Source organism: Amaranthus tricolor, chromosome 2 (assembly GCF_026212465.1).
Source record: "Amaranthus tricolor cultivar Red isolate AtriRed21 chromosome 2, ASM2621246v1, whole genome shotgun sequence".
Taxonomy (NCBI): Eukaryota; Viridiplantae; Streptophyta; class Magnoliopsida; order Caryophyllales; family Amaranthaceae; genus Amaranthus; species Amaranthus tricolor.
This window is the reverse complement of record NC_080048.1, coordinates 23,405,844-23,477,932: the sequence shown is the minus strand read 5'-3', so window position 1 is coordinate 23,477,932 and position 72,089 is coordinate 23,405,844. Positions and strand designations below refer to the sequence as shown.

At 28.9% G+C, this 72,089-nt stretch overlaps 1 protein-coding gene across 1 annotated transcript; it reads right to left on the bottom strand.

Moving 5' to 3' along the window:
* Nucleotides 1-44,117: 44,117 nt before the first annotated feature.
* Nucleotides 44,118-46,634, bottom strand: LOC130805200 (uncharacterized). Its single transcript, XM_057669865.1, has 2 exons — nucleotides 46,174-46,634; nucleotides 44,118-44,761 (listed from the first exon to the last, which is right to left on the bottom strand). Exons 1-2 carry the CDS (start codon nucleotides 46,351-46,353, stop codon nucleotides 44,588-44,590), a joined length of 354 nt encoding a protein of 117 aa, XP_057525848.1. The 5' UTR covers nucleotides 46,354-46,634; the 3' UTR covers nucleotides 44,118-44,587.
* Nucleotides 46,635-72,089: the final 25,455 nt, after the last annotated feature.

Sequence of the window (72,089 nt, the reverse complement as noted above, 5' to 3'; positions counted from 1 at the left end):
GTAAATCTACTGTAATCATCAACAACAACAAATACATACTTTTTGCCACTACGGCTTTGTGTTCTCATTGGTCCACATAAGTCCATATGAATTAATTCTAATGGTCTAGTGGTAGTCACAACGTTTTTTGATTTAAAGGATGACCGCACTTGTTTTCCTTTAGCACAAGGATCACAAACTTCTTCTTTAAGGAATTTTATAGATGGTAAACCTCTAACTAGGTCTTTTGATCTTAATGCGTTTATCAATGAAAAACTAGCATGACCTAATCGCTTGTGCCAAAGAAGTGGGTCTTCTTCAATAACACTCAAACACGTTAGACTGTTTCTGGGAACAGTGTCCAGGTCCACCACATAGGTGTTCCCTTTTCTGATTCCCTCTAGCACAGGGTCTCCTGTACTGTTCCTAGAAATTATGCATTTTTCAGAAGTAAACTTAACAGAGTTACCTTTGTCGCAAAATTGAGAAATACTTAACAAATTGTGTTTTAAATTCTCGACTAAAAATACATTATCAATGGCATGGGAACTAGACCTTCCAACCTTTCCTTTGGCGATTATCTCACCCTTCATGTTGTCACCGAAGGTTACTGTTCCCCCATCATAGGCTTCAAGTGAGAGAAATTTAGATTTATCACCCGTCATATGCTTGGAACACCCACTGTCGAGATACCATGAGTTGTTCCCCCTCACTTGAACCTGCAAAGCAAACTAATGGTTAGGTGCAGGAACCCATTCATCCTTGGGTTCCTTGTCGATAATATTTGAATCACATTTCTTAATCCATGTACGTTCGACATAATTTTTATTTGCTTTGACATGCTGTTCCCTCTTTATACATTGATGTTTTAGGTGTCCACTTTTGCCACAGAAGGAACAGACTTTACTACTAGGAAGATCTACGTATACCTTTTTCTTTTTATCATTCTTAATAAAGCCTAGACCTTCTTTACTCTTGGTTTTAGCATCTAGAATCCATTTGGGAATTTCTTTGATTTTCCCTTTTCCTCTTAAGTTTATTTGATCTTTTAGGAACTTATTTTCCTTCTCACTTGATTCTAGTTTTAATTTTATTTCTTGAACTTCCGTGCTAAACTCATGAGTGGTTTTATCATTTTCAACCGATTTTAATCCTAACAATTTGCTTTGATTTAATTCAATATTAAGAGTGACAAATTCCTGTTTTAATTTCTCCAACTGCTCTTTCAAAATTATATTTTCATCTAATAAATCAAAAAATCTACTTTGTACATCGATTCTAAAGGAGTTTAGATATGAGATATGATCTTTACTTAAGTTAAGATCTTTCTCAATCTGGAGACACTTAGCTGTTTTTTCATCTAGCTTTTCTTGTTTCTCTAAGAGTAATTTGATTAAATTGTTTTTACTCATGTTGGACAGTTGTTTAGGAGATGGAACAGAAAGCATTACCTCTTTTTCTTCGGATTCTTCATGAGATGCTATGAGGCATAGGTTTGCTGTTTCCTCCTCAATTGGAGCTTCTGTCTCAGCCTCGCTCTCCGTATCTCCCCAAGCTGCTATCATTGCTTTCCTAAAATCAGTTTTGAAATTACCCTTCTTATATTGTCTTCCAACTTCTCTTGCTTTTCCCTTGCCCTTCTCATTTTTCCATTGAGGGCAATCCTTGATGAAGTGTTCAGTGCTCCCGCACTTGTGGCATTCAAAACTTGTCTTCACGTTCGTTCATCTTCAACATCTTGACAGGGAACAGGATACTGCTCTCAGGGTTTCCTGATTAAATGAGGAACAGGGCTCTGATACCAATTGTAGGAATACTAATGGATGATCGAATGCAACAAGAGGGGGGGGTGAATTGTTGTGTAGTAGGTTTAAGATTTTTGCCTCTAATTTTTGCGGAATTATATTAAGTAAAGGACAAAAACTTAAACTTAAAAACGAAAAGAAAAATAATAAAGGAGACAAAGATTTTACGTGGAAACCTTCTTGGCCTAATAAGAAGGAAAAACCACGACCCCCCGGGATTTCAAAATTCTCACTATGTTAAGGCAATCAATTACAATTACACATAACAATAATTTGCTTCACTTGAAGCTTCTCAATTCTCTAAATGCTTTACTCAAAGCTTCTCTACTTAGGCCTAATTCTCTCTTCTATTCTCTCCTTCTCTTTCTCTTCTTCACGATTCTCTCTTCTACTACCCTTAGACTTCCCACAAGTCTAATTACAACAATAACACTCAATTACCCTTTACAAGGCCAATTCATAAAAATCAAAATGAAATAGTTGCTTTAAGAGAAATATTATGAATTAATTGGCATTAAAAACATAGAATATTTTTCTCAAAATAAATCTCCCTTTTGATGGACACTCTTAATTCATGCATACCCATCTGAACCGTAAGTTCCCTCTTTTAAAAGAGGAACAGCAAGCAGTGCACTCAGCCCATGTTCTCCAGGAGCTGCACATATCCCACGTTCTCCATAACTAACTTACTCCCAAAGAAGACGGGAAATTAGTTAATAGGTAAGAGTGGAATGTAACTGCTGTATGCACGGTTAAAACATCATGGGTCAAGGAGATCCTAAATTGTAGGAGACCAATTCAAAGTAGAGAACAAATCTCTTGAATTCCGAGTTTATAGGAGATAAACAAGGAATTGATTTTCTCCATGTTTTTAGGCGAATTAAAATTATTTTGCCAATTAATAAATAAATTTAATTAAGCAACTAATTAAATTTTAACCTTTTACATTAACCAAAAACAGAAAACTTAATTTTCGTAATCTTCCAGTCAATGTCTTCTTCAGACCTGCATCGTAAGGAACAGCACACTGTCTCCATCTACAACCTTCGTCAGAACTTCAACTCCTAGGAACAGTAAACTGTTTCCCAGAGCCATTGCCCAACTTCTTGGATATTTGAGACATGTACAGCTTCCACGAGTCAAGTCATAGGCTTCATCAACGATTCAAATTAAATCGGATATATACCTACAAAACAATCTCTAAAAATATGTTTGTTTATTAAAGGTAAAGTCATCATCAAAACCTTAAGAGGCCAACAGCACGTATTGTTCGCAATACCATTGTGTTACAATTGTCGGACATGTCGCGGACGTGTGTTATACTCAGCCTTTTGCTGATATTATGTTTTGTATGTTTTTCAATTGTTTTTGTTTTTAGAGTGAACCCCCATGGCACCTCGACGGAGAATTAATATTCGAGCGAAGGATGAACTTAAGTTGGAGTTTGCCTCACTTTTGTTTAGATCTCTTTATTATATCTGAGACACTATTAGTACAATTGTTTAGATTTGGACTATTTTAAAGATGTAATTCGAACTTCAGAATTATTTTTTTTGGTTGTAATTTTCCTTTATTTTGGACAGCTAAGACTTCCATTATATTGCTTTGGTTTTGGTTCAAGTATTTTACTTGGACATTGGTTTAAGCTTTAAGTAACCCCCTTAATTGTGCTAGCAAAAGTGAGCTTCCGCTTGATTAATACTAAATTCTAATTAGTCTTCGCCTTCATAATTCGGAGCGGTTACAAAAATATTATTACTCGTATTCGTTGTGTTTGTGTATTATAATTATTATTATTATTATTATTATTATTATTATTATTATTATTATTATTATTATTATTATTATTATTATTATTATTATTATTATTATTATTATTATATTATTGTTATTATTGTTATTAGTTGTATAAGTATAATACCACTCGTATTAGTTTATTATTAGTTTAATTAGTCGTATTTATTATTATTATTAATATTATTATAAGTATTACTATTATTATCATTTTAGTGTATCATTAATATAATATTAGTTGTATAGTATATATTATTACTCATAGTAGTCGTTTAATTTATTATTATTGTTATTATTACTATTAGTTGTATTAGTGCATTATTAGTCGTATTAGTGTATCATTAGTATTATATTAGTTGTATCTATGTATTATTAGTCGTATCAGTGTATTATTACTCGTATTAGTTTATTAAGAGTTGTATTAGCATAATATTAGTCGTATTAATGTAGTATTAGCATTATTATTAGTTGTATTTTATTAATTGTATTAATATATTATTGCTCGTACTACTTGTATTAGTGTATTATTATTATGTTATTAGTTGTATAAGTATATATTACTACTCGTATTAGTGGATTATTTGTACTTTATTAGTTATTTAGCCGTATTTGTCGTATTAGTTATTATTAGTCCTATTAGTGCATTATTAGTACTTTATTAGTTATTAAGTCGTATTAGTTATTATTAGTCGCATGAGTATATTATTATTATTATTATTATTATTATTATTATTATTATTATTATTATTATTATCGTATTATTGGTGCATTATTAGTCGTATTGGTGTATTGTTAATAGTATTAGTATGATTGGTCGTCTTAGTATTAGTATTTCGTATTAGTGTAGTATTAGTATTATTATTAGTTGTATTAGTATATTAGTTGTCTTAATATATTATAACTCATATTAGTTGTATTAGTGTATTATTATTATATTATTAGTTATATAAGTATATTACTACTCGTATCAGTGCATTGTTAGTGCATTATTAGTTATTTAGTCCTATTATTATTTATTATTATTATTATTATTATTATTATTATTATTATTATTATTATTATTATTATTATTATTATTATTATTAGCATATTATTTAATGTAGTATTAGATGTAATTAGTCGTCTTAGTTTAGTATTAAAATGTAATTATTCGTATTAGTGTAGTATTAGCTAGTCGTATCAGTGTATTGTTAATAGTATTAGTATGTTATTATTCTATTAGTCAAATTATTATTATTATTATTATTATTATTATTATTATTATTATTATTATTATTATTATTATTATTATTATTATTATTATTATTATCGTATTATTGGTGCATTATTAGTCGTATTGGTGTATTGTTAATAGTATTAGTATGATTGGTCGTCTTAGTATTAGTATTTCGTATTAGTGTAGTATTAGTATTATTATTAGTTGTATTAGTATATTAGTTGTCTTAATATATTGTAACTCATATTAGTTGTATTAGTGTATTATTATTATATTATTAGTTATATAAGTATATTACTACTCGTATCAGTGCATTGTTAGTGCATTATTAGTTATTTAGTGCTATTTTTTATTATTATTATTATTATTATTATTATTATTATTATTATTATTATTATTATTATTATTATTATTATTAGCATATTATTTAATGTAGTATTAGATGTAATTAGTCGTCTTAGTTTAGTATTAAAATGTAATTATTCGTATTAGTGTAGTATTAGCTAGTCGTATCAGTGTATTGTTAATAGTATTAGTATGTTATTATTCTATTAGTCAAATTATTATTATTATTATTATTATTATTATTATTATTATTATTATTATTATTATTATTATTATTATTATTATTATTATTATTATTATTATGTTTATTAGTCGTTTTAGTCTATCAAACACATATATTAATTGTAACACCCTCAGAATAGGCCGAACTTTTGAAAACAGCTTTAATGAAAAACATGAACCAAAACCTACTCATGGGAGTGTTGCCGTCACATCTATTTCTAATAAAATAAATGTAAGGCTTAACGACTAAGAAATAACTTAATAACTTTAATCCAACAAAGGGTCTTACAACATAAGAGAAGACTGAAACGCAATCTATGTCCATATAAAATTTAAACAACTTAAGGTAAAATTTAAACTGAAATACGACTCTAACAAAAACTATGTTTCAAGGTGATCCTCACTCAACGATTCCCACGCAATCAATAACCTGCAACATAAGAATGCAACAAAAACAAGGGAAAAACTCCCAAAATTAGAAAATTGAGTAATTCCAACTCCATCTCGTAAAACGATTATGTTTGAAAATAGTTTAAGAAATTAAAATATAATTAAATTGAAAATAATTTTAGAAAATAATATATAGCTGAGTTTAAAAGAAAAATAAGTTGAGAAAACAATATATATAATATCACATAAACCAATTTATTAATTTGATATTTAATAATGACAAACACATAATCAATTTTTAATTTGAGGGAACGAGAACGCCAGTAGGCCGAGACTTTACCCCTATACCTACTTCATGAAGAGGTCGTCACCCCAAATAATTCAAGGCCAATAGAGTATTCTCAGGGAACCCTAATGTGCACACCCTTTCTACTTGGATCACAACAAATAGAAGGAAGACCAAACATTGTATCAAGTATTAGAAATAATAATACATGTCGGCAGCTATACTAACCAAACAGGACAACATGTTCATCACCCTTACTTTGGATCACAACAAATATAAGAGCTTCATTTTCCTCGTGTTACAGTTTACATGATTTAATATATTTTAATAATTAGTCGCGTGCACACAAACATATAATCAAACATACATTATATATTTTATTTTATGATCATAGGTTTTCCCAAGAAAATATATCTCAAGAATATTCAATTGCAATATTAATATCATAATATTTTCATCCCAAATTCAATCGCATTTACAATCATTATTAAAATAATAATATAACTTTCATCAAAATAATAATATTATAAGTATTTCTCTTTCAAATAAATCGTATCAAATTTCGTTAGCAAAATAATAATATAAGTTTTATCAAAATATTAATTATAAATTCAAGTTTGACAAAAATAATAGTAGATATAATTTGAGAATATATAAAACATAATATCATACAAAATAATGTCATATAAAATCATGCATTCTATTTAAACACATTAATTATCACTTAGCACATAATATTAACGAGATAGTCCTAATTAGATGGACATTGAGAATTACCATGTCACGTGATCCTAAATAACGTACGCTCCTAATAATCTCTGTCTACAAATCCGTTGTCTTTAATATCAAAATCTTGTCTTTTCTTGATTAAATTTTAAGCAATTGGAATATGAAGGAAGTAGTTTGTAGGAGAAAACGGAAGTGTGAGTAATAATGTGAATGAAATTAAGGGTAATTAGTTTAATTTATAATAGGTAAGTGAGGTTAGTTATAAGATTTAGAGAGAGAAGTGAGAAGTTATTTGTTAATGGGGAGTTATATATATTTTTTTTTAATTTCTGAAATTTATTTATTTATTATTATTAATTTTTTTAAAAAATGACGGATGTTACATTAATTCGAGAAAATTTAGAAATGAAATTTAGTCGTATTATTATTATATAATTAATTGTTGTTTTAGTTTATTATTAGTTGTAAACGTATTAATTATTTAGTTATAAGTTGATAGTTTCCAAATTAATTAAGCAAACTTCCAATACTAAATTTCAGTTTGTACATTAGTTAAGCAAACTTCAATATTTAGTATATTTATTTATAAGTAGATTATTATTATTATTATTATTATTATTATTATTATTATTATTATTATTATTATTATTATTATTATTGTCACTTGTCACTTGTAAAATACAAACAAAATGTCAAAACGCATTAAGTTATGCAAACCCGATCCTTAAATATCGCCACCATTTTCATTTTATCGCCACCCCCCTCCAAATGAAATTATGAATTTGCCCCTAATTTTTAAAAAATTACAATTTTACCACTCATTTCAAATTTCTTATTTATAATAATAATAATAATAATAATAATAATAATAATAATAATAATAATAATAATAATTATTATTATTATTATTATTATTATTATTATTATTATTATTATTATTATTATTATTATTATTATTATTATTATCGTATTATTGGTGCATTATTAGTCGTATTGGTGTATTGTTAATAGTATTAGTATGATTGGTCGTCTTAGTATTAGTATTTCGTATTAGTGTAGTATTAGTATTATTATTAGTTGTATTAGTATATTAGTTGTCTTAATATATTGTAACTCATATTAGTTGTATTAGTGTATTATTATTATATTATTAGTTATATAAGTATATTACTACTCGTATCAGTGCATTGTTAGTGCATTATTAATTATTTAGTGCTATTTTTTATTATTATTATTATTATTATTATTATTATTATTATTATTATTATTATTATTATTATTATTATTATTATTATTATTATTATTATTAGCATATTATTTAATGTAGTATTAGATGTAATTAGTCGTCTTAGTTTAGTATTAAAATGTAATTATTCGTATTAGTGTAGTATTAGCTAGTCGTATCAGTGTATTGTTAATAGTATTAGTATGTTATTATTCTATTAGTCAAATTATTATTATTATTATTATTATTATTATTATTATTATTATTATTATTATTATTATTATTATTATTATGTTTATTAGTCGTTTTAGTCTATCAAACACATATATTAATTGTAACACCCTCAGAACAGGCCGAACTTTTGAAAACAGCTTTAATGAAAAACATGAACCAAAACCTACTCATGGGAGTGTTGCCGTCACATCTATTTCTAATAAAATAAATGTAAGGCTTAACGACTAAGAAATAACTTAATAACTTTAATCCAACAAAGGGTCTTACAACATAAGAAAAGACTGAAACGCAATCTATGTCCATATAAAATTTAAACAACTTAAGGTAAAATTTAAACTGAAATACGACTCTAACAAAAACTATGTTTCAAGGTGATCCTCACTCCACGATTCCCACGCAATCAATAACCTGCAACATAAGAATGCAACAAAAACAAGGGAAAAACTCCCAAAATTAGAAAATTGAGTAATTCCAACTCCATCTCGTAAAACGATTATGTTTGAAAATAGTTTAAGAAATTAAAATATAATTAAATTGAAAATAATTTTAGAAAATAATATATAGCTGAGTTTAAAAGAAAAATAAGTTGAGAAAACAATATATATAATATCACATAAACCAATTTATTAATTTGATATTTAATAATGACAAACACATAATCAATTTTTAATTTGAGGGAACGAGAACGCCAGTAGGCCGAGACTTTACCCCTATACCTACTTCATGAAGAGGTCGTCACCCCAAATAATTCAAGGCCAATAGAGTATTCTCAGGGAACCCTAATGTGCACACCCTTTCTACTTGGATCACAACAAATAGAAGGAAGACCAAACATTGTATCAAGTATTAGAAATAATAATACATGTCGGCAGCTATACTAACCAAACAGGACAACATGTTCATCACCCTTACTTTGGATCACAACAAATATAAGAGCTTCATTTTCCTCGTGTTACAGTTTACATGATTTAATATATTTTAATAATTAGTCGCGTGCACACAAACATATAATCAAACATACATTATATATTTTATTTTATGATCATAGGTTTTCCCAAGAAAATATATCTCAAGAATATTCAATTGCAATATTAATATCATAATATTTTCATCCCAAATTCAATCGCATTTACAATCATTATTAAAATAATAATATAACTTTCATCAAAATAATAATATTATAAGTATTTCTCTTTTAAATAAATCGTATCAAATTTCGTTAGCAAAATAATAATATAAGTTTTATCAAAATATTAATTATAAATTCAAGTTTGACAAAAATAATAGTAGATATAATTTGAGAATATATAAAACATAATATCATACAAAATAATGTCATATAAAATCATGCATTCTATTTAAACACATTAATTATCACTTAGCACATAATATTAACGAGATAGTCCTAATTAGATGGACATTGAGAATTACCATGTCACGTGATCCTAAATAACGTACGCTCCTAATAATCTCTGTCTACAAATCCGTTGTCTTTAATATCAAAATCTTGTCTTTTCTTGATTAAATTTTAAGCAATTGGAATATGAAGGAAGTAGTTTGTAGGAGAAAACGGAAGTGTGAGTAATAATGTGAATGAAATTAAGGGTAATTAGTTTAATTTATAATAGGTAAGTGAGGTTAGTTATAAGATTTAGAGAGAGAAGTGAGAAGTTATTTGTTAATGGGGAGTTATATATATTTTTTTTTAATTTCTGAAATTTATTTATTTATTATTATTAATTTTTTTAAAAAATGACGGATGTTACATTAATTCGAGAAAATTTAGAAATGAAATTTAGTCGTATTATTATTATATAATTAATCGTTGTTTTAGTTTATTATTAGTTGTAAACGTATTAATTATTTAGTTATAAGTTGATAGTTTCCAAATTAATTAAGCAAACTTCCAATACTAAATTTCAGTTTGTACATTAGTTAAGCAAACTTCAATATTTAGTATATTTATTTATAAGTAGATTATTATTATTATTATTATTATTATTATTATTATTATTATTATTATTATTATTATTATTATTATTATTATTATTATTATTATTGTCACTTGTCACTTGTAAAATACAAACAAAATGTCAAAACGCATTAAGTTATGCAAACCCGATCCTTAAATATCGCCACCATTTTCATTTTATCGCCACCCCCCTCCAAATGAAATTATGAATTTGCCCCTAATTTTTAAAAAATTACAATTTTACCACTCATTTCAAATTTCTTATTTATAATAATAATAATAATAATAATAATAATAATAATAATAATAATAATAATAATTATTATTATTATTATTATTATTATTATTATTATTATTATTATTATTATTATTATTATTATTATTATTATTATTATCGTATTATTGGTGCATTATTAGTCGTATTGGTGTATTGTTAATAGTATTAGTATGATTGGTCGTCTTAGTATTAGTATTTCGTATTAGTGTAGTATTAGTATTATTATTAGTTGTATTAGTATATTAGTTGTCTTAATATATTGTAACTCATATTAGTTGTATTAGTGTATTATTATTATATTATTAGTTATATAAGTATATTACTACTCGTATCAGTGCATTGTTAGTGCATTATTAGTTATTTAGTGCTATTTTTTATTATTATTATTATTATTATTATTATTATTATTATTATTATTATTATTATTATTATTATTATTATTATTATTATTATTATTATTATTATTAGCATATTATTTAATGTAGTATTAGATGTAATTAGTCGTCTTAGTTTAGTATTAAAATGTAATTATTCATATTAGTGTAGTATTAGCTAGTCGTATCAGTGTATTGTTAATAGTATTAGTATGTTATTATTCTATTAGTCAAATTATTATTATTATTATTATTATTATTATTATTATTATTATTATTATTATTATTATTATTATTATTATTATTATTATTATTATTATTATTATTATGTTTATTAGTCGTTTTAGTCTATCAAACACATATATTAATTGTAACACCCTCAGAATAGGCCGAACTTTTGAAAACAGCTTTAATGAAAAACATGAACCAAAACCTACTCATGGGAGTGTTGCCGTCACATCTATTTCTAATAAAATAAATGTAAGGCTTAACGACTAAGAAATAACTTAATAACTTTAATCCAACAAAGGGTCTTACAACATAAGAAAAGACTGAAACGCAATCTATGTCCATATAAAATTTAAACAACTTAAGGTAAAATTTAAACTGAAATACGACTCTAACAAAAACTATGTTTCTAGGTGATCCTCACTCCACGATTCCCACGCAATCAATAACCTGCAACATAAGAATGCAACAAAAACAAGGGAAAAACTCCCAAAATTAGAAAATTGAGTAATTCCAACTCCATCTCGTAAAACGATTATGTTTGAAAATAGTTTAAGAAATTAAAATATAATTAAATTGAAAATAATTTTAGAAAATAATATATAGCTGAGTTTAAAAGAAAAATAAGTTGAGAAAACAATATATATAATATCACATAAACCAATTTATTAATTTGATATTTAATAATGACAAACACATAATCAATTTTTAATTTGAGGGAACGAGAACGCCAGTAGGCCGAGACTTTACCCCTATACCTACTTCATGAAGAGGTCGTCACCCCAAATAATTCAAGGCCAATAGAGTATTCTCAGGGAACCCTAATGTGCACACCCTTTCTACTTGGATCACAACAAATAGAAGGAAGACCAAACATTGTATCAAGTATTAGAAATAATAATACATGTCGGCAGCTATACTAACCAAACAGGACAACATGTTCATCACCCTTACTTTGGATCACAACAAATATAAGAGCTTCATTTTCCTCGTGTTACAGTTTACATGATTTAATATATTTTAATAATTAGTCGCGTGCACACAAACATATAATCAAACATACATTATATATTTTATTTTATGATCATAGGTTTTCCCAAGAAAATATATCTCAAGAATATTCAATTGCAATATTAATATCATAATATTTTCATCCCAAATTCAATCGCATTTACAATCATTATTAAAATAATAATATAACTTTCATCAAAATAATAATATTATAAGTATTTCTCTTTCAAATAAATCGTATCAAATTTCGTTAGCAAAATAATAATATAAGTTTTATCAAAATATTAATTATAAATTCAAGTTTGACAAAAATAATAGTAGATATAATTTGAGAATATATAAAACATAATATCATACAAAATAATGTCATATAAAATCATGCATTCTATTTAAACACATTAATTATCACTTAGCACATAATATTAACGAGATAGTCCTAATTAGATGGACATTGAGAATTACCATGTCACGTGATCCTAAATAACGTACGCTCCTAATAATCTCTGTCTACAAATCCGTTGTCTTTAATATCAAAATCTTGTCTTTTCTTGATTAAATTTTAAGCAATTGGAATATGAAGGAAGTAGTTTGTAGGAGAAAACGGAAGTGTGAGTAATAATGTGAATGAAATTAAGGGTAATTAGTTTAATTTATAATAGGTAAGTGAGGTTAGTTATAAGATTTAGAGAGAGAAGTGAGAAGTTATTTGTTAATGGGGAGTTATATATATTTTTTTTTAATTTCTGAAATTTATTTATTTATTATTATTAATTTTTTTAAAAAATGACGGATGTTACATTAATTCGAGAAAATTTAGAAATGAAATTTAGTCGTATTATTATTATATAATTAATCGTTGTTTTAGTTTATTATTAGTTGTAAACGTATTAATTATTTAGTTATAAGTTGATAGTTTCCAAATTAATTAAGCAAACTTCCAATACTAAATTTCAGTTTGTACATTAGTTAAGCAAACTTCAATATTTAGTATATTTATTTATAAGTAGATTATTATTATTATTATTATTATTATTATTATTATTATTATTATTTTTATTATTATTAGTATTGTCACTTGTCACTTGTAAAATACAAACAAAATGTCAAAACGCATTAAGTTATGCAAACCCGATCCTTAAATATCGCCACCCTTTTCATTTTATCGCCACCCCCTCCAAATGAAATTATGAATTTGCCCCTAATTTTTAAAAAATTAAAATTTTACCACTCATTTCAAATTTCTTATTTATAATAATAATAATAATAATAATAATAATAATAATAATAATAATAATAATAATTATTATTATTATTATTATTATTATTATTATTATTATTATTATTATTATTATTATATCAATAACAATAATGATAATAATTAACTTTTTTATATTCTTTAAAAAAATATAAATAAAATTAATAATAATAACAGTAATAATAATAATAATAATAATAATAACAATAATAAAATTAAAAATAATAATAATTATTCAAAAAGGAAAAAAAAAGAAATTGGAGTTGCCCAGAATCGGGCGATTGGACCTCGGTTCAATCGCCAGAAAACTGGCGATTGAACCGGTGTCCAACCGACTAGTTCTGGTCGACTCCAATTTCTTTTTTTTTCTTTTTACAAAATTTAAATAATAATAATAATAATAATAATATATTAAGAATAGATATGCATTAAATTAAATTAATAGTAGTAATAACTGCCAGTTTGTTGTGAAAGAAATTACCAAATTAAGAGAAAGTATTTTAAAGAAGTGTGAATAATAATAACAATAATAATAATAATAATAATAATATAAAATCAATCAAAAGCTTTAAAATTACCGTTTCATTCTCTTAATCTTTCATTTTTCTTTCTTTTCTTTTTGCTTTGATTTTTCACCACTGAATTTTGAAGATTGGATTATGTTGATATATATATATAATAAGGAAAGATTGAGCTTCAAAGACAATTCCAACAACCAATGAAATTCATATTTAATATTTGACAATAAAATTCATAAATTTTATTTGAGAAAAACATTTCAAAAACAAAAAGAGTAATACTTCTCATGACTATATTTGAAGTTAATAATACTCAAACGGATAGAATGTTGTAGAATCAGTACCACAATTCAATTCCCAAACCCAAACCAATTACTAGTAGCATTGGAATACATAGAATCAGTACCTCATTTTTTTTCATGTAATTAATGTTTTTGACCTCTCAACTTCGTAGAGTTGTAAATACTCAAATTTCCATACGCAAAACCATTAAAAATTATAGAAAGTTGATATAAATAATTCTTAGATTGAGACAAATCAAATAAGATTCTATTTGACTATATTTTAATTTATAGATTAATAATAAAATACAGAGTAGAAGTAAGAGATAAATAGTGTCCAAAAAATAAATGAGACATTAATAGTGAATTTTAGTGTCAAACTTTGACTACGATTTCTCATTGATTTATAAGAAAAAAAAATATTCAGTTAAGATCTTATTAGATTCATCTCAATATAAACTTTCTAATAATAATAATAATAATAATAATAATAATAATATCAATAAAAACAATAATAATAATAATTAAATTTTTAATATTCTTTAAAAAAAATATAAATAAAATAAATAATAATAACAGTAATAATAATAATAATAACAACAATAATAAAATTAAAAATAATAATAATTATTCAAAAACAAAAAGAAAAAGAAATGGGAGTCACCCAGAACCGGGCGATTGGACCACGGTTCAATCGCCAGTTTTTTGGAAAATTTAAATAATAATAATGTAATTTAGTTTATATTTTCTATATTATTCTCGTTATAATGTAATTATTTAGTTTGGATTATATTCTATAATTTCTATTGGATATTTCTTTGTGTTATCCTAATTTGAGTAACATGTATTTTTAATGTTATAGTAATTGTATGATCTTGTTGCTTTATATTGTAGTCTCTCCAAGCAATGCAAATTGAGCAAAACAATTATTAATATTCTGTAGAAAATGTTTCATGAAGTGTTAGTTGTGAATTGTGATAATTTAAGTTATTCTAATATAATTGTGACAACTACACACAATATATGAGGTATCTAAGGATACCTCTCTCTCAAACAAAATATCTTATCATTAATATAAGCAACAATACATTAATTACTCACCTTTTCAAAGCTTTAAGAACACTCTCTCGAAGCAAAGATTGAACCTTTAACTCAATCTGACACAATATGCATAAACAAGGTTAAAGAACTCTTATGGTGTGAACCCTAGCTTTTCAATCTTGTATATGCATCTCACAATCTCTAATGACGTTTTAAAACTCCTTATATAGCCCTACAATATATTAGAATAACATAGGAAAAAAGGCTTAAAAGCCCATACAAAACCTACGTCTGATATGGCTGTACCTTGCTCGACCCGAGCAGGTTTGGCTCGATTGGTCGAGCGCCTTCATAGAGGCTGCTGGTTTGCTACTGATCTTTGGATCGACCGAGCCATAGTGTGCTCAATGCCTCTTGTCAATAAATTCCCAAACTCAATTAATCAACTTATATTTTCTCATTCTCTTCAATGGCCATGGAAAGAAAATTTTAAATTTATGAAAAACAAAATTTATCAAAAGAATTGAAGCCCACAAGATAATAGGAGAAAGGGAGTAACAGTAGAATAAGCACCGGCCACGTGGAATGCGGCTACAACCTCAAAGTAGGTATTGTCTTGGTTATGATTTCAGTTGTTATCAGTAAATTTTGGTTACTGGAAATTGATTTCAAGCTAATGTTTATTTGTACTAATATTATATGTTTCTTCTTGTTGTGATTGTTTTTTTCTTAAATAGGAATTTGATGCTTTTAGTTTATTTTCTAAGGCTTTTGATCTTTCTCAACCCCTTATTCAAGTAGACTTATGCTCCATTGTTTTAATGATTGACAATTTTTTGTGTTTGAATTTTTGATTGTGTGAAAATTCAATTTAATTTTGGTGTATTGTGGGTGATCTAAAGATGCTTATTTTTTAAGTTTTTATTATTTAAAGGTTTTGTGAGATGTGAATAGAAAATCTTAAGATGTAGTTTTTCTATTTTGAAAATTCTAAGTTAAATTTGATGAAAGCCTAATTTTTTTAGGAAAAAATTACCCTGAATAATACGAACTTTCACTGATTTCCCAACAATAATACGAACTTTTAATTAACCATGAATAATATGAACTTTGACATGTGTTTCCCACTGGCATACCTGACCGGTTTATGACCGGGAGAAACGGTCACTTCCTCATTTCTTCATCAGTTTCATGAGTTTATAGACAGCAGGTCAGCAGCCTTCATCTTCTTCATTTCCTCACTTTGCTCTTCCCATCAAAATTAGTTTAATTTGAGCTTAGATACCATCAAAAATCCCAACAATTAAAAAGTTTTGAACTTTTTCTCCTTCTAGATTTTGTGTGACACGAAAAAGGGGGTAGAAGAAGAGAAGATTAGTATGTAAATTGATGAAATTTCTGGGGTTTTTTCACTTTTTCTTATGTGTTTTCATGTACCCAAAAGCTTGGACTTAGTTTCTTTAATTTTTTTCAATGCAAATCTACGATCTTTTGCCAAATCCCGCCTTGATTTATTGCACTCAATACACCATCACGTTTTGAGATTTCAATTGGGTTTCATACAACAATCTACCAATGTCGGCCATTTTTTCTTCTTAGGCGAGTCAAAAAATATGCATCTGTAGAAATAAAAAAAGAATTACATACATAAATCAATCAAAATCCCAAATGATTATAAAGCAGATTCATTGTAATTTGTAAAGATTAAAAAATTAAGTATCATAAAAGATACATAATTAACAGATTTATCAATGTACTATAAAAACCCAGAAAAGAAAAAGATTAAAAAACAATAATTAATGGGTATTTTGATTCAATAATTAACTAATTAATAGGTACACCAACTGCGTGAGAGAGAAGCAGCTCTTTCTTTTCCTTAATTTTATCAGCAAAAAAAAAAATTTAAAAAGAACTCAGCACATTTACCCGTTATAATAAATTAGTATGCCAGCGGAAAACACATGTCAAAGTTCGTATTATTCATGGTTAATTGAAAGTTCGTATTATTGTTGAAAAATCAGTGAAAGTTCGTATTATTCAGGGTAATTTTTTTTTTATTGTTGGATCATATTTAAGGATTGTTCACATAGAATGCTAATGTTATGTTCTTCCAAAGTCTTCAAATTCTAGATCAGAGGTTTATCCTACATAAGGTGTTGAAGTGATTAATGGCTCGTGATTAATGGCTCTTGATTAATTAATCAAATTTTAATCTAGATTAAAGGTTTGCCCATTTGGAGTAATTTCCCTACCCATGGTACCTTTGTCGTTGCCCTAAGTCAGAAAATATATTTGTATGAAAGCATTTACGAAATAAACTAAATTGTCTTTAATTGTTAAAAAAAGGCCCCAATTTTAATATAAAAGCAAAATTAAACAAGGCCTCCGTAGTAAATGATCTGCCCCTGTCTATTACATTAGTTTATAATTTTTAAATATATTGGACGATAAATATATTATATTCACTAAAAAGTGAAGTAATAAGATAAACATGAAATAAAACAAAAATAAAAGGTTCAGTTCTTAAACAAATAACAAAAAGAGACAAACTTTTAAACAAATAACAAAAAGAGACAAATTTATAGGTTATAACAAGCTAGGTTTCTTGCAATACTTTTTACACCAAAGACTTTTGCGATTGATGACATGGTGTGCTTCGTCTTGAAATCTCAACACCTTCCAAGTAGTCGAACGTTGATGAAAAATAATTTTTCCGAATAGAGGTGGTGAAGAAGAATGTTGAGTGTGTATATATATTTTTTCCACACAATTCCCAACTGCCCTAATAGACAAAAATTTATATTAGTATAATAATTTCAAGATAATTAATTTTTTACATTTATTAGAATATATAGTTATCCACCATAGATTACTATCCAACATTTTAAAGTAACTTGAATGATTTAAATGACCGTATAAGATAATGAGAGCTACGTTAAAGTCTAGAAAAATAAGATTTATACACGTGTTCGCAATTACCAAGTAAAATAAGAATAAATTTGTTTTTTAGTGATAGGAGATCCTCTTGAAAAAGTAATATAAATTGTTCTTTCTTTCTCAAACCCTTGTTCTCTCCAAGGTATCAAAGGCCTTGCATTTGGATTCTAAGTGTAGCCTTGATTTTGCTTTATGCAGAATGCAATTGGAGAATTATACATTATTTATGGTGCGTATGAGATTGAAAAAGTTATATTTTTTTTATGAATATAAATAGCAGCCTATTTATATCAAATATTAATAAACCCTCAATGTAATTACTATATTATTTGTATTCACTATCATACAAAATCAACACATAATTTATTACCATCTTTTTTTTATTACATTCATAACTATTCATTGTATCTTTTCATTATTTAATAATTTACTACTAATTAGAGATGATATGTTGCACTATCCAAAATGATATCAAATGGTCAATATGTATTAATCAATAGAAACCTTTCATTATATCATCAAAGATATTTTGTTACAAAATAATTACAACAATATAATTATTGAGTATGCATTTCATCCATTTTAATAATCTATTAAAATTTGTCAATTAGAGTCTTTAAACTCTTCACAAAATTATGTATATTTTTAATATAACAAGTTCAAATTTTAGTTAAAGGTAATTAAATTTAATACAAGTAAATGACGTCGAGTTTTTTAAAATATTAAAAATTAATTATTTTCCTTTCTAAAAATAAACTTCTTAAATATTTTTGTGAATACTAGTTGGTGGGGCGCGTGTAATGATATTATTTGCATAGGTTTTGAAATAAACGTGTGCTTAAGATATTTAAATGTTCGAATGTATTACACGTTGAATAGCTTATTACGCGGTTTATATTTGAATATTTGAAATTAAAAAAGTTATTAAGCTAAACTAATTATAGGCTTTCCTATAAATAAGATGACAATTTAAATTGACACTAAAAATAGGAAAAGACAATTTAAATTGATGTTAAAAATAGGGATTAAATTTGAAAAAGTTTTTACACGTTGTATTATCTGGTTTTTGCTGAAGTTTCAATATCTTGTATAAGTGCTATCATGGCAGCATGGAAATGGTTGTTATTAACAAAATACAACACACAATGACGTAATTATATGAGCTTTCAGTGCAATGTCAGTTTGAGTTTAAGTTAAAGATCTTGAAGACGGGGGCGCAGATTAACTAGGTCAACGAAATTGAGGGATGAAGCTTTCTTGCTCTACAAGGATATGTTGAGGCGTGACATATATAAATATAAGGCTTCATTCAAGGATTAAGATTGCAGCATTTTCTTACAATTTTCTCTCTTCTTGAATTAAGATCTATCATTCACTAAACGTTCAAAATGTATTGTAATTCTTAGTTCATCTAACTCTTATATTTGTAATCGGATTTAGTGTTAAAAAGAGTTAGATTTTCATTATTGAATGGGCCAAACCTTGGAATACTTTTTAAAGCATTCAACTTGTAATCTCTATTGTGAGATTGGGATTTGTGCTTTTATTAAGTGAACTTGTAAGACGTTCTTCAAGGGGAAGAACGTGGTGAGAGAAGATAGAGAGATCTTCTATGTTGTCTTAAAGTTCATTAATTAAAGGCGTTGAATCCTACAGGTTGGAAGAGAACCCATAGAAGGGGAGTTGGCTGTTTAGAGCCGTACCTCGTTAACATATCGCTTGTTATTGTTTAAGTTCATTTTCGCACATACGTTATAGATTTACCAATCGACCTAACAGTGTTCCAAAAAACAGTTTTGAAAGGTCACCCAAGCTCTTGAGCTAACCTTTCAGGAAAAAATTTTAAACGGGCATAGTCTCTATTCACCCCCCCTCTAGAGAGTATTCGATCTCCTATCAACTTTAAATTGGTATCAGAGCTTTGTTTCACATATAAAGATTAATATCTCTCATTGGAACAAATTTCTCTCATTGGAGAACTTTGATGAAGATGTTTGTGATTGATCAAGATATGGAACTTTGGGACATCATAACTAAAGGACCTAATGTACCAATGAAAAAGGACGCTCAAGGAAATGATGTGGTAAAATTCGAATCTGAATACTCACAAAGTGATTTGGAATCCGTATCCAAAAACTATAGAGCAATGAATCAATTGTGTTGTGCTTTAAATGGTACCGAGTTCAATAGAGCTTTATCATGCACAAGTGCTAAGGAAATATGGGATATGTTGGTTGTGACATATAAAGGAAAAAGTCAAGTAAAGGAGACAAAGATAAGCATTCTCATGCATCAATACGAAATGTTCAAGATGAAAAACGATGAGAATATAAATGAAATGTTTACTCGTTTTACATTAATTACTAGCAGTTTGAATTCTCTTGGTAAAACTTTTACTAAAGCAGAAAAAGTCCAGAAGGTCTTGAGGTGTCTTCCAAGATCCAAATGGGGTCCAAATGTCACTGCCATTGAAGAAGCTCAAGACTGTGAGTTCTATCACTTAAGAACCTTAATAACTTTTACTCTGTAATTAACAATCGGTAAGTTAAAAAAACGGTAAAATATAAAATAAATATTACATGACGTCTTTTGGAAATGAAACATTTTTCAGACACTTACCTAAATAATAGATGCATGTTAAAAAAAGTTATATGGATTTTCGTGACTATATTTGGGCTTAAATAAATTCTATTTGTTTTATCATTAAAATAATGACATTAATTATTAAAAATACCCCAAGTAATTTTTAATGGTTATTTAAAATTTTATATCTCTTAATATAGTTTCAGGAACATCGTAGAATTTTTATATTATTTTATTCTAACTTCAATAATTTTAAACCAATTGTATTTTATTTATCAATAAAATGTCTATACAAAATAATAAAATATTATACATGACTTTTATAAGTTTAAATGGGGTAATAAAAGTATTATATTATTTCTATAACTTTTTGTATAATTTTTATAAGCTAATTATTAATTATTTTCTAATTTATCAAAGTAATAGAAATTATTTATTTATTAAAAGGTGTAATATTGGTAATTAAATTTGAGTAAATATAGACCTATATCAAAAAGTTATAATTGAATCAATAATCTACTAACTCATAGTGTAAAATAATTTTAACTTATATGGTTTATAATTATACGGATTTAAGACATCATTTAAATAATGGTAAATTCCTAAATTGTCGAATATAGGGATAACCTTAAATTCATTTTAAATAAGGTATTATAATGACTTGATTAATTTGGGCCTTGTTGCATAATTAATATGTATTTTGTAAATCGATTATCGATTTTATTACGGGCAAAACTATCTTGTATTTAAGAAAATAGTGTGTTATAAAATCTTTTGTCGTAATGATTTTATAGACTTATGAACTATATTCTAGTTTGTTTTGAATGAATTTCAAAACTCTTTTAAGTTATATTTACTTTAAGAAGGATTGAAATAAAACATTTTTAGTGCTTTCCTTGAAAAATCGTATTGAATTTTAATCACTTTTTGTTTCGATGCATTTCCATACGTGCTAGGGATGCCCCAATATAATATAAAAGTTACGTTTGATGATGTGATTATGCTGAGCATGTTTTACCCATGTGAGAAACATTATGATTTGATTTTGCTATGTTGCAAATAAAGTATGTTTTGCCATGTTGCAAATAAAAGATGTATTTTTGACTTTTCAAATGCTATTTAAATTACAAGACATATATTATATAAAAAAATGTTTTAGCCTAAATGGGGGGTACATATGCCACAGTAAATGTTGTTTGCATGATTAAACGGCTCACCAATGTTGAGCACGTATTGTTCGCAATACCATTGTGTTACAATTGTCGAACATGTCGCAGACGGTAGACCGACTACCAACCGAGTCACAGGATGACTCATAGAGTACCCATGCAAACTTATAGTTTGAGTTTGAAGTTGATTTGGATCCATTGAGGTCTTATGATTTATGATGAAAAACGAGAACTTGGAATTATTATGAAACTATTGAATTGAGTTTGAATGATGTTATGATTTATCAAATGAAAAAGCATCTTTCAAAATGAATTTACTCAAATCAAATCGTTTTAACAACTTGTTTAACGAGCACTAGTGTGTTATACTCAGCCTTTTGCTGATACTATGTTTTGTATGTTTTTCAATTGTTTTTGTTTTTAGAGTGAACTTCCATGGCATATCGACGGAGAATTATTATTCGAGCGAAGGATGAACTCGAGTTGGAGTTTGCCTCCCTTTTGTTTAGATCTCTTTATTATATCTGAGAGACTATTAGTACAATTGTTTAGATTTGGACTATTTTAAAGATGTAATTCGAACTTCAGAATTATTTTGATTTGGTTGTAATTTTCCTTTATTTTGGACAGCTAAGACTTCCATTATATTGCTTTGGTTTTGGTTCAAGTATTTTAATTGGACATTGGTTTAAGCTTTAAGTAACCCCCTTAATTGTGCTAGCAAAAGTGAGCTTCCGCTTGATTAATACTAAATTCTAATTAGTCTTCGCCTTCATAATTCGGAGCGGTTACAAAAATATTATTACTCGTATTCGTTGTGTTTGTGTATTATTATTATTATTATTATTATTATTATTATTATTATTATTATTATTATTATTATATATTATTGTTATTATTGTTATTAGTTGTATAAGTATAATACCACTCGTATTAGTTTATTATTAGTTTAATTAGTCGTATTTATTATTATTATTATTAATATTATTATTAGTATTACTATTATTATCATTTTAGTGTATCATTAGTATAATATTAGTTGTATAGTATATATTATTACTCATAGTAGTCGTTTAATTTATTATTATTGTTATTATTACTATTAGTTGTATTAGTGCATTATTAGTCGTATTAGTGAATCATTAGTTTAATATTAGTTGTATCTATGTATTATTAGTCGTATCAGTGTATTATTACTCATATTAGTTTATTAAGAGTTGTATTAGCATAATATTAGTCGTATTAATGTAGTATTAGCATTATTATTAGTTGTATTTTATTAATTGTATTAATATATTATTGCTCGTACTACTTGTATTAGTGTATTATTATTATGTTATTAGTTGTATAAGTATATTACTACTCGTATTAGTAGATTATTTGTACTTTATTAGTTATTTAGCCGTATTTGTCATATTAGTTATTGTTAGTCCTATTAGTGCATTATTAGTACTTTATTAGTTATTTAGTCGTATTAGCTATTATTAGTCGCATGAGTATATTATTATTATTATTATTTATTGTTATTATTATTATTATTATTATTATTATTATTATTATTATTATTATTATTATTATTATTATAATTATTATTATTATTATTATTATCGTATTATTGGGGCATTATTAGTCGTATTAGTGTATTGTTAATGTATTAGTATATTAGTTGTCTTAATATATTATAACTCATATTAGTTGTATTAGTGTATTATTATTATTATATTATTAGTTATATAAGTATATTACTACTCGTATCAGTGCATTGTTAGTGCATTATTAGTTATTTAGTCCTATTATTTATTATTATTATTATTATTATTATTATTATTATTAATATTATTATTATTATTATCATTATTATTATTATTATTATTATTATTATTATTATTATTATTAGCATATTATTTAATGTAGTATTAGATGTAATTAGTCGTCTTAGTTTAGTATTAATATGTAATTATTCGTATTAGTGTAGTATTAGCTAGTCGTATCAGTGTATTGTTAATAGTATTAGTATGTTATTACTCGTATTAGTCAAATTTTATTTTTATTATTATTATTATTATTATTATTATTATTATTATTATTATTATTATTATTATTATTATTATTATTATTATTATTTATTATTATTATTATCGTATTATTGGTGCATTATTAGTCGTATTAGTGTATTGTTAATAGTATTAGTATGATTGGTCGTCTTAGTATTAGTATTTCGTATGAGTGTAGTATTAGTATATTAGTTGTCTTAATATATTATAACTCATATTAGTTGTATTAGTGTATTATTATTATATTATTAGTTATATAAGTATATTACTACTCGTATCAGTGCATTGTTAGTGCATTATTAGTTATTTAGTCCTATTATTTATTATTATTATTATTATTATTATTATTATTATTATTATTATTATTATTATTAGCATATTATTTAATGTAGTATTAGATGTAATTAGTCGTCTTACTTTAGTATTAATATGTAATTATTCGTATTAGTGTAGTATTAGCTAGTCGTATCAGTGTATTGTTAATAGTATTAGTATGTTATTATTCGTATTAGTCAAATTATTATTATTATTATTATTATTATTATTATTATTATTATTATTATTATTATTATTATTATTATTATTATGTTTATTAGTCGTTTTAGTCTATCAAACACATATATTAATTGTAACACCCTCAGAATAGGCCGAACTTTTGAAAACACCTTTAATGAAAAACATGAACCAAAACCTACTCATGGGAGTGTCACCGTCACATCTATTTCTAATAAAATAAATGTAAGGCTTAACGACTAAGAAATAACTTAATATCTTTAATCCAACAAAGGGTCTTACAACATGAGAGAAGACTGAAACGCAATCTATGTCCATATAAAATTTAAACAACTTATGGTAAAATTTAAACTGAAATACGATTCTAACAAAAACTATGTTTCTAGGTGATCCTCACTCCACGATTCCCACGCAATCAATAACCTGCAACATAAGAATGCAACAAAAACAAGGGAAGAACTCCCAAAATCAGAAAATTGAGTAATTCCAACTCCATCCCATAAAACGATTAAGTTTGAAAATAGTTTAAGAAAATAAAATATAATTAAATTGAAAATAATTTTAGAAAATAATATATAGCTGAGTTTAAAAGAAAAATAAGTTGAGAAAACAATATATATAATATCACATAAACCAATTTATTAATTTGATATTTAATAATGACAAACACATAATCAATTTTTAATTTGAGGGAACGAGAATGCCAGTAGGCCGAGGCTTTACCCCTATACCTACTTCATGAAGAGGTCGTCACCCCAAATAATTCAAGACCAATAGAGTAATCTCAGGGAACCCTAATGTGCACACCCTTTCTACTTGGATCACAACAAATAGAAGGAAGACCAAACATTGTATCAAGTATCAGAAATAATAATACATGTCGGCAGCTATACTAACCAAACAGGACAACCTGTTCATCACCCTTACTTTAGATCACAACAAATATAAGAGCTTCATTTCCCTCGTGTTACACTTTACGTGATTTAATATATTTTAATAATTAGTCGCGTGCACACAAACATATAATCAAACATACATTATATATTTTATTTTATGATCATAGGTTTTCCCAAGAAAATATATCTCAAGAATATTCAATTGCAATATTAATATCATAATATTTTCATCCCAAATTCAATCGCATTTACAATCATTATTAAAATAATAATATAACTTTCATCAAAATAATAATATTATAAGTATTTCTCTTTCAAATAAATCGTATCAAATTTCGTTATCAAAATAATAATATAAATTTTACCAAAATAGTAATTATAAATTCAAGTTTGACAAAAATAATAGTAGATATAATTTGATAATATATAAAACATAATATCATACAAAATAATGTCATATAAAATCTTGCATTCTATTTAAACACATTAATTATCACTTAGCACAAAATATTAACGGGATAGTCCTAATTAGATGGACATTGAGAATTACCTTGTCACGTGATCCTAAATAACGTACGCTCCTAATAATCTCTGTCTACAAATCCGTTGTCTTTAATATCAAAATCTTGCCTTTTTTTGATTAAATTTTAAGCAATTGGAATATGAAGGAAGTAGTTTGTAGGAGAAAACGAAAGTGTGAGTAATAATGTGAATGAAATTAAAGGTTATTGGTTTAATTTATAATAGGTAAGTGAGGTTAGTTATATGATTTTAGAGAATGAAATGAGAAGTTATTTGTTAATGGGGAGTTATATATATATTTAAATTTTAATTTCTGAAATTTATTTATTTATTATTATTATTTTTTTAAAAAAATGACGAATGTTACATTAATTCGAGAAAATTTAGAAATGAAATTTAGTCGTATTATTATTATATAATTAATCGTTGTTTTAGTTTATTATTAGTTGTATACGTATTAATTATTTAGTTATAAGGTTATAGTTTCCAAATTAATTAAGCAAACTTCCAATACTAAAATTCAGTTTGTACATTAGTTAAGCAAACTTCAATATTTAGTATATTTAGTTATAAGTTGATTATTATTATTATTATTATTATTATTATTATTATTATTATTATTATTATTATTATTATTATAAATAAGAAATTTGAAATGAGTGGCAAAATTGTAATTTTTTAAAAATCAGGAGCAAATTTGTAATTTTCTTAAGGAGGGGGTGGCGATAAAATGAAAAGTGGTGGCGAAGTTTAGCAACACCCTTAGGAAAATTGTCACTTGTCAGAAGAATTTATAAAGTTAGGCAGATGATTTAAGTTAAGGCAAAACGCATTTAATGCTAAGGTACAAACTAAGGTTCATAATTGTGAAAGACGTTTCCGACATTAGTATAGTCGGAATTCGGTCGGAATTTTTTCCGACTAAAATTAAGTCGGAAAATTTTAATTTATAATTTTCCTTGTTTTTCAAATTTAAAATTTTGACCAAATATTGATGCAGTAGCAATTTAGTTGGAAATTCCGACTAACGCGTGTTAGTCGGAAATTTCCGACAGTTTGGGGTTAGTCGGTAAGTTGTCTTTTTTTGTAGTGTTAAAACTTAAAATGGGAACAAATAATATTGATAACCAGTAATCCAAAGCACATTAATGCATATTTGTAGGATCACACGATCCTACGATCTGATTCTACCAATTTTGATCATATCCATTCAACGATCCTTGGTAGAATCTCGATCCTAATAACCTTGATTGTTACCAAACTTCTTTGATGCTACTGTTCTGCTCAACTAAAATAGCTACAATTAGTGATGGCCACGGAGTGGGTTACCCGAAACCGAACCGCTCCCGAACCGCTTGAAACCGTCCCGAAAAAGGTTTCCGGAACTGTGAAACCACCGGAAAAAACCACCTAAACCGGACCAAAGAACCGCGGGCCGGTTCACCCGGTCCACAGGTTCCAAGGAACCGCCCCAGAACCGGGAACCGGACCGGATCGGTTAGCCCGGCCCAATAGTTCCTAGGAACCGGACCCGGAACCGGGAGGTTCCGGCCCAGCAGTTCTTTGGTATAAATACTCCGCACTTTCAATCATTTTCATTCATAATTCATCTCTTCTTGTACTCTCTCTACTTAATTACTTAATTATGCAAACACAATTATTCTCTTAATTACATAATTAGTCTTTTAATTATTTCTTAATTACATAATTAGTCTTTTAATTATTTATTTATTTCTTAATTCCATTATTATTTCAATATTATCATGTCTTCTTTTTTGAAAAAAGCCTTATTAAGTTAAATACTTTTGTGAATATTTTTTAAGTTTTTATACATACATGATATTTATATTTTGTAAATCAAGAATGTATTAAAAATTCGTTTATTGTGTTTTGTGAATATATGTTAGGTGGTGGTATGGGATCTTTTAACAAACATTTTTTCATATGTTTACGAACCAATCGTCCACTTAGTAATAAGTGAATGTATTTCTATTTTTTATCATCTTCTTAAACATTCGCATGATGATACTAATATTTTTTTAAAGCCGATTCTTGCAGATGTGATGGACAAGTGGAAGACGTATTTTATTGATTTTTCTTTTATTTATGGAATTGCGACAATTTTAGACCCATGTTTTAAGACGGAAATCCTTACTAAAGTAATATGATTTTACTACCAATCATTAGATCGCCCGCCTAGTGATGTACATAGTTATGTTAAAAATTGTAAAAACTTTTAACAGAACTTTATGATTACTATTCTAGTGTATATAACCCAAGTCGCGATACATCTAAGCGTGCTAGCTTCTCGGGCACATCCCACTTATTATAATCCCGTAATAGCTAACATAATAAGCCAAGATGATAGTTTTGTAGGACCATATTCTTCCTCACCCTCCGCTTCATATTTAGAACTAGGTAATTATCTTAAACATCACTTTGAAATTGACCAAGGTAGCTATGATATTTTAGAATGGTGGAAAGAAAAATCCATAAAATTTCCCATATTATCGAGAATCGCAAAGGATTTCCTTGCAATTCTTGCTTCTACGATTGCGTCGGATTCTGCTTTTAATGCTGGTAAAAGAGTTCTAGACGAAAAGAGATCTCTTCTTGCTCTACATACTATCAAATATGTGTTTGCAAGAAAGATTGGGATCAAGCGGAGCTCCGAACACAAGGACTCAAGAACGATGATGATTAAGACAATTATGATCCATGGATGATGATGGATACATCTGCATCATCGTCAAAAGGAGAGTCAGCGGAAGCATCTAACCACAGATGATGATGACGAAGACGAATAGGATCATGAATATCGAACAACGATCAATCAACATTCAAAAACTACAAATAAAAGGTATGACAAAGAACTACGTGGGTTTTGATTCCTTCGGGATACGTAGGCAGCTTAGTATTCTTTCGGGTACTAGGTTCAAGTCCAGTTTCTCCCTCTTTTTTTATTAATCATTTTTATCGTTTCTTATTAATTTTTTTTTTCCTTCTTTTTAGTAAATATTTTGATAACGATGACAAGCAATGAATTTCGCTAATAATCAAGTAATCATCAAAGGTACGTCCGCATTATTATAGTATTTTTATATTATATTTAAAGGAAAAATAAGAATGGAACCGATGGTCCGACCCGCCCGACCCGAGAGTTGGAACCGCCAAGGAACCATTTGGAACCACCCGAAACCGGAACTGGAACCGAAACGTTCGAATCAGGTTCCACACGGAACCGGAAGCAGCCCAACCCGGACCGTGGCCATCACTAGCTACAATTAATGTCGTGCTTTTGTTTAATGTTGCACATGAATGAGATTATTTTGCCGCATATACAAATCTTGTAATGTATCCACTTTATTTATTAAACCTATGCAAATAATATCATTACACGCGCCCCACCAACTAGTATTCACAAAAATATTTAAGAAGTTTATTTTTAGAAAGGAAAATAACTAATTTTTAATATTTTAAAAAACTCGACGTCATTTACTTGTATTAAATTTAATTACCTTTAACTAAAATTTGAACTGGTTATATTAAAAATATACATAATTTTGTGAAGAGTTTAAAGACTCTAATTGACAAATTTTAATAGATTATTAAAATGGATGAAATGCATACTCAATAATTATATTGTTGTAATTATTTTGTAACAAATATCTTTTTTCCCCAATAATTTAAAACGAATGAACTGAGATCAAGTTTTAATCTAATTTTATAACAGAAAGGAATGAAAAGTGTCTGTATATTTGATGATATAATGAAAGGTTTCTATTGATTAATACATATTGACCATTTGATATCATTTTATAATTAGTAATATATAGTTAAGAATGTAATAAAAAAAAGATGGTAATGAATTATGTGTTGATTAATGTATAATTCTCCAATTGCATTCTGCAAAGAGCAAAATCAAGGCTACACTAAAAAACAAATTTATTCTTATTTTACTTTGTAATTGCGAACACGTGTATAAATCTTATTTTTCTAGACTTTAACGTAGCTCTCATTATCTTATACGGTCATTTAAAACATTCATGTTACTTTAAAATATTGGATAGTAATCTATGGTGCATAACTATATATTCTAATAAATGTAAAAAATTAATTATCTTATTTTTGTCTATTAGGGCATTTGGGAATTGTGTGGAAAAAATATATATACACACTCAACATTCTTCTTCACCACCTCTATTCGGAAAAATTATTTTTCATCAACGTTCGACTGCTTGGAAGGTGTTGCGATTTCAAGACGAAGCACACTATGTCATCAATCGCAAAAGTCTTTGGTGTAAAAAGTATTGCAAGAAACCTAGCTTGTTATAACCTATAAGTTTGTCTCTTTTTGTTATTTGTTTAAAAGTTTGTCTCTTTTTGTTATTTGTTTAAGAACTGAACCTTTTATTTTTGTTTTATTTCATGTTTATCTTATTACTTCACTTTTTAGTGAATATAATATATTTATCGTCCAATATATTTAAAAATTATAAACTAATGTAATAGACAGGGGCAGATCATTTACTACGGAGGCCTTGTTTAATTTTGCTTTTATATTAAAATTGGGGCCTTTTTTTAACAATTAAAGACAATTTAGTTTATTTCGTAAATGCTTTCATACAAATATATTTTCTGACTTAGGGCAACGACAAAGGTACCATGGGTAGGGAAATTACTCCAAATGGGCAAACCTTTAATCTAGATTAAAATTTGATTAATTAATCAAGAGCCATTAATCACGAGCCATTAATCACTTCAACACCTTATGTAGGATAAACCTCTGATCTAGAATTTGAAGACTTTGGAAGAACATAACATTAGCATTCTATGTGAACAATCCTTAAATATGATCCAACAATAAAAAAAAAATTACCCTGAATAATACGAACTTTCACTTATTTTTCAACAATAATACGAACTTTCAATTAACCATGAATAATACGAACTTTGACATGTGTTTTCCGCTGGCATACTAATTTATTATAACGGGTAAATGTGCTGAGTTCTTTTTAAATTTTTTTTTTGCTGATAAAATTAAGGAAAAGAAAGAGCTGCTTCTCTCTCACGCAGTTGGTGTACCTATTAATTAGTTAATTATTGAATCAAAATACCCATTAATTATTGTTTTTTAATCTTTTTCTTTTCTGGGTTTTTATAGTACATTGATAAATCTGTTAATTATGTATCTTTTATGATACTTAATTTTTTAATCTTTACAAATTACAATGAATCTGCTTTATAATCATTTGGGATTTTGATTGATTTATGTATGTAATTCTTTTTTTATTTCTACAGATGCATATTTTTTGACTCGCCTAAGAAGAAAAAATGGCCGACATTGGTAGATTGTTGTATGAAACCCAATTGAAATCTCAAAACGTGATGGTGTATTGAGTGCAATAAATCAAGGCGGGATTTGGCAAAAGATCGTAGATTTGCATTGAAAAAAATTAAAGAAACTAAGTCCAAGCTTTTGGGTACATGAAAACACATAAGAAAAAGTGAAAAAACCCCAGAAATTTCATCAATTTACATACTAATCTTCTCTTCTTCTGCCCCCTTTTTCGTGTCACACAAAATCTAGAAGGAGAAAAAGTTCAAAACTTTTTAATTGTTGGGATTTTTGATGGTATCTAAGCTCAAATTAAACTAATTTTGATGGGAAGAGCAAAGTGAGGAAATGAAGAAGATGAAGGCTGCTGACCTGCTGTCTATAAACTCATGAAACTGATGAAGAAATGAGGAAGTGATCGTTTCTCCCGGTCATAAACCGGTCAGGTATGCCAGTGGGAAACACATGTCAAAGTTCGTATTATTCATGGTTAATTGAAAGTTCGTATTATTGTTGGGAAATCAGTGAAAGTTCGTATTATTCAGGGTAATTTTTCCTAAAAAAATTAGGGTTTCATCAAATTTAACTTAGAATTTTCAAAATAGAAAAACTACATCTTAAGATTTTCTATTCACATCTCACAAAACCTTTAAATAATAAAAACTTAAAAAATAAGCATCTTTAGATCACCCACAATACACCAAAATTAAATTGAATTTTCACACAATCAAAAATTCAAACACAAAAAATTGTCAATCATTAAAACAATGGAGCATAAGTCTACTTGAATAAGGGGTTGAGAAAGATCAAAAGCCTTAGAAAATAAACTAAAAGCATCAAATTCCTATTTAAGAAAAAAACAATCACAACAAGAAGAAACATATAATATTAGTACAAATAAACATTAGCTTGAAATCAATTTCCAGTAACCAAAATTTACTGATAACAACTGAAATCATAACCAAGACAATACCTACTTTGAGGTTGTAGCCGCATTCCACGTGGCCGGTGCTTATTCTACTGTTACTCCCTTTCTCCTATTATCTTGTGGGCTTCAATTCTTTTGATAAATTTTGTTTTTCATAAATTTAAAATTTTCTTTCCATGGCCATTGAAGAGAATGAGAAAATATAAGTTGATTAATTGAGTTTGGGAATTTATTGACAAGAGGCATTGAGCACACTATGGCTCGGTCGATCCAAAGATCAGTAGCAAACCAGCAGCCTCTATGAAGGCGCTCGACCAATCGAGCCAAACCTGCTCGGGTCGAGCAAGGTACAACCATATCAGACGTAGGTTTTGTATGGGCTTTTAAGCCTTTTTTCCTAAGTTATTCTAATATATTGTAGGGCTATATAAGGAGTTTTAAAACGTCATTAGAGATTGTGAGATGCATATACAAGATTGAAAAGCTAGGGTTCACACCATAAGAGTTCTTTAACCTTGTTTATGCATATTGTGTCAGATTGAGTTAAAGGTTCAATCTTTGCTTCGAGAGAGTGTTCTTAAAGCTTTGAAAATGTGAGTAATTAATGTATTGTTGCTTATATTAATGATAAGATATTTTGTTTGAGAGAGAGGTATCCTTAGATACCTCATATATTGTGTGTAGTTGTCACAATTATATTAGAATAACTTAAATTATCACAATTCACAACTAACACTTCATGAAACATTTTCTACAGAATATTAATAATTGTTTTGCTCAATTTGCATTGCTTGGAGAGACTACAATATAAAGCAACAAGATCATACAATTACTATAACATTAAAAATACATGTTACTCAAATTAGGATAACACAAAGAAATATCCAATAGAAATTATAGAATATAATCCAAACTAAATAATTACATTATAACGAGAATAATGTAGAAAATATAAACTGGATAATTACTTAATATGACGCTGCAAGATAATCTGTCGTAGATAAAGTTCAATCCTGGACATTTATAGTCACATACAATAGAGGAAATTATTAAGCTTGATTTATTCATTATATTGAAAGTATGAAAAATTCGTAACGAAAAATATTAGAGGGTTTAATTTTTTGTGAATGAAAGACAATTAGCCGTTAAATTTTAACCACTGGAGCAAAAACTGTAAAAGCACTAAGAAGATGAAAACAGGGAAACAACTATGGAAGATGAATAATTATTTTGCTTAATTTACATTAATTATAGATACTACAATATACAGCTAGAAGAGGACCTTGATATAAGTTACTAAAATTAGGATAATACAATAGAATATCCTGTCGAAATTATAAAATATCCTGTCGAAATTATAAAATTATAATGAGAATAATAAAAAATATATAAACATGATTTTTATAAAACACAATATGATAAGTTATTTAGTCGTTATAGTTTTAGAATTTGAATTCACCTGCCTTTGAAAATGTTAGCCGATTAAATGAGCATAAAATTCTTCTTGCTAGTGCGCTACTAGTTGAACACCAACATGTTTGGTTGTTTCACGTGATTAAATCTACTTTTCTACGGATTCGTCGTTTCTTTTGATCGCCAAATTAATTATTTTTGGAGTGGAAGGAGATGATCTACATGTATATGGAGCTAATTGTTGAATATAGTAGTGCTAGTAATGCACAACATACACATAGTACTAAGGAGAACCAGCTGAATCAAAGTGAAGCAGATGAACCTCCAAACAATCAAGCCTTTTGTCAGATGTGTGCAAGAATCTACAGTTCAGCTTCTAATAGGGTTATATTTTGTATAGCTAAGTTAGTTATAAAAGAATTATTAAGATAGGCTTGTTGTTACTTAGATCAAACGTAGTTACAACAAGAAAATTTGTTATAATTAATTGATTCTTTGTATTTCAATTTCTTGGCTGCTGCTCCTTCTTATATAAGGAGCCTTGTAACCCTCACTTTTGTACTTCGGTTTTGATGATCAATGATAATATTCTTTCTTTTCCTGTAGTTACCATTTATAACATGGTATTAGAGCTGAACAAGCTTTGAATCATTCAATCCATCAGCTTTTTTTTTCGATCCATCAGAAACTTGAAGAAATGAAGAACAATTTTGTTCATTATTCTTTTTTTTTTCCTTCTGTTTTCATTTGTTTTTTCTTATACACTTTTAAGTATTCTCTTCTTTTTCTTGATTCTGTTTTTAAAGATTCATCAATAATCAAAGATGATATGTAATCAAGATAAGAGTTCGAAGTCAAGTGATCCCACAATGAATCCATCCAACCCATATTTTCTACATCCCATAGACACAAGGCTTAAACTTATGCCTACTGTTTTCTCGGGGGTAGGTTTTAAGGCTTGGAAGAGGGCTATATCCATTGGTTTATTAGGAAAGAAAAAACTCGAGTTCATAGATTGTATAATCAAAAGATCAACAACAAGTAGTGCTTATAGAAGTTTTTTTTACTAGTTATAGATAGTAGAGCTTCTGATCATATTTGTTGTGAGTTAAGTTTTTTTACTAGGTATAAGACATTGCATGGGAAATCACGCTATATCACAGTGCTTGATGGAAGAAAAACAAAGGTGCAAATCATAGGCAATGTCATTTTACCTAATAGTCCTGTGCTAAAAAATGTTCTATTTGTGCCAAATTTTCAGTTTAATCTACTGTCAGTACACAAACTTGTGAAGGACCTTAATTGCAAGGTTTGATATTTTGTTGACCATTGTTTTTGCAGGAGTCTTCGACGAAGAAGCCTTTGCTTCTTGGTAAGTCAAGAAATGGCTTATACTACACCTTGACTAAGGGTGAAGCAACACATTCTACTTCCTTTGATTTCCCTAGGCAAAAAAAAAAAAAAAAAAAAAATTAGTCAGACAGAATGCAGAGTCTGCTACTAGTGTGCACACTTCAACACAGCCTGCAGTTGGAATTGAGACTTTAACAAAGAGTCTTGATACTATATACTAGGCTACTGTCAAGAAAATAACAGTGATGGCATTCTTAATCACATTAAAATGTGGCATCTTAGACTTAGACACCTTCCTTTCTCTAGTTTACAATACTCTAGCAAAGATGACTAGATGTAGTTTTACTCCGAGCTCAATAAAGACTTGTAAAATTTTTTATATGCCACACATTGATATTTGGGGACCAATGAAACCCCTACAAGAAAAAATTATAGTTGCTTTGTTACCATTGTTGATGATTTCTCTGGATTTACATAGATTATATTGATTAAACATAAATTTGATTTCTCATCTCTCTTTACACATTTTAATGAATTTGTTCTCACACAATTCAATAAAAAAATCAAAATTGTAAGAACTAAGAATGCAAGAGAACTAAGTGAAGGAGAAACCCTCTCTTTTTACAATGCAAAAGGCATTGAACACCAAACTAGTTGTGTTGACACTCCCCAACAAACCTTCTTGAAGTTGTTAGAGCATTGTTTTTTCAATCAAAAGTACCTACGTGTTTTTGGGGTGATTATGTGCAATGTGCAGCACACTTGATCAATAAAGTGCCTCTAACTGTTTTGAACAAAAAAACTCCCTTTAAAGTATTATATTCTAAGACACCATCATATGATATGCTCAAGTCCTTTGGTTGTCTTGCCTATGCTTCAACTTTGAAAAGGAATAGATCCAAACTTAATCCAAGAGCACAAAGGCCAGCAGCTGAACAATGGCCAACAGCTAAGCAAATATACAAAGGTTGGATTATTTAAAAATAATTAATAGTCGGGATTATTCACAGCAAATAGGCAATGGTTGGGATTATTCCGGATAATTTTATCTACCTTTAATTCAAATTAATATCACATATATAAATAAAAATAAGTTTTTTGGTCCCTAAAACATTTAGGACTCTGGGCGGTAGCCCGCGTTCCCTTGCTAATCGATGGCCCTGCCTACAGCATGAAATACAAAGTTGAAATGTCCTATTTGATAACTATAATATAATTGCATGATGCAAGAACACTAGCAGTCACAAATCAAACTATCGTATATGATAACATGTGTTTAAAATTGGAAATCCTTTATTATTTCTTTTGCCCATAAGCAAGCTCTCATCTTAATCACATTTGTTAATGCACGTGTAATTACTCATGACTTTGAACACTTGATCGAACAAATCTAGCTTATACTTTAGAGAAGGAATTTAAGGATGTGTCATATGCAAGTGAGTTGGTGTTTGAGACGTTCAATGAAGTGGTCAATATGAGGTTTCATTAAGGGAAGAAACCATGCCTTCAACGAGTCGAGGCGTGGAAATGGGGATGCTCAAACAAGGCAAGAAGGGAAACGAAGTAAGTATGTTGGCTTGATTAGGTGCTTGTTCGAGCATGTTGGGCGGAATGGTTCTGTTTGGTTTGCTGTAGGTGGCTCGTTCGAGCAATGTGAGGCTCGTTCGAGTAGCCTCTGTCAGAAGAGTCCAACGATCATAATATGAACATTTGGCATTGATTTGGGCACATTGTTTCTTGTTTAATGTGTTGTTTATTGAGTTGTTTATCGTCATACTAATTGCTATGATTAATTATTGGTGGAACTGTGCTTTGATGGTGCATGGAGTGTGGTTTGAAGAATGATGTTTTCCTTTCTTTAGAAAAATGAGTATCATTCTTAAAACAAAGTCACCACAAACACACAAACATGTGAGACAGCTAGTTCAATTGTTTGAAACTTGAGAGTGTGTTCTTACTTTGCTCTAGTATTGTGATCTTAAGAGCTTGTTATCAAGATAAGGAAGGTTTATTATACTTGTATTGTTGAATCAATTATAATAAAACTACAGTTGAGGGGAGGGTATCCAAGATACCTCATAAACACTTATGTTCATCTTTTCCTTATATTTTCATCTTATTTTTCATTGTTGAACCTCTTTGAGGCTTTCATTTCAACATTTATAGCTCTTTGTAGGTTATCTTCTTTTTATTTATTTTTTTTTGTCAATTATCACTAGGTTTTTCTTGTACCATAAGCTCCATATAACACAAAACAATAATAGAATTCCACATACTTAAAAGATGCCTTGCAAACTGGTATCCTTTCCATTCTAGTATGATGTTTGAGCTATTATTTTGTAATGCATCCCGAATACCGCACCAATCCAAGATACTCATCCAAAAGCACCAAGAAATCATGCAACTAAATAGTAGATGATCTATGTTTTCTATCTCTAGCTTGCAAAAAGAGAATAGGGTTGGAGTATGGTCTATAATACCAAGGGAGTATAATAGAACACCCGTTTTTTACTTTACATAGGCAAACAAATGAAAGAGTCCGTTGTGCCTTAGGAGGAGCAATGCACAACCAAATGAATTTTATAATTTCCTTACTAAGCAAGGGTTTAGTTGCTTCCTTAAGTTTCTCTAGGAGACTTTTCACTGAGAATCTACCATTACTGGTCCATTCCCAACTAGTAGTGTCATTTAAGCCTCTTTGGCGCTCATTACCCACGATCAAGGACATTAAGTCCTGTAGATTAAGGAGCTTTCTTCCATTCATAAAAATTTCCTCTCCATTCTAGTTTCTATGTGCATCTATCAAACGTTAAAGAACATGCACTATAAAATTAAAAGCAAATGGCAGCAAAGGATTTTTGTTGCCAACAGCTTTTAGTGATAATTTTGGGGACAAGACCCTTTGTAACCACCAATGTTGTCGCCAAAACAAAAGGTTCTAATCACATTTGTTGCCAGTTCGGTGACAAAATAAAAAAAAATTGACGTCATGCATAACACCAAATCAAACTCTTATTATAAAAATAATAATTGAATATTTATTATTATTATTCAATAAGGATAATAAATATTCAATTAATTTTTATACATATCATTCAAAACTCAAGCATTAAATAATAAATAATTAAATTAAAATTTTAAAATAATCAAGCATTCATTAAATTATATATTTCACAAAAGTTGCATCACTATAATCAATCTATATACAAAAAATTAACACATTTATTGTTCAATCAAAGATTAATCTACAAAATTTATAATAAAAATAAAATAAAAAATAACCTTTGTAGGAATGCTAATAGATGATCGAATGCAACAAGAGGGGGGGGGGGGGTGAATTGTTGTGTTGTAGATTTAAGATTTTTGCCTCTAATTTTTGCGGAATTATAATAAGTATAGAACAAAAACTTAAACTTAAAAACGAAAAGAATAATAAAAGGAGACAAGGATTTTTACGTGGAAACCTTCTTGGCCTAATAAGAAGGAAAAACCACGACCCCCCGGGATTTCAAAATTCTCACTATGTTTAGGCAATTAGTTACAATTACACAAAACAATGTTTGCTTCACTTGAAGCTTCTCAATTCTCTAAATGCTTTACTCAAAGCTTCTCTACTTAGGCCCACTTCTCTTCTCTTCTCTTCTCTCCTTCTCTTTCTCTTCTCACGTTTCTATTCTCTATTCCCTTAGACTTCCCATAAGTCTAATTACAACAAAACACTCAAATACTCTTTACAAGGCCATTCTCTACTAAGATTAAAATTAAGTAGTTGCTCAAGAAAAATATTATGAATTAATTGGCATTAAAAAACTTTGAATATTTTTCTCAATTAAATCTCCCTTAGATGGACACTCTCAATGCAACATTCATTTATTCATCCATACCCACTGAACCGTAATTTCCCTCTTTTATAAGGGGAACAGCAAGCAGTGCACTCAGCCCATGTTCTCCACGAGTTGCACATATCCCACGTTCTCCATAACTTACTTACTCCCAAAGAAAATGGAAAGTTAGTTAAAGGTAGGAGTGGAATGTAACTGCTGTACACATGCACGGTTAAAACATCATGGGTTAAGGAAGATCCTAAATTATAGGAGACCAATTCAAAGAAGAGAACAAGTCTCTTGAATTCCGAGTTTATAGGAGATAAACAAGGAATTGATTTTCTCCATGTTTTTAGGCGAATTAAAAATATTTTGCCAATTAATAAATAAATTTAATTAAGCAACTAATTAAATTTTAACCTTTTACATTAACTAAAAACAGAAAACTTAATTTTCGTAATTTCCAGTCAATGTCTTCTTCAGACCTGTATCATGAGGAACAGCACACTGTCTCCATCTACAACTTTCGTCAGAACTTCAACTCTAGGAACAGTAAACTGTCTTCCAGAGCAATTGTCCAACTTCTTGGATATTTGAGACATGTACATCTTCCACGAATCAAGTCATAGGCTTCATCAACGATTCTCATTAAATCGGATATGTACCTACAAAACAATCTCTAATAATATGTTTGTTTATTTAAAAGTAAAGTCATCATCAAAACCTTAAGAGGCCAACAACCTTAATAGTAGAATTAACACCACTAAGTTTAAAATGTACTAATTGAATCCCTCATTCAAGAACATGAACTCTACATCTAAAACACTTTTTAAGTTTATCATCATCTCTGAATAGTTTATCATACATTTCCTTACCCTTAATATCTCGAGCTCTGGGTAATTTAAAGAGTAAAACATCAAATTTTTTGTTGTTAGAAAGAAGAGGGATACCTCAAATCAATGGGTTTTGGGTTGAATGAAAAGAAAAAGCTTAGATTTGAGTTCAGATAAAGGAGATTTTTTAGAAAGTTTGAAACTAGAGAGAAGATAAGTATCTTTTTTAAAGGATGGAGAACGAAAGGTAATAGCTTCCATTAATGAAGGGATTAATATTGTGTTTATGGGAGTTTGGGGAAAGAGAAGAAATATATAGTTGTTTAAGTGTAGGAAGATGGAGAGAGAAGGAAGATGGGATAAATATTGTGTTTGGAGGGACAATAAGATGGGGATATGAGACTATACCTATAAACATGGTGAGAAAGATTTGGCGACAAAGCCTTTATCACTAAAGCTGTTGCAAAAAATAGAGAGAGATTTGGTGACAAAAGGCTTTTATCGCCAAGTCACCGAAATTAAAAGAGAGTAAATGGCGACAAAGTTAATCCGTGTTTTCTAACTTAATCCCTATATGGATCTTTTTTCCCAAGCCATAGATATCCATACCTGATTACACGTAGTTTTTGCTACTCAATTCCTCTTATTGCTGAGCTTATCTTGGAGAAAAGGTTGGTTGAGGAGAACAATCAACCACTAAAAAAAGTTTAATTCTTAAGGATGGGGCAATTACATAAGGTTTAAGTAGAGAGTTCGTTACAATTGGTAACTATTGGCGAGAACAATATTTGTTACATTAGGAGTATTATAAATAAATTAATAAATAAATAGATACTTATCAATATTGTATAGCTTGGCATGAAATATAATTCAATGTGGAGTAATTTGCAAATAACAACCTTCAAATTTATGACTTTTGCAAATTATAACCTTAAAGTTTGTTTTTAGCGAATTACTGCCTCCAAAGTATCAAAGTCTACACCATTCAGGCCAAGTGACTGTTGTCCAACCCAAATGATCATTGACCAGCCTAAATTACCATTTACCATCGCTAATCACCTTTGAGTTTTGTTGACCATCCATAATCACCTTTGACTTTCCTAATTACCAATAGTAATCTTATGTCTAAGCACTTAAGTGTCATTTTTACCCATCATAACGATATTTTTTAAAAAATGGATGTCATGATTACCCTCGTCGAGTAACTTTTCGGAAATTCAGTCGAAACAAGTACTATTTCGTCTATTTTCCGACACGTAGACTGAAAAAGATATTTAACATTGTTTTAAATATCTTTTTTCAGTCTACGTGTCGAAAAATAGGCGAATTAGTACTTATTTCGACTGGATTCTCGAAAAAGTTAACGTATAAGGATAACTACGATGTCCGTTTTTTTAAAAATGATCGTTATAATAGGTAAAAACGGGGAGATTGAAGACTCAATTCTCTTAAATGATGATAATTCAAAACACATATTGAGTTAAACAATAAGTTAAGTAATTATATTTTGTTGTTTAAGTAAGTTCAAAATCATATTAAATATTAAATAATTAATTGACAAATTATTTAAGTCCGAAATATATTTAATTGAGATTAAATTAAATGACTGAAGATAATTTAGATAAAGTTATATTTAAATTTTGAATATAAATTTAAGCTTTTGGATAAGATTATATTTGAATTAAATAAATGAATGTTCAAGACGTTGAATTATTTGAAATTATATTTGTATTTTAAATTTGAGTTTTGAAATAAACGTGTGCTTAAGATATTTAAATGTTCGAATGTATTACACGTTGAATAGCTTATTACGCGGTTTATATTTGAATATTTGAAATTAAATAAGTTATTAAGCTAAACTAATTATAGGCTTTCCTATAAATAAGATGACAATTTAAATTGACACAAAAAATAGGAAAAGACAATTTAAATTGATGTTAAAAGTAGGGATTAAATTTGAAAAAGTTTTTACACGTTGTATTATCTGGTTTTTGCTGAAGTTTCAATATCTTGTATAAGTTCTATCGTGGCAGCATGGAAATGGTTGTTATTAACAAAATACAACACACAATGACGTAATTATATGAGCTTTCAGTGCAATGTCAGTTTGAGTTTAAGTTAAAGATCTTGAAGACGGGCGCAGATTAACTAGGTCAACGAAATTGAGGGATGAAGCTTTCTTGCTCTACAAGGATATGTTGAGGCGTGACATATATAAATATAAGGCTTCATTCAAGGATTAAGATTGCAGCATTTTCTTAAAATTTTCTCTCTTCTTGAATTAAGATCTATCATTCACTAAACGTTCAAAACATATTGTAATTCTTAGTTCATCTAACTCTTATATTTGTAATAGGATTTAGTGTTAAAAAGAGTTAGATTTTCATTATTAAATGGGCCAAACCTTGGAATACTTTTTAAAGTATTCAACTTGTAATCTCTATTGTGAGATTGGGATTTGTGCTTTTATTAAGTGAACTTGTAAGACGTTCTTCAAGGGGAAGAACGTGGTGAAAGAAGATAGAGAGATCTTCTATGTTGTCTTAAAGTTCATTAATTAAAGGCGTTGAATCCTACAGGTTGGAAGAGAACCCATAGGAGGGGAGTAGGTTGTTTAGAGCCGTACCTCGTTAACATATCGTTTGTTATTGTTTAAGTTCATTTTCGAACATACGTTATAGATTTACCAATCGACCTAAAAGTGTTCCAGAAAACAGTTTTGAAAGGTCACCCAAGCTCTTGAGCTAACCTTTCAGGAAAAAATTTTAAACGGGCATAGTCTCTATTCACCCCCGTCTAGAGAGTATTCGATCTCCTATCAACTTTCAATTGGTATCAGAGCTTTGTTTCACATATAAAGATTAATATCTTGTGATGGATCCGATAGGAGAAGGGTTGTTTGCTCAAGGTCGTTCGTGCTCTAGGCCTCCTTTGTTTTGTGAAACAAATTTCTCTCATTGGAGAACTGTGATGAAAATGTTTGTGATTGATCAAGATATGGAACTTTGAGACATCATAACTAAAGGACCTAATGTACCAATGAAAAGGACGATCAAGGAAATGATGTGGTAAAATTCGAATCTGAATACTCACAAAGTGATTTGGAATCCGTATCCAAAAACTATAGAGCAATGAATAAATTATGTTGTGCTTTAAATGGTACCGAGTTCAATAGAGCTTTATCATGCACAAGTGCTAAGGAAATATGGGATATGTTGGTTGTGACATATAAAGGAAAAAGTCAAGTAAAGGAGACAAAGATCAGCATTCTCATGCATCAATACGAAATGTTCAAGATGAAAAACGATGAGAATATAAATGAAATGTTTACTCGTTTTACATTAATTACTAGCAGTTTGAATTCCCTTGGTAAAACTTTTACTAATGTAGAAAAAGTCCAGAAGGTCTTGAGGTGTTTTCCAAGATCCAAAGGGGTCCAAATGTCACCGTCATTGAAGAAGCTCAAGACTTGTGAGTTCTATCACTTAAGAACCTTAATAAATTTTACTCTGTAATTAACAATCGGTAAGTTAAAAAAACGATAAAATATAAAATAAATATTACATGACGTCTTTTGGAAATGAAACATTTTTCAGACACTTATATAAATAATAGATGCATGTTAAAAAAATTTATATGGATTTTCGTGACTATATTTGGACTTAAATAAATTCTATTTGTTTTATCATTAAAATAATGACATTAATTATTAAAAATACCCCAAGTAATTTTTAATGGTTATTTAAAATTTTATATCTCTTAATATAGTTTCAGGAACATCGTAGAATTTTTATATTATTTTATTCTAACTTTAATAATTTTAAACCGATTGTATTTTATTTATCGATAAAATGCCTATACAAAATAATAAAATATTATACATGACTTTTATAAGTTTAAATGGGGTAATAAAAGTATTATATTATTTCTATAACTTTTTGTATAATTTTTATAAGCTAATTATTAACTATTTTCTAATTTATCAAAGTAATAGAAATTATTTATTTATTAAAAGGTGTAATATTGGTAATTTAATTTGAGTAAATATAGACCTATATCAAAAAGTTATAATTGTATCAATAATCTACTAACTCATAGTGTAAAATAAGGATAATCGTGACATCCGTTTTTTGAGAAAATATCGTTACGATAGGTAAAAACGACGCTAAAGTGCTTACACATAAGGATACTATTGGTAATTAGAAAAGTTAAAGGTAATTATTGATGGTCAACAAAAGTCAAAGGTGATTATGAATGGTCAACAATCATCTAGGTTGGTTAAAGGTTATTTGAGTTAATCTACAGTCACTTGGCCTGAAAGATGTAGACTTTCATAATTTAGAGGCTGTAATTCGCAAAAAACAAACTTTAATATTGTAATTCGCAAAAACCCTAAACTTAAAGAATGTTATTTGCAAATTTCTCTTCAATGTGTTAGCAAAATTTAATTAGAGCATAAAGTATAAGTTCATTTTGATCTTGTTTTTTTTGGCTTCATAGAAACTACCAGTCTTAAGCTAGTGTTCTAAATGAACTGATTTAAAATACAAATTCCTGAAAAGACAAACAAAATTGTTGAAGAAATTAGACAAATCAGTCATAGAATGTTTTAAACAAGCTAAATACCCTTGCTTTTCTCCTACTCTTGACCATATGGACAATTTGATATGCTAAATCCAGAAAATATGAGGGAGCTGATTGCTTAGCAGCTAACAAGTGAGAAAATGAAAGCAGAATAACATATAAACCCGAATTGCTGATGGCAAAAAACTAAAGAGTATATTAATCAATAACCTCGACGAGGAAACAAATTTGAATAGGTTTATTTTCACTAACTGCAACCCTTTGTTCAATTGCTGAATCATACCTAATGGCAGAGAGATTTATACTTCTATGAACTGTTGAAGTTTCCCTTGCAACAATGTGCTGCCATGTACACGAACATATATGAGATGATAGAAGCTTGCTCTACCAAGAGTTCAATAAGAAATCTAACCAGAGATCAGGATTAGCACCAAAACACGTCAATTTCAACGAGGCAGTCATTTCTTAGCCTTTGAGAATCGCAGACATCTGTATTTTTCTCCACTGACAGTGATTTCAAGTGCTCCGTCTTGGTTATCTTGATTTGATGCAGTTCCCATGAGTACACTTTTCTCTTTTTCTAGATTTTCTCTTTCCATCTTCAGTCTTGCTTCTTGGCGAGCAATTTCAGCCTGCAAGACCAAAGCATGAATCATGACCACATCCCCAACTTCCATTATGTAAAGTTTTACAATAAAGAAACTAAACAATGAAGCCGACTTAGCTTCATATTATCAAGAACAAAAATTGTTATGAGAGACGGTCTTTCCAAGAGACACATTACATATATGGGCTAAATAGCCCAATTACGTGGACGTGAGCTTCATGGTTTGAGATCGTCTCTCTGAGAGACGGTCTCTCACAAGAGTAGTTGTATCAAGAACCAACACATTCAAGTATCGAACAAAAGTCAGCAAGGTGTCTGCTACACTTCTAAACTATAGAGCTCATTCACTTCTTAGTGAACACTAATATCCTATCAATGGTGGGAGTTCTAAATCAAATAATTCTACAACATTCAATTACCTAATGTCATTAAATGCCCCCACTTGGGGGTCGAATTTATGCAACCTTACCCTTGTTATAAGGGCGCATCTAATGTATTTTACTTCTCAATGATGGCGAATCCTAAAGGATATCATTTACATGCTTAAAGTTTTTCAGGAAAAGACAGTTACGGTTGAGGTTAGGCTTCCACTTTAAGCATTATGGCAAACTTAAACAAACATGGGTGATAGAAAAAGCAATAAGTTTCACCAAATAAAGACACCATAGGCCCTTTTGGGCTGATATCCATTTCTAAAATCTCCCAAACTTCAGCATTTGAATGCAGCAATATCCATCTTATTAACAATGACTAGCAATCTAGCACTAAATATTAGTGTCCGAATAAATTTCCATAAATATTTTCGGCACAAAGATCAATGATTCTAGATTGTGGGTTACAATTTTCAAAATCTACATCTTTTTATGAACAAAACCAACTACCCTTAACTAGTATCACAAAACTTGCTATCATACTAATAGCATTCTCAAAAGCCACAAGTTACTGTTATTTTCAGCTAATTACATCCCTTCAACAATATACAAATTTCAAACAGCCATAAGCCACAACTTTTAGCAAAGCAAAAACTAATCTATTACAATTAGGATTAACCTTTCCAGTAACAACAAAGAAAATAACCCAAAATAATTCAATTCAATCCATCCCAACTTACATAATAATCATCACTCAAAAAAATCTGACAAAAGCTTCATAACATATTACATATCAAACTCCCAAAATTAGAAATACCCAACCCAAAAACAAAAAGAGAAATAACCCCAAATAATTCAATTCAACCCACGCACAACACAGTCGACATTACAATCAGAAAAAACATATCATAAAAATAAAAATAAATCATTTCACCAAATTCTCCATGTTAAGAAACAATGAATCAAACTTTTATTCACGAAACAAATCAAATTCCCAAAAATAGAAATACCCAATCAATAAAAACATCTTAAAAGTTATAATCAAAAAGATGATTATGTAGTCTACCTCACGACGAGAAAGTTCAGCTTTCCAAGCAGCTTCACGTTCAGCAACTTCCCTTTCCCGTTCTTCAATATAACTCTGCATTTCTCTCTCCTTCATTATTCGATCTTGTATATCAGCTTCTAAAGCTTCTTTTAACTCTTGCACAAACCTATCCACCACGGCTTTTATCCTCAATGACATTTTGAAATTCAAAATTCAAAATTTCACCCAGAAATGGGAGGGTTTTGTTTAAATTTAGGATTTTGTATAAAAAATAATATGAACTTCCATGAATGATTGATGAGATATGTGTTTGGAAATGGTAATAATGAAGGTATGGAATTGAAAAGTGGTTCAGAAAATGGTGGGTTACGGAAATAAGTGTCACTGTTAATTTGGGAATTGATTGTGGACTAGGTTTCTTGAGGAAAGATGGAAGCGAAATTGAATCGAAGCAAAAGGTTGTGTGGACGGGTTTTGTCTCGGCCCAACATTGATGTTTTACTTGTGCAGCCTCGTCCTTTACTAAACACAAATTCTTGTGAGAGACGTGTGAGACAGCTTTAATTGAGCCGGTTCATTATATATGTTTTAAAATATCGTAAGTAAGTATTAATGATGTAAGTAGACATTTAAAATATTAAAAGTAGGTATTAAGAATACAGTAAGTAAACATTAAAGATAATGTAAATTGATATTAATAATACGGTAAGTAGACATTAATCTTTAAAGAGCTGGGCTTAAGATATGTCTCTCAAAGAGACGTCTCTCAAGAGACTAGTTGTTTACTAAATCTTAAAGTGTCAATTTTAAAATTTAAAATGTTAATTTCAATATTTAAATTGTTAATTTTAATCTCAATAAAGATTCAATTAGTAATTTTTTAAAATTTTTTTATATATAATTCTTTTTCAATTAAAATTTGAGACTTAAAAGGTCAAATTCAAGATAAATTGGCCTTAATTGGTCTTTTGAAACTTGGAATTGAAATTTTTTTTAATAAAATTTATAATATCAAATTTCAGAATTAAAACCAAATCGACTTAAGTCTTGGTTTTGGTTTTTAAATTCTTAGGTTTGGTTTTTTAAATATTGAATTTGATCTTTTAAATCTTGTATAAAAGTATTAAACAGTTTAAAAAAATTAGGCCGCGAACTATTTGGCCCATTTATGGGTGGTTGCACCTATGCAACTGTTGCATACAAGACTTAGCGTTTTACTTATCACAAAACACGAATACAAACAACATATATTAACAATGAAAATGCCAGAGGGGAATATTAACGTTTCTACATTTTAATTATTACAAACTAGTTTAGAAACTCGTGCAATGCACGAAGTTGTTCGTATATATAAATATAAATTTTAATTAGAGATGCAATTACATTTTATCAGTATAAAATTATAATATTTCAGATAAAATAGATAGAGGGTTTTAGAATATAGATTGCATTTAATGAAAAAAATTAGGTTGTTAATATAAGTATTAATTAAAGCTCTCTTACTTTTTAAGGCAAATATGAGTTATCTTCCAACAATGTTATCATAATAATTCTTTGTCATTCTCAAAATAATTAGAAAATACTTCAACATAAAAAAGCAAATATATATTCTAAGAAATGATAATGGGAAATCTTATAATATAGCTTTTAAATTCAAAAATATATTATTCCAAAAAAATTTAAAAAAACATATTTTCTTGTGGTAGGTATACAATACTTATATTAAGGAATAAGTTGATGTTAACTTTGGTGAGAATTATTCCAGCACATATTTGCTTTAGCTTGACCTGGCCCGTATCTGGCCCATTGAACACCTCTATGTGAGACTAGTAGCCCAATTGGTCCTATTTCGGTTCGAAACTAGGAATATAAAGACTGGAAAAACTCTTGGAATACCTTTAATGAAGAGGATCCATGTGGAAGACGACAATTGATTTACCAAGTGTCTAGAATCCTATTCGAGAAGTATCTTCAAATCCTACAGCAGCAAAGTTAGCCTTGTCTGGAAGTGGTTTCTAGAAATGCCTCTTCGATGCTCAAGTCAATCCGGGAATGAAAAATAAATGATGATTTGAGTAAAGACGAAAAATATGAAGACCTGATGAGGACAAGAGACATAATTGAAATTAGGGTTTTTGGAAAAGATTTGCGTGAGGAAGAAAATTAGGTATTCTTAGGTGAGGCCAAAATATCACATCAAGGAGTATATATAGAAATATTAGAGGACATTTGGGTAATTCATTATAGGTGACATGGATTCACCTAACATGATTCTTTATCCAAAGTCTCGGGAGATTGACGGCTGGGCAAATCTAATCAATACACTGATATCAAGTGACTTTCAATGGATTCACCTAGCACAATTCTTTATCTAAAGTCTCGGGTGATTAATTATTGCGAAATTAAAATAAATGAACCGAAATAGTGGCTCAAAGATCGAATCATCATATGTGGCTCCAAGTCCGAATAATCAATAGTGGCTTGAAGGCCATACATTTACATTTTAATCAAGTCATTTACAAAAAGCAGCACGTAAACCGAGAACAAAGCTGATAGGCCAGCCGAGAAATGAGCATATAAGTCATCTAAAAAATGTTGAACATGAGCTTCGGATGATTGTGGGTGAGGGTTAAGCTATGGAAGGTAATCTTCTTAGCTAGAAGAAGGTTGGATAAATTAAGACATTCCTTTTCTAGCTTAAAAAGGTCAAAGATCAAACTCTAATGCGAACTCGAGGCTACATTTTCATCATCTAATATAGATCTGAAATTCAGCAACCAATTTTTACAGGGCTTGCACCAAGCATGGACCCACCGAGGCTTAAGTGTTTATGTATTATCTTATAGGAACCTAATTCTAGGGTTTTTTTGAATATTTTATTGATCCACACTACAAGTTTGATTATTTTCCGCATAAAGATTAATGCGCTCGGTACATTAAATTTCTTCCTCTATCACTTTTTACACGTGGGGCTAATGTTATGGACCACATAAATTCAAGTCAACATTCATTACAACAAGAAAAGGGTCAAAACCACAAATCTAGAAAGAAGATTTAAAATCCTATAAGTGATCAAAATACTAACTACCCATTAACACGCCATCTTAACTACAACCTTACTACCTTCCCATCATTCTCCCTATGATTTTTCTATTATAAACACCCCTCCCTCTCAAACTAGAAGGAGGTGATTTGATATACATTTTACTTTCCATCTATTTTAAAAAAAATACCTTTATTATTATTACAACTATTCAATTTTTCGTTCCTGCACTGACTTGAGCGTTTAGGGACTTTTATGGGAAATTACCCCCCAAATTAGTCTTTCCTTGTGGTTGTAGGAGTTAGACGTCTTTTGCATATCCCTTTAAGGTTATAACTGATCATTTATAATTTTTAACTTGAAAGTCAGAATTGACCACTTTAAGATTATAATTGATCCCTTTAAGGTTACAATGAACTCGTTTAAGATTATAAGTTATAATTAAGCTGTGACAACCGCAACAGTCCCCGTATATAAATCACACTAATAATTATGTTTACAGTAAATAATATGAAAATCTTAAATTCCAATTTGCTAAAATCTATCAAAATTTAAAATCGTTTAAAAACAAAAGTTTAAAATATTACAATTGAGAAAGTAACACATATTGTTTTCTCAAACTATAATAAAGGCATAAATACACCATGAACATCAACGTCACCAATAAGTAAAATAAAATGCAGCTAAATCCTTGATAAAGAAAATAAATGTTGTGGCCTGGATCGAAACTTGAAGCTAAACTTTCCTGCAAAATACTACCATCGATGATACGGATGACAGCCGTTTGAATCGGAATCAGCGCCTAACACCAACTATAAACTCCTCAACAATGTAATACTATGAAAATCATAATATATTCATAAGATATGCAAAGTACATTTCAAAACTAGATTTTAAGTTCCTCAGTTCTCGTTCCTCATATTCAGTTCTCGAATACTTTCAACAAATTTTCACATTCATCACATGAATGTAACTAAATATCTTGCAATAGTCACCTATACTTGGTAACCATAAGGTTCATCTAATAGATCTACTTAATTAGATCCAAAATCACATTTGCACAACACACATAATAATGACTTTCTAATATATGTAAGAGTCTGGCTAGAGGAGGAACATATTCCAAACTCTAACTGTGATGCATGGGAGCCGTCACTCTACCATTTTTATGCTCGAGCTTCTACAAGATGGGACTCTCTCGATCCCCCTGTCTAACCCTACATTTCTACGTGTCGGATCACATGCCGATCCGTGGTTCTACATTTTCTTACTATCAGAGTCATTCATCTAAGTACACATAAGTTCAAACAAGACTCCTCGTTATCTATTTCACATAGTTATAGGTCAACCTTAATTTAATCAAACTTCAATCAACATTCTCATAGGGAAATGTAACAGACCGTTTTTCTTAATCTTAAATATTTTGACAAATTCAATAATCGTTTCGTTTTATTATTTTCTTTTTAATGCCGTTTCAAATTTTATTCCAATCGTTTTTAAGTTCTCGATTTTCTTTTATATATAATTTATTTCTCTTAAAATAAATTACCTATATATTAAGTCCAGCTAAATTACCTACAATAACTTAATCTTTTTATTTCCTATATTAATTTATGATTAAATATAGAAATATATATATAATAATAATAAAATAAAAAAAATAAAAAAAAAAAGAAAAAAATCTAAATGTTGGCGGCAAGTTTTAGCTAGGTGGCATAATTTCCACTTAGTTTTTATTTAGATGGCATGATTATTATGTAGTCCTTATCTTAATTTTTCTTGCCCATGAAGGAAATTAAAATAATAAATAATTTTACCATCCTTAGCCTATAAAACCCAAAGCATACCGTGGGATATATAAAAAAAAAAGAGAGAAGAAAATCAGAAAATTAATTCATATAAGCTAATTCCTAAAGAAAAATTATAAAAACCCTAGAAAAATTTCTAAAAATTCCCAAAAAATTTCTAATAATAGTATATAGTGTTAATTATAGAAATTCAAGGGGAGGAAGCTAATTTTGTGGCTAAAAATTCTACAACAAAGGAATTTAATTAATAGTGAAATTATTGAAGGTATAAATTCTTACATATATTTATTTACATGAAATTATGCCCATAAATTTTTACATGTATTTATTATATTTAAATTTAATTTTCTGCAAATTTTGGTGATTTAATTCGTTGTAATTTAATTTATATGATTTATTCTTTGAAATTGCCAAAAACCGCAAAATCTAAAATAATTTAAATTAAAATAGTAAATATTAATAATTTTAAACGAAATTTTTTCTGTACATATATATATATATATGAGATATAGATTTTGTATTAATTTCGTGAAATATTGTTGAGTATAAATATTATTATTAATTTTTTCTAAAAAAACAAACCGCATAATCTGAAATAATTTTAATTATAATAGTAAATATTAATATTTTTAAACGAACATTTTTCTGTACATATATATATATATATATGAAATATAAGTTTTGTATTAATTTCGTGAATTATAGTGAAGTATAAATATTATTATTAATTTTTGCTAAAAAAACGCATAAAATAAAGAAATTCATAAATTTGGGTTAAAAATAATTATTTCTGGAAAAAAATAATTTATTTTAGTGTTACTGTATTTTCATTTCATTTAAATTATTTTTTGTAAAATTTTGCGATATTTAAATTTTAATGAAATAAATTAATAATCTAAATTGTTATTGTAGGTAAAAAGAAAGAAAAGTGAAATAATAATTAAAATTAATTTATTTTGGTGAATAAGAATATACGCCAACTCATTTAATAAATTATTTATTTTAAAATATTTCGTGTCGATTTCGATCTTAAGGGAATTAATTATTCATGTACTAAATCTAAAAAAAATAAGCTATTAAGAAATTAATTAAATGAAATAAAATTTTATTTTCTAAATATTTGGATAAATGAGTTAGGATCTATAATAAACCCAATATGTCCTTTTTAAGATATTTTTAGTATTTATTTATAATGAAACTATTTATTTTAACATTTAAAATAAATAGTCATTTAAGAAATTGATTATTAAGAATTTAATTAAGCTTAATTGAAAATTTATCTACAAATAAATACTAAATACCCATTTCAGTTTAATAATAAATGATTATTTATATGTAAGTTGTTATAAATAAATTTCTATTATATGTTATTGTAATGTTGCATTTATATGAAAACAGTAACATGATAATAAAAAGGCTTGATAGTAAGGAAATGCCGAACCATGCTTCCGGCATGTAAAAAACGTGGGACGTGTTTTCCGGCACGTAAAATACGGCGAACACAGTAAGGTTGTTTAACCTGATCTGTGGCTCGAGCAACATTGTACTGGAGGAGTGACGACTCCCACTAAGTTAGGGGTTTTGGTTTACCTCACCCTAACAGGCCCTTACATATATCAAACAAAGATCTTATGTGTTGCATTCACTAAATAAGTAATCGGATTCCATGCCCTAACACTCAAGCAGAAGTGTTAGTAAATCACGCCCTGGTACTCAAGCAGAAGGACCAGAAGTTATATATATATAAATGAATCTAATATAAAAATGAATTCCTTATAATACATAAGATACCTTGCATATTATTTATTGCAATGCACTTATTTTTGCTTATTACTTAATGCCGTGCATATACTATCAATACTTGTATATTTGCGGTAAGTTTTTATACTCGGTTTTTTTTAAAGCTGACCGATTTCCATCGGCTGTTCCCATATTTCGGGAGCAGATGCTGCAGGTAATTTTACATGAAGTTATTAAGAAGCTATTGTATTGTCTATGTGATGTTAGTATATATGTAGTTTATATTACGAGTATGTAAAAAAGATAATTATGTATTAAAGAAAGATGTAATACGTAAAATTATATTTTAATGATTTAAGTTTTCTTTGTTTTTGTTGAAAATTCTGTTTTGTCTTATTTGTTTTTCACAATAATCACGGTACGATAGACTTCCGCTTAGCATTATTTACTATTATATTATATTAAACCTGTATTTGGAAAAGAACTGTCCGTTACACTTGGTATCAGAGCCAACGTTATTCGAACGGTCGGATCTTCTTATCCGATACTAGGAAACACCGTGATAAATTACGTTTTTGAAAAAAATTTGTATTTTAAATGAAATATTTTTTGATGTGTTTTATGTGTTTAAAAAAAACAATGTGATTTACGATTTAAAATATAGCTTACGCAACACTTCCCTACCTTATTTAAAAGATGCCAAGAGGTGTTAGTAGAGGGTATATCGTAAGAGGTGAACCTTTGGAGATCATTATGATGGTTTACACCAAGAGTTTGAAGTTAAAGGTAAAGTAATTTCTGAAAAATTTCCTGTTGGTAATTTAACAGCAAATGTTTTGTTTGATTGTGGAGCGGATATGTCTTTTATTTCTAGTGCTTTTCTCCGCATATCTCCTATTTCTTTGAAACCTCAAAAATCCCATTTGTGCATCAATTTACCTGATGGTACACCTTACCTGTGTGACCGTATCTTTTATGATTTTCCATTGGAGATTTGTGGGAATCTTTTACCAGCTGACTTAATTCAATTCGATTTGGGAACATTTGATATCATTTTGGGTATGGATTGGTTGGAGAGATATTCAGCGGAGATTTTGTGTAAGGAAAAGGTTGTTAGAATAAAAACTCCCGAGGGAATAAAGTGTATTCGAAAGAACTCAAAATCTCAGCTAGAGACAATTTCTGTAATTCAAGCAACACAAATGATAAAACAGGGAGATGAAAGGTTCTTATGTTTTGTTACTACTAAAGAAGTAAGTTTGCAAGAAACCCCGATTGTTCAAGAATATTCTGATGTGTTTTCTGAAGAATTACCCGGTATACCTCCAAAAAGAGAAGTAGACTTCCATATTGACCTTATTCCTGATATCACCCCTATTTCTAAAACTCCTTACCGTTTTGCTCCAGCTGAATTGGCTGAGCTGAAGAAACAGCTAGATGAATTGCTGGAAAAAGGTTTCATTCGACCTAGTGTTTCACCATGGGGAGCTCCGGTCCTCTTTGTCAGAAAGAAAGATGGGAGTATGAGGCTATGCATTGATTATCGGGAGATCAATAAGATTACCATCAAGAATCGCTATCCTTTGCCAAGGATAGACGACCTTTTTGATCAGTTGGGGGGAGCAAGGGTCTTTTCGAAGATAGATTTGAGGTCTGGTTATCATCAATTAAGGATTTCTGAAGAAGATATTCCTAAGACTGCATTCAGAACCAGATATGGGCACTATGAGTTTCTAGTAATGCCATTTGGTCTAACGAATGCTCCAGCAGCATTTATGGATCTCATGCAAAGATATTTCAACCCTTACCTGGATAAGTTTGTGGTTGTGTTTATTGATGATATATTGGTGTATTCGAAGAATGAAGAGCATCATGAGCAGCACTTAAGGATAGTTTAAGAGAAGTTGAGAAAAGAGAAACTTTTTGGCAAGTTTAGTAAATGTGAATTTTGGTTAGAAAAGATATCTTTCTTAGGGCACGTTGTTTCGAAGGATGGAATTTCTGTTGACCCTAAAAAGATTAGGGCAGTGATGGAATGGCCGAATCCAAAGAGTGTTACAGAAGTAAGAAGTTTCTTAGGCTTAGCAGGCTATTACAGGAAGTTTGTGGAAAATTTTTCTAAAATTGCCCGACCGTTGTTTGAGTTGCTTAAAAAGGGAGTTCGGTTTCAATGGGGTGAGAAGCAGAGTAAGTCACTAGAAGAGCTTAAGAGGAGACTTACGACTGCACCTGTGTTGATCATGCCCGATTGTGGGAAAGCATTTGAGGTATATTGTGATGCAACGAAGAAAGGTTTGGGATGTGTGCTAATGCAAGAAGGCAAAGTAGTAGCTTATGCGTCAAGGCAATTAAGGGCACACGAGCTGAATTATCCAGTACACGACATTGAACTAGCAGCTGTAATTTTTTCTTTGAAGTTATGGAGACATTATCTCTATGGAGTACCATGCAAGATCTTCACTGATCATAAAAATTTAAAATATGTCTTCACTCAGAAGGAGCTGAATATGCGACAAAGGCGGTTGCTGGAAATCATTAAAGACTTTGATGTTGACATAAATTATCATCCTGGAAAAGCAAACAAAGTGGCAGATGCATTGAGCAGAAGGCCGAGGATATCTGTAGATGCTATAATGACGGTACCTTGTAAACTATACCGAGAAATTCAGAAGTTAAATCTAGAAATTGTTAATCGCTATCAAGTTGTTGAGTATTTGCGAGCAATGACTATACAACCGAATTTGTTCGAAAGAATTATAGAAGCACAACAAGAAGATCCCGAGATAATCGAGTTAATCATTCGAGTTCAAAGGAATGAGACAGAAGCGTTCGAAGTGGGTGCGAAAGGTGAACTAAGAATGAATGGGAGATTGTGTATACCAGACAACACAGAGCTGAAAGAAGAGATTTTGAAAGAAGGACACCAAGGAATGTTTCACTCACACCCTGGTAGAGGTAAGATGATTGAAGAATTAAGGAAATTAATATGGTGGAAAGGTATGAGAAAGGATGTAGCTGAATTTGTATCCCGGTGTTTGATTTGCCAGAAGGTCAAATTTGAAACGCAAAAGAGTTCTGGACTACTTCAACCACTAGAAATTCCAGAATGGAAATGGGATTCCATATCCATGGATTTTGTAGTTGGATTACCAAGAACGCAACGAGGAAATGACACAATTTGGGTAATAGTTGACAGATTGACCAAAGTTGCAAGGTTCCTGCCAATGAAGGGAACATGGTCAGTAAAACAATTGGCTGATGCTTATGTTCGAGAAATTGTAAGATTACATGGAGTACCGAGAACAATTGTGTCTGACAGAGACCTAAAATTTTTGTCTCGATTTTGGGAAAAGTTGCAAGAAGCATTCGGATCGAAGCTATGTTTAAGTACCGCATTTCATTTGGCTACTGATGGCCAAACCGAAAGAACCATCCATACATTAGAGGATCTTTTGAGATGTTGTATTCTTGAATTTGGTGGTTCATGGGAACAGAAATTGCCTTTGATAGAGTTTTCGTACAACAACAGCTATCAAACCAGCATCAAGATGGCACCAAACGAAGCCTTATACGGGAGAAAATGTCGAGTGCCGTTGTGTTGGGATCAGATGGACCGAAATGTGCCTGAAGGACCAGATCTTATCCAAGACTCTATTGATAGCTTGAGGGTAGTGCAAGAAAACATGAAGGCAGCACAAAGTAGATAGAAGAATTATGCAGACAACCGTCGCAGAGCTTTGCAATTTGCTGAAGGTGTGACAAAGTATTTCTAAAGATTTCGCCAACGGAAGGAGTCCAACGCTTTGGGATAAAAGGGAAGTTAAGCCCTAAATTTATCGGACCTTTTGAAATTTTGAAAAGAGTAGGGGAAATGGCATACGAACTAGCTTTACCCCCAGGTTTAGCTAGAGTTCATAATGTATTCCATGTTTCTCAGTTGAGAAAGTATATCCACGATCCATCACATGTGTTAGTTCACGAACCCCTCCAAATTGATGAAAACCTAGCTTATGAAGAAAGACCAATTAGAATTTTGGATCGTCAAGTGAAAGAATTAAGGAATAAAAGAATACCTCAAGTTAAAGTGTTATGGTCGAACCATCATGTTGAAGAAGCAACCTGGGAAAGCGAAACTGTTATGAGAGAACGCTATCCCCAGTTGTTCAAATAGGTTCAAGTTTCGGGACGAAACTATGTTAAGGGGGAAGAGTTGTAACAGACCGTTTTTCTTAATCTTAAATATTTTGACAAATTCAATAATCGTTTCGTTTTATTATTTTCTTTTTAATGCCGTTTCAAATTTTATTCCAATCGTTTTTAAGTTCTCGATTTTCTTTTATATATAATTTATTTCTCTTAAAATAAATTACCTATATATTAAGTCTAGCTAAATTACCTACAATAACTTAATCTTTTTATTTCCTATATTAATTTATGATTAAATATAGAAATATATATAGTAATAATAAAATAAAAAAAAGAAAAAAAAAAGAAAAAAATCTAAATGTTGGCGGCAAGTTTTAGCTAGGTGGCATAATTTCCACTTAGTTTTTATTTAGATGGCATGATTATTATGTAGTCTTTATCTTAATTTTTCTTGCCCATGAAGGAAATTAAAATAATAAATAATTTTACCATCCTTAGCCTATAAAACCCAAAGCATACCGTGGGATATACAAAAAAAAAAGAGAGAAGAAAATCAGAAAATTAATTCATATAAGCTAATTCCTAAAGAAAAATTATAAAAACCCTAGAAAAATTTCTAAAAATTCCCAAAAAATTTCTAATAATAGTATATAGTGTTAATTATAGAAATTCAAGGGGAGGAAGCTAATTTTGTGGCTAAAAATTCTACAACAAAGGAATTTAATTAATAGTGAAATTATTGAAGGTATAAATTCTTACATATATTTATTTACATGAAATTATGCCCATAAATTTTTACATGTGTTTATTATATTTAAATTTAATTTTCTGCAAATTTTGGTGAGTTAATTCGTTGTAATTTAATTTATATGATTTATTCTTTGAAATTGCCAAAAACCGCAAAATCTAAAATAATTTAAATTAAAATAGTAAATATTAATAATTTTAAACGAAATTTTTTCTGTACATATATATATGAGATATAGATTTTGTATTAATTTCGTGAAATATTGTTGAGTATAAATATTATTATTAATTTTTTCTAAAAAAAACAAACCGCATAATCTGAAATAATTTTAATTATAATAGTAAATATTAATATTTTTAAACGAACATTTTTCTGTACATATATATATATATGAAATATAAGTTTTGTATTAATTTCGTGAATTATAGAGAAGTATAAATATTATTATTAATTTTTGCTAAAAAAACGCATAAAATAAGGAAATTCATAAATTTGGGTTAAAAATAATTATTTCTGGAAAAAAATAATTTATTTTAGTGTTACTGTATTTTCATTTCATTTAAATTATTTTTTGTAAAATTTTGCGATATTTAAATTTTAATGAAATAAATTAATAATCTAAATTGTTATTGTAGGTAAAAAGAAAGAAAAGTGAAATAATAATTAAAATTAATTTATTTTGGTGAATAAGAATATACGCCAACTCATTTAATAAATTATTTATTTTAAAATATTTCGTGTCGATTTCGATCTTAAGGGAATTAATTATTAATGTACTAAATCTAAAAAAAATAAGCTATTAAGAAATTAATTAAATGAAATAAAATTTTATTTTCTAAATATTTGGATAAATGAGTTAGGATCTATAATAAACCCAATATGTCCTTTTTAAGATATTTTTAGTATTTATTTATAATGAAACTATTTATTTTAACATTTAAAATAAATAGTCATTTAAGAAATTGATTATTAAGAAATTAATTAAGCTTAATTGAAAATTTATCTACAAATAAATACTAAATACCCATTTCAGTTTAATAATACATGATTATTTATATGTAAGTTGTTATAAATAAATTTCTATTATATGTTATTGTAATGTTGCATTTATATGAAAACAGTAACATGATAATAAAAAGCTTGATAGTAAGGAAATGCCGAACCATGCTTCCGGCATGTAAAAAACGTGGGACGTGTTTTCCGGCACGTAAAATACGGCGAACACAGTAAGGTTGTTTAACCTGATCTGTGGCTCGAGCAACATTGTACTGGAGGAGTGACGACTCCCACTAAGTTAGGGGTTTTGGTTTACCTCACCCTAACAGGCCCTTACATATATCAAACAAAGATCATATGTGTTGCATTCACTAAATAAGTAATCGGATTCCACGCCCTAACACTCAAGCAGAAGTGTTAGTAAATCACGCCCTGGTACTCAAGCAGAAGGACCAGAAGTTATATATATATAAATGAATCTAATATAAAAATGAATTCCTTATAATACATAAGATACCTTGCATATTATTTATTGCAATGCACTTATTTTTGCTTATTACTTAATGCCGTGCATATACTATCAATACTTGTATATTTGCGGTAAGTTTTTATACTCGGTTTTTTTTAAAGCTGACCGATTTCCATCGGCTGTTCCCATATTTCGGGAGCAGATGCTGCAGGTAATTTTACATGAAGTTATTAAGAAGCTATTGTATTGTCTATGTGATGTTAGTATATATGTAGTTTATATTACGAGTATGTAAAAAAGATAATTATGTATTAAAGAAAGATGTAATACGTAAAATTATATTTTAATGATTTAAGTTTTCTTTGTTTTTGTTGAAAATTCTGTTTTGTCTTATTTGTTTTTCAATAATCACGGTACGATAATCACGGTACGATAGACTTCCGCTTAGCATTATTTACTATTATATTATATTAAACCTGTATTTGGAAAAGAACTGTCCGTTACAGGAAAAGTCAACATATTTTATGATTCAATAATTAGAGATTCTCAATAAATACAATTCCAAAAAGTATGACAGGTTATGGGGTGTTTATAAGTTCTTTACAAGACCATATAAACTTATAAAGGCTAAGGAAATTTTTCGTAAATAAGGAGTTTCTATTGATTAAACATGTAAATTAATTAAAAATCCACAATCACCAATAAAAATATTAAAAAATATATTAGAGGTTCAGAAGTTATATGAAATGAGTTTTAGACCAGAAAGTTCAAGAAAAACAAGCCTATGGATTATGACTAAATTGTTTAGCCAATTTACCGATAAACAGACATAAAATTATTAATGTCCTCAAATGTCTACAAAATATTTGTCCAAGGTCCTCATATGATTCTACTATATATGAGAGCGTCTCGTAAAAATTTTAAGTCCAAAATAGTTCAATTAGTATTTATTTCATATTTTATCGTTTTTAGAATTATCGTTTAATTTAAAATTTACAATGGTCCATAGATGGTTATATAAATTTATCCAATAATCAAAAAATTATAAACCTAATGCCCATATAAGAGTCTCATAAAATTATAACTCGAAATAACTTCATTTAGTAAAACAATTCATAGAAAAATACCGAAAGTTTATATTTTGGTTCAAACTTGTAGGAAAAATAATAATATGATTTTGTAAACCATTTTATCCATTATTATTATATTTAACCCCCTTTAATATATTTAAAAATATTTTATTAGTTAAAATTCCATTAATAACCATTTTAATGAAATAACTTTAAGGAAATAAACCTAAATGATTTTCTAACATTTATCTAGTGTGGAGTTCATATAAAAGACATTCCTAAATTTACTAAGCTCACACAAAATTCATTCACAACAATAACTTCACAAAAACACCTCAAACACCATTTTTACGCATTTTTACATAATAGAAATTCATAAAATTTACATGCATGAACACTAAAGTAAAAATACACATGATAAACATATATCCATCATTAATATCATATAAATGAGAAAATTTAAGATTTATATATTTTTCTGTTCTGACATTAATTTTATACCGATTTCGAGTAATAATCACAATACTAGTAAATTTATGATGTAAACATATAATCAGCATTTCTAATATTAATATATATAAAAAAATCATAAATTTTCAATTTATAACACACACACACACACACACACACACACATATATATATATATATATATATATATATATATATATATATATATATATATATATATATATATATATATATATATATATATATATATATATATATATATATATATATATATATATATATATATATATATATATATACTTAAACGTATATTACACACTTTATTTGTACTTTTGATACAAAAATTTGTTATTCAACTTTAAGCCAACATGTAAGATATAATTAAATCAATCTAATATATTGCCATATCTTTCACATACTCAAGTAGATATAATATAAATGTCACATAGTAAGAAGGTTAAGAAGTGTGTACCATGAGCCACCAAGGATGCAAGAGAAATAATAAGATTTAAGAACTCCAAAATAAGAGAAAATAAGCTCCAAGAATAATCTTTAAGGTTTTAAGAATAATAATCCAAGTTCTCAAAATAATAATACTAGAACCTTACAAAAGTTGATGATTTTGGCTTAGGAAATGATAAAATTATTTTCTATCTTTATCTCTAACTCCAATTATAAATTCCACATTCAACTTAAAGTCCAAATCTCTCACCATCATAAGTTCCTTCTCAACATGTCTTACTAAAATGCTCATAACCTCTAGCTCCGAACTCCAAATTCAATGATTTAAGTGCCTAATTGCTCACAACTCCAAGACCCATATTTATTAAGAATAAACTATAGTGTTAAAATGTGTAGAAGATGATAAAAAATTCACAAAATAAAAGGTGTTCGAAATTTGCTTACTCTTAGTTGTCCAAAATATTTTAGGGCAAAACATAACTTTTCATGCTCCAATTGATGCAATTCATGGATCTAAAATGTGAGGAATTTTATTTATAAGATCACTATAAGGTTTATTTATAAATGCATGAAGAGAAAGAGGGGTAAACACTTCAAATTGTGTTCATGTATACAGCTGACCAAAAAAGAACAACAAATTGTGAATGTTTGCTTGAGCACGAGGGACTTATAGAGCTTGTATATGTGTGTGTAAGGTATCAATGGAAAGCTTAGGATGTTTACAATATTATAGTATAAAAATATGAGGCATTTATTGTGAGAGTTTTGGGAGAAAAAGGATGATTTGTTGAAGGTATATAAGCTGCCAGAAACTGTTGAGGTGAAGGGGTAGAAAGATGGGGATGAATCTCTCATTTCTGGAGGGATATAAGGTCGTGTAAGGTACCTATAAGGTACTATTTTAAAATAATTTTCGAATTCACCTAATAGTTTCAAGAAAAATTCTAAAATCCTTGTTTTTAGGAAATGATATATTTTCCTTAAAACTAATATAAAATCATAATCAAAACTTATTTTTAAATACCAAAAGGCTATAACATCATTATAAAAGCTTTATCATAATCTTTTCTATTTAGATAAATATATTTTCTTTAGATTCAAATATAAGTACTTTTGTTAAAAACTTAAAATAAGCTTTTGTCAATAGAGTTTGTGAAGACATTTGCAAATAATATAAAGTTTTATAATAATAAACCAAATTAATATATTTATCAAATCAACCAAGTTTAGAAGGAAATTTATGTTATTATAGTAAATCAAATAAATTTTAATAAAAGTAAGTACATTGAAAATCTTTACTTTAGTATAATAATAACATTAAACAAAACAAGACTTGGTTTATTCAACTTAAAAGTTTTTTTTAAAAAAATTAAACTCTCATTATATTTGGCACTTAAGGATAAATAACTAGATAAGTCACTAGCACTAATCCATACTCAAGGCTATTTAAGCTAAGATTAAAAGAGGTTTAAAAATAGAGCTATTGCATAAGCACTATGCAGGGGATAATTTATAATTTATCATTATAAGCTTTAAATTGATCAATTGAATGTTGTAATTGATTATTTTCAACTGTTAAAGTGGTCCATTTTAATTATATAATTGATAACTTTCTATATAATTGATCACTTTAAGATCTGACTAAATCACTTTAACGTCAAAATTAAAGAATTTAAAAAGATCATAATTAAACCATTTAAAGCTATACACTTATAAGTAGAAATTGACCCCTTTAATGTAAGAATTACACTTTAACTCAAAATTCAAAATTTTATTTTAATTGATTCATTGATGGTTATATAATTTATGTTGAAATAGATCTTGTTAATGTTAGAATTGATTACTTTTAAGTCAAAATTGAATTTTTTAAAAAATTGTTTTGAGTTTGGGCTGCCCATGGTCGTCTCATAATGAGGTCGCCATTTACAAGTTTTTGCAAATACAAATTAATATATGAAGCTATCCAATAATTACCTACTTCATAAATGACACTTTTACAAACTATAAACACTTACTTTACATATTATAATAACCTATTTCACAAACTATAAACACCTAAGCCATATGCCATAATCACCTGAAGACTCAACTCTCTTAAATGATGATAATTCAAAACACATATTGATTAAACAAATAAAATAAGTAATTACATTTAGTTGTTTAAGTCGGTCTAAAATCATATTAGATATAAATTTAATAATTGATATATATGTTTAAGTCTGAATGGTTGGAATATGCTTAAATAACTTAAGCTTATCTTAAGATTGAATTTATAAGTCTTGAAATTAGTTTCAATGTCTTGAAGGTGATTATGTTTATAATAATGTTAGTTTTGTAATTATCTTTGAAATAGGTCAAGGATTATTAAAATTAACTTTGAAATATTTTAATAGGTCAAGGTTCATTAAAATTAATTTTGAATTATTTCAATAGTTTAAAATATTGAAATTAAGTTTGTTTATACGTTTGTTATTAACGTTTGAATATTTTATTTGAATTTAAAATATGTGTTTAAAATAGTTGGATGATTAAATATCCATAGTACAAGCTAAACACATTTTGTTATTAATAGTACACGTTTAATATTTGAATTTAAATAAGTTGTTAAGCTAATTAAAGAGTTTCCTATAAATAAGGAGATATTTTAAATTGATACTAAAAATAGGAAATGACAATTTAAATTAATGCTTAAAATAGGAATAATTATGAATATTATTCTACACGTTATTTTATCTGGTTTTTGCTGAGTATTCATTATCTTGTATGAGTTCTAATGTGGCAGCACAACATTGGTTATTAAAAACAAATTACAGCTCACAATGACGAAATTATATGAGCTGTCAATGCAACATCAGTTTGATTTGAAGCTCAAGGTCTTGAAGACTGACACAGAATATCTAGATCAACAAAATTAACGGATGAAGCTTTCCTTCTCTTCAAGGATATGTTGAGGCGTAACATCTATATATACAAGGCTTCGTTCAAAAATTAAGAATGCACCTATTCTTACAATTTTCTCTCTTAACTTAAGATCTAGTATTCTCTAAGTATTTAAAACAGCTGTAATTCTTAGTTCATCTAGCTCTGACAATTTGTAATAGGCTTAAGTGTTAAAAAGAGTTAGATTATTTTATAGTTTAATACGCCTAACTTTGAATACTTTTCAAAGTGTTCAACATGTAATCTCTATTGTGAGATTGGGATTTGCTTTTACTAAAGGGACTTGTAAAACGTTTCTTCAAGGGGAAGAACGTGGTGAGAGAAGATAATGAGATGTTAGAGAAGATAGTGAGATCTTCTAGTTTGTCTTAAAGTCTATTAATAAAAGGCGTTGAAATCCTATGGGTTGAAAGAGAACCCAGAGGCCGGGAGTAGGTTGTTTAGAACCGAACCTCGTTAACATATGGTGTGTTATTCTTTAAGTTTATTTTCCGCACACACGTTATAGTTTTGCAAATCGACCTAAAAATGTCTCAGAAAACAGTTTTGAAAGGTCACTCAACCTCTTGAGATATTCTTCCAGACAAAATTATTAAACGCCCACACAATCTATTCACCCCCCTTCCCCCCTAGAGAGTATTCGACCTCCTATCAACTTTCATCACCTATTTCATATAGTATAAATGCGTGTAGCCAGGAATATTTTTTAATCTATTGGGCCGCTTGTAATTAAGAGGGTCGTCTCTGAGAGAGATGCTCTCTCACAAGAGTTGTTGTTTAATTATTATTAAACATCAACTCTTATGATCGAGATGGTCTCTTTTGAGAGACAACTCTTTCAAAGGATGTACACTAAATTTTCAAAAAAATCTCACTTGCTATATGCGTTAATATTATGTGAAGTTGGTAATCATGGTATAAGAATTATGTATACAGTATATAAAGTAGGTATTTATAAATTGTGAAGTAAGTGTTTATGGTATTTGAAGTAGGTTCTTATGGTATATATGTTAAGGAATTGTTTATCTTTTTCTTTAAATATTTACTTCTCATATCATTAACACCTAATTTACATACCACAAATACCTACTTTACATGCTATAAAGTCTTTATTTACAGTTAGGCCTGTGCAAGGGGCCGGATACGAGCCGAGCTGGGCTCTAGTAGAAACGGGTGGGGTTGGGCCTTACAAAATAGAAGACGTGCTCTAAATGGGCTGGGCCCATAAGGCACAACCCAACCCGATCCAACCCATTTCTTTTATTGAACATACAAATACATGCCAGAATTTGAAAATAATAATAATAATAAGGGATATTATCAATGGTACCCCTGTACTATAGCAATATATCAATGGTACCCTAATTAATTCCAATTGTACCCCCCAACTATATGCTAATTACAACCGTGACACTATTAATCATTTTTTTGTTAAGTTGCCGTTAAATCTCGAATTTGACCTAACCATGGTTAATTTCTTCTTCTTCCCTTTTCCCTTTCCTCTTCCTGCTCTCCTTCCATGGTTGCTTCATCTTAAGCCCGACAATGATCAACCCGAATATGCAGAATGTACAAGCTGTTTCCTCCACTCCTCCCTAAGTCTTCCTTCTTAATTCCTCCTCTTAATATATACTCTTCTCTTCTTCCTTACTCCAATCTTTTACCACTTTCTTCTTTCACTATCTTCCTCTGTTTTTTCCTTCATTAATCAAGCTTTGAGCTTTCTCATTAATGGCTGCCTATGGAACCCTAATTCACTGAAACCCACTTGTAAAACTGTAAATTTAGCTTAATGAAACTTTACCCACATAAACTTGACCTCTCTCAAAATTCCATTTCTGGGTCTTTTCTTGATTTGTCAAAGTTTTCTTCTTGTTCTTCATTATCAAGTTTGAATCTTTCCTTCAATTTATTAGATTTTTCTAAGGATTTGAAAGAGGCTCATTTTGGGCTTTCTCTAAAAGTTTTGGATGTTTCTCTAAATCATTTATCTAGGCAACAAGTTCTTCTATGGGTGTTCTCTCAAGCTTGTGAGAAGTTAACCCACTTAGCTTTAAAGGGGAATAAGTTACAAGGAACATTTTCTCTTAATGGGTGTTCTAATTTGTAGTATTTGGATCTTTCTTCCAATAATATATCAAGTTCCATACCAAATTTTGGGGAAAATTGTCCTAACTTGAAGTACGTTGATTTATCTTCAAATAATTTAATGGAAGAATTGATGATAATGTACTTGTTGGGTGTAACAGTTTGAGCTTCTTGAATGTCTCTGGAACAACTCGTTTTATGGTGAAATCCCACCTGAGATGAAACAGCCATGGAAGGAGAGAAGGAAGAGGAGAGGGAAACTAACCATGGTTAGGTCCAATTCGAGATTTAACGGAAACTTAATGGAAAAATGATTAATAGTGTCACGGTTGTAATTAGCATATAGTTGGAGGGTACCATTGGAATTAACTGGGGTACCATTGATATATTGCTATAGTACAGGGGTACCATTGATAATATCTCTAATAATAATAATAATAATAATAATAATAATTTTGGCTAATACAGAGATTCAATAATTTTGAAGTAGTAGATGTTTGGAGCTAGAGAGCAACTTGCAATGATTATTGTCGTAAGAATTATGGAAGATAACAATAGATATTGGCTAATAAGATTATGGAAGATAACTTAATTAGTGCTAAAATATATAATGGAAGATTCAATAAGTTTCAACTTTCAAACAATAGATTATTGTGGCAGGATTCAATAAGTTCAACTTTAGTTATATATTAATTTATATATAACATTAAGTAGTAAAAAAAAAAAGGAAGGAAATGGACTTTGGATCAACGCCCATTTACAATCCTTTTAAATCCCTTATCCAACCCTTATCTTTTAATTTTTATGAGTTAAATTTTAAGCGCAACTCTTTTCAACCCTTACAATCAAGGGCTGGATCAAGGGCCCCAATAGGGATCCAGCCTATTGCACAAGCCTATTAACAGTGGTTCTTGTAAGTGCTTACGATATTCATAGTATGTATTTATAGCATGTAAAGTAGGTGTTTATGACATGTAAATTAGGTGTTTATCTTTTTTTGTGGTTTTTAGTTTTCTTATTTCAACAAATTTTTGGGCTTGCCAAAAGAGATGGTATCTCATAGAGATTGTCTCTTACAATAATTTGTAATTCCTAATGTAACATCCCTAAATATTCAACCCCTTATACGAAACCAAAACCGCAAAGGACGGGAGAAAATTTGGGTGTTACATTAAAATAAAATAAATAAAATAATAATAAGCTTTTTTAAAAAATTTGAGTAGAAATTTCGGCAACATTTCCGCTAAAAATCAAGGGCGTGATGGAATATACACACAATAAAATAACTAAACTCATCCAAGGCATTATTGCCTTTAAAATCTCGTACCACGACGGAATGATTCATCGTCGGCTCCTCAAATCATCATGACATGTATGGATCGTAGTTTCAGTGTCAACGCTTGAGTTTTAAAAAGAATAAAACACTTTAAAAACATACAAAACTATCAGCTATGTGGCGAAATTATGAAAATACAATGGAGGACACAATACATCATACCAAAAACATATACAATCTACCATTTACAAAAGACATACGAAAGCTATAAAGTCAAAAGACCAATGCATAACTCGTGTTATGCTTCGCATTCATCACTCTCCCTCAATGCAATGCACAAGAAGCTCTAATACGTATTACACCTATCTAGGATGATCCTGCTGCTCAAAATTATACCATAAGTCAAATATATCACAGTAGAAATGTCATAGAAAGTCATAATAAATCAAACATAAACACAAACATATACACGTCAGTAACTTACACCAAATATAATAAGGTCAACAGACTAGCTAACATTATGTTATACAACCGTATAAAGATGATTTCAAAAACACAAAGCATAACTAGTAACCATTTATCCTCCATCTATATTTCTTAATCTCAATTCTTTTTTTCCAACCTGAATGATGTGTTCATGAGTGGATTTTACATCTTAACACTCCTCTTCTTAAAATCATAACATCTATGTAAGACATGTATATCAACTTAACTAAGGGCGTTAACAAACTACTTGACGCCTAATGGTAAAGCATGTCCTTAAGTGAGATCATAGTATAACCTTGGGATTCTTAACTCCCATGAGGTAACTCAACTAATGCATAATCTTTCTATGAAGGAAAACCCTTGGGGTTCCTAAGACCCACGGGGCACTTCTCACTAGCATAAAATATTGTATCAATGAAGACCTTGGGGTTTCCAAGACCCACGAGTATCTCAACTGTAAACCTTCCATTAATGAATAAACTTTCTATCAGTGAGACCCTTGGGGATTGCAAGACCCATCGGTAACTAAATTATACTCTTATTATCAATGAGAACCATGGGGTTTACAAGACCCACCGCTAGCTCAATCATACCCTTACTATTAATGAAAAGCATAGGGTTTGCAAGACCCACCGATAACTCAATCATACTCTTACTATCAATGAGAACCATGGGGTTTGCAAGACCCACTGGTAACTCAATTATACTCTTGCTATCAATGAGAACCATGGGGTTTGTAAGAGCCATCGGTAAATCAAACAATAAGCTCTCTATCAATGAGGAGTCATTACGATTCCGAGTAAACATGGTCTAATATTTTACTAGAGGGGATTCATTTCGACTTCAAGTAAACATAAGTCTTTCTTCATCTGTTAGGGGATTGTTCTCAATTCATACTAAGACTTCTATTCTACGCATCTTCTTCGCTCTAAATTCAAGGGTATCATTATCAATTGCTAATCGTATATAATGCACTTGCTTGTACTTCATAGTTCCAATACAATGCGTATAATCATAGTTATCGATAATATTCGAAATTAAAATGCATAGAATAGTTAATTACTGCGTTCACATACCTGCAATTGCAACTGCTAGACAAAAAGTTACTACAACCGCCAAATATGAGGTCTTCAAGCTTCTCTTATGAATTGGGCACAAAAATACCCAGACCCGGACCCGCGGATCTGGAGGACCTGTTTTTTTTTATATATTAAAATATATATTAAAAATACCTGAGTTCCCTTCCCTTCCCTCCCTGCCTCACGCATTTCCCAGACCCTAGTTCCCTCACCCAAGAAATTTCTTTGGGAAAAATCATTCAATAATTTTTTACATGAATAATTGCTTGTAGAAATGTAGAAAATACCTAATAGCCTCCCTCAAATTGAATATTTGGAACTTTAAATTTAACATCTATAAGTTGATTCTCCAGAATACTTTTGAGTTAGCCTGAGATTTTTGTAGGAGCAAATGCATCGTTGTTTTTGGAGGGCTCTTACAGTCAACTAATTAAACTAATGCAAATTTTGGAAATTAATGGCCGTGTATTCAAGCTCCTATCACTTTAAAGTTTTTCTCAGTCATTTCAAAACTTGTAAGTTCATTTGAGTTCAGCAAAATTTGGCTGAAGGGAAGGATCAGTAGTTTGGACTGGATTTGTGGTCTGGACTTAATTTTTTTGATTTATGGATATTTTTAAGACAATTTTAAGTTGTATAATGTTTTTTGGGTGATTGATTGTGAAATTATATATATTACTAACATTAGTCTATAAATATAGCTTTATTGCAATCTCAACACATTCAAAAATACAAAAAAAGCAAAAACAAGTCAGATCCGTTTTGGACCCGGATCCGGTATTGGATCCGCAGTATCCGCGGATCCGGATCTGGGTCTTGCAAAACTGGACCCGCGAATCCGGGTCCGGATCTGGATCCTGTTCCTGAAAACGGATCTGGATGCGGATCTACCTGGACCCGGTCCATATTCGACCCGTTGCCATCCCTATATATAATCATATTTTACTTACAAGCTCAAATTAAGACAACTTTCAATATGCTAGCAAAAAATTTGAATTACAAGTATAAGTTTAATATGAACAATTAAACATCTTTATTTGAGTAATTATAAATATATTCTTAATATAAATATGTAGACATTCATATACATATATAAATAATTGACATTAACTAATTCAAAATAATTATTAAAATAAAGAAATCTCTCAAAAATCATTATTACAAATAAATAATGACGTAATTAAATAACGAGGTGTTACACCTAAATTAGGACATAGAGGAACCATGCCAAGAGTTATTTGAAAATTTCTAAATTTTAAAATACTAGTGTTCCCTCCTTCCCATAACATATGCTATAAGGTGACGATGAGATGAGATAAAACAAGTATATTTCATAAGATGAGATGGGATAATCAAGAAAAAGTGATAAAGTATATTTCATAAGAAAGTAAAAGTAATGTGACGATGAGATGAGATAAAACAAGTGAAATAGAGGGAATATGTTACATTTTCTATTACGAAAAATAATATTTATAGTTGTTAATGTTTTGTATGAAAACTAATGCTTAATTTGATAAATAGTTTTTAACGTAGGGAGTATTGTTCCATGAAAGTATATATTAGGAATATCTTTTTCCTATTTTCATCATTTAGCTGAGAAACATGAAATACACCATGCATCTTTCCCAAAGAGTTGGACAAAGCCCGAAAGTGTCACTAGTGGAAAAAAACATATCTGTTGCGAGTGATTTCCTGCGGTTTTTACTAAACGAAGCATAAAATAGCAACAAGAATTTCGGAAAAAAAAATTTTAGTAAAAATGCTGCGGTTTTATGTTGGCCCGCAGCAAATAAGATGTTTTTGCAATTTTATGCTGCGGTTTGTTGAATGCCCGCAGCAAATAAGCCTTCTACAAAAATTAAAACTCGTCTTTCAACGTTTCATTTTCACAAATATACATACTGTCGTCGTATGGTCCAAAAGCCCTCCTAAAACTCACCATTTTCGCAAACTCCATTGTCTTCTTCATCTGATCTGCTGCTTCGTGCTTCATTGTTCTTCTTCGCATTAATTCTTCATCATGTTCTTCGTTCTTCATTGTTCTTCTTCCACGAAAAATCTTTCATTGTTGTCTTCTTCAAGTTCTCAAACCCACGAAATTTGGGCTTAGTTCTTGCTCTTCTTCAAGGTATAATTTTCAAAGCTTAGTTCTCAAACCTATTGTTGTTCAAGCTACATTAATTGTGTTTTAGGCCTTCGTTTTTTATACTAATTTTATTTTTTTTCATTGTATAGGTTATACACAACCCAAAACCCACGAAAATTCAAGGTACAATTTTCATATTGATTTTGTTTAATATTTTTATGTGTTTATATATTTGATGTTATACTTAGTTTGTTTGATTATCTTTTAAGTCTTACATTTTTTAAGTTCTTCAAGTTCTTAATTTAATTCCTTTAAGTTGTTTTCAGGTTTTACATTTTTTACATTCATTTCAAGTTGTTGTTATAATTAGTTGTTAATTATTTTGATATGTGTATTTTGTTTACTTATATTTGTAGTTTGTTAATTAATTATGTATGAAGTTTACTTATGTATGTATGTAGTTTAATTAATTATGTATGTAGTTTAATTATGTATGTATAGTTTACTTATGTATGAATAATCACAATAGTTTAATTATGTATGTAGTTTGTTAATTAATTAAAATATACATATATAATTTGAATAATTTAAATAATGAAGGTTAAATAGGGTTAAATAGGGTAAATTTAGTTAAGTAGGGTTAAGTATATATATATACTTATGTATGTAATGTCCATTAATTTTGTTTTGGATTAATTAATCACACTTAGGATGACAAAAGATCGTTCTTAGATGTATCGAAGCATTGAATCGTCAGAATTTATTGAGGGCGTATTAGAATTTTGTAGTATTGCGGTTGAACATCAAGTTAGGACGGGGGGAGTTGATTTTTATTGTCCATGTGTCACTTGTGGCAATGTATCAAAGGTATATAGTGTTCGTATCCTTAAGGAACACGTACTTTGACATGGGTTTAGGCCTCAATATCTTGTTTGGGTTTGGCATGGTGAGTAGGGAGTTTACAAAGAGAAAAGTGTTGTTGAGGATGTCAATAATGTGGCCGATGTCAATGAGGATGTAGTAGAAG

Coding starts and splice junctions, on each gene's coding strand:
- LOC130805200 (XM_057669865.1), bottom strand. CDS start 46,353: ATGTCATTGAGGATAAAAGCCGTGGTGGATAGGTTTGTGCAAGAGTTA. Junction 44,762..46,173: donor CTGAACTTTCTCGTCGTGAG/GTAGACTACATA, acceptor TTGGTCTTGCAG/GCTGAAATTGCTCGCCAAGA.